The sequence below is a fragment of the Phaethon aethereus genome (genome assembly GCF_964289735.1).
Source record: "Phaethon aethereus genome assembly, chromosome: 7".
NCBI lineage: Eukaryota > Metazoa > Chordata > Aves > Phaethontiformes > Phaethontidae > Phaethon > Phaethon aethereus.
The window spans coordinates 26,155,675-26,226,615 of record NC_138583.1 but is presented as its reverse complement, the minus strand read 5'-3'; the positions used below and the strand labels follow the sequence as shown (position 1 = coordinate 26,226,615).

Genomic DNA, 70,941 nt, shown 5'->3' with positions numbered 1-70,941 from the left:
GGAAATCCTAGATGACAATAGATATTTGACTTAAAGCATAAATGAAAGTGGTTAGAGTTAGTTATCTCTACTGCAACGTACCTCCTGATTAGCGCGCTTAACCATACAAATGTAACAGCTTCATAGAAGCTTTAGCACCTTTTTTTTTCCTCTCTTTTTTATTTTTGAGAAAAACAACGCTGTGATAGAAAGAGAAAAAGTTAAAAAACTTAAAGATAGGGCAAAACTTCAGTGGATTGTCGTTGTGGTGGCTGTATTTTCAGGAGCAGTTTCCCAAGAGCTCAGTCTCTTACATGCTATGATTTCTTCTGACTATTCTGACTCCTTCTTTTATATAATACAAGATTAAAATCTGAATATAAGCTTTTTTCAAACACTTGTAGGTGCTGAAACTGCCTGCCAGCTCTAGTTGCCCACTTCCAGGACTGCTGGGCTTTTCTAGCTTGCAAATAATTGTCACGGTTGTGTGTAAATGCCGACTCTTGGGACTCCTGCATTAGATACTGTAGGAATGCAGTTCCCCTGGAAGTGGCCAAGAGGGGTCCACTTCCCTGCACATCTTAAAACATTAGCTGGGGAAAAACTCTTTCTCTCCATCCAGACTCTCAATTATGTCCCTGAAAATCCTGGGAAGAGGGTTGAAAACAGACTACGTACTCCAAGAAACAAAAAATATGAAAGTTAACAAGGGAATGGGGGAGAATAAAGACATTTTCCTGTTCATACAAATGAGTGGGCAAGAACAGCCTTCTGAGCAATCTGAAGGAGTACAGGAGCATAAAGGCAGCAGAGGAACATTGTATTAGAAAGGCAGAGGAGAGAACTACAATGAGAAAGCAGAGAGATGGTGTTGAGACACTTTCGGGGGGGCAGATGATTCGTTGGGCCAAGTGACCTTTTCCCATCCAGCAATTTCTTCTGTCCCAGTGCAGAATGACAATGGGAACCCAATGGCAGCGCAATCTGACATCCACGTCCATACCAAAAGAGATTCAACTCGACCGTGCTGCGCTGCTGCGGCCATGGGATGCTGTGAAACAAGCCAGACCCAAGTTTCCAACTTGCCCTCTTTTCTGTTGTTGTTGTTATTGCTGTTTGTTTCCATTCACCCCCTTTTATTCTCCATTTTTTTTCTGTCTTGACTCTGATGGGGGCTCTCTTTGTGCGAAACAAGCCCTTCTGATCTCTTTGAAAGGCCAGCTCTTGTCATTCTTCCAGATCATCATTGTATGACATGTTTTTATATCAGACTGACAAAGGAGCTATTTGATCAGGGGGTATGGTGTGTGATTGTAAGAAATTCAGCTAGCCGGTGGCAACCATTGTTCCCCAAAGCGGCTCCCTGACCCCATTCTATTCAAGGAAAAACTCCCTTGGAGTGGCCTCTATTCATTGAGTAACACCAGTCCGCAGTCTCACTCCAGGAGTATGCTCAATTCAGAGGTGTGTCACCGATATTGCCCATCAACCAGCCTTTAACTCTTTCATCAGCATTAGGTTTCCAGCACAACAGCTGTTATCATAAGACGAGCTGGGGAGGGGGGGTTGCAATGCATTCCAGCTCGCTGGAGCTCTCCTTATCTTGGAGAATTTTAACCTTCCTTTTAAAAGTTGCCTTGGAAAATACCCGTCTGCTGCTTCCTGCAGAGTGCAGCCTGAGCCGTTTGCCTTCCCATCCCTGTGCCTGAAATCTCCCAGTTTGTTATGCAGTTCGGGCTAACAATGGCCTTTGCATTGATTTATGGATTTGGCCTCAAATGATCTGTGACCCTTCTGCGTCCCAGTCCCACAACCTACCCTCTCCCAAATAATCTTGTACCCATGCGTGCATCCATGGCATCAGCGCGACTACTGGCCATAAGAAAGAACACACAGCCGACACTCATCTGTCTCCCTAGGAGACATTTCATCTCACATTATCAGCAGAGAAAACAGGGCATTCCCATGAGTTCCGAAAAGGCCAGTCACTAAAACTGCTCCTGCTTCTCTGAACGGAGCGCTCCGTGCACCTACACAGAGCCTCCAAAACCCAGGGAAATCAGTGCAAGAGCTCCCCTTAGGTTTAAGAAGCTGTGGATCAGGCCCATCGTCCTGCGCACACCGTGGCTGCAGAGCATTGCCGTGCAGCCAGAGCAGGGCCAGACTCGGGCGCGAGATGGCAAACAGCTATGGATTTGGCACCGCAGCGATCGATGGTTTTGAACGCGATTGGGACAACTATCTAGATGACAGGATTAAAACTGGCCAGCCCCATACAAGTGCAGGTACACGGGTCAGTGGCTGTGCCTTGGGGAAGTCTCTGAAGCAAATTAAGCTCAGTTCATCCATCTTAGCATGGCTCTGCTGCATCTTTCAGTGCAAAATTTTTTCCCTATGCAATGAGCACATCCGCTGGCTCTTGCAAGCCATCCATCTCTTGACATGGTTGCAGTGTCCCAAGGAGCAGAGCTGCTTGCAGGGCCTCCTGGCCAGCCGTTAGCTTGCTTCCCTGGCTGGAAAGAGAGCCCTGCCTTCAGCATCACCGCTAGACCCCCTCCACCTTCTGCAGCCTTCCTCCACCGGCAAGCATCCCGCCCGGGCGTCGGTACCACCTTGATAGCGGCTCTCGCCGGGATCGGGATTTGTTAATAAACTCGAGCTCCCTCTGCTGGGACAGAGCACAAAATACTGGGGGGTCTGTCTGCAGGACTGCTGGGCTTTTGGCTTTTTTTCCCATGACATTTCAGTAGATGTCATGATGAACCCTGCATTTTTCTCCACTGGGTGATAACGGTGGAATAAACAGCAATGCTTTGCACTGCAGCATCCTTCACTGCATGCTCCAGAACCTCTGGGAAACTTGCGTTAAACTTCCAGTGACCTGTGAAGTGATTTGGCACCGTCTCCATTTTACACAGGGGCAGGAGGAGCTCAGGTGGTCGACCAATTGTTCCATGTCACGAGCTGAAATCCGTGGCCCCTCTCCTCTGTCCATGGAGACACACGTATTCCCACACCACAGTCCTAGATTTAAACCCTCTGAGAACAGTTCCTTACAATGCTTCTGCCACAGACCTGCTCTCCACCACAGGAGGCTTTTTACATCAACCTCAGGTGATCACAAAAGCTGCAGCAGACCGGGGAAACCCTCTCCTCCCCTCGCCCAGGAGTGTGCTCTTCAGCAAGACCCAGTTGTGTGCACAGAAAGCTGCTTCTTGGGGGTCTGTGTCTGCGCAGCCATCTCTGCATCACAAGTAGAAGGCACTTCCCTGCTCCACCCGCACTGTGCTAAGCTGCCACCCCATGATTTAAAGCATGGGGGAAAGACTCAGGTGCAGACCTGCTAGCCAAGCATTCCCAGTGTGCAGAGGTGTAACATCCCTGAGCAAAATCAGCTAGCATGGCAAAGAACTGCATTAATGGGGGCTGCTAGGATAAATCAAGAAAGGGGGAATGTGGGTTAGGTGTCAGGAAAAAAGTCCAGGCAAGAGTGAAACCTGCTAGGAAAAAGAAGCAAACCCAGTCCTTCAGTAGAACGGACAAAGCTGCAGAGAAGACATTTCAGGGAGACTTTCCCAGTGGATCTAGGACTCTTCCCATCTGCTGCCTATGAACTCAGCACACTACATTATCTTTATGACCTTTAATCCACCCCTGTGCAGAATGTTACTGCATCAACATTTTTTCCAACAAAAACTGCAGTGTAGATCGAATTAAATGCATTTCCTTAGCAAAGCTGCTGCCTTCATCACTCGCGTCTGTGCTTCCTGCCCAGAGATCACTGCGGAGGGTAAGCAGGCTGGTCTGGATGCTGTAGTTTCAAGGAAGGTCAGACATTTCCCTAGCAGCTCAGTACAGGCCAAATAACTCAAGGAGACTTGTTGCCTTCCATGACAGGAATGACAGCTCTCGCCAGCAATCTGGGCACCCAGCGTGCAGCTAAGTCCACAGTATTGGCCTGCAGCATCTTGACGTTCACCCTGCTGCCTCCAGTCTTACCTAGGGCTGCGCCTTCCCTGTGTAGCCTGTTGGCAGAGGTACAGATTCACTTCTGTGATGGGGAAAGATTTACTTTCCCACAATGTGTGTCCCTGAAACAATACAGCAGAAAACAGCTTCAGAGTTCCTACCTCCATAGGGACCAGCTATAGGTTTAAATCAGAGCAAGCAGCAACACAGGAAGGCTTCTGGGGATGAGGGCTCTGTACTACGTTGACAACTCTCCTCGTCCCTGTCCCGAGCTCTTCGTGCCCAGCTGACCCTGCCTTTTGCCTGGCTGAGCACCCTTTGGGCTGCTTGTGGCTTTTGGTGTCGTGGCCACTTCCCAGGTGGCCTGCTTCAAATAACAGCTCCAAACCTGCTTCAGATAAGAGCAATGGCAGTACGTACCCCAGGCACAAAAACCAGCGAGGGAGCGCGCTTGGGAATAAGCGCACTCAGAGCCTTCCTGCGCAGATGGCAGCCAGGAAGGCCAGATCCGTAAGTACTGGTGGTTTTGGTGCACGGTACCTGTGATGCTGCCCAGACAGCAGAGCAGAGTCTGATCTCGGAGTCTGACATCTCCCCCGAGAAGCCATCAGAGCTCCCCTGGACCATGCATCAGGACAGGGTACAGCCAGGCTGGCCCAGCTCGCCATGCCGTGGGGTGCACCCAGCTATGGGGTGGAGCGGGCAGCAGACGAGCAGTGGGTGCTGCCCAGCAAACTAGCCATGAAATAGCTGCCTGCGTCACTGGGGTTTTGCCTTGCTGGCATTTCTCTAAGTGAGGGTCCCTTGAAGCAGTCCATTAGGGGTTCATTTGGTCTCAATAGCAAAGGCTGCACATTTTTCACCTCTGGGTGCCCTCGAGGTGACAGGAGGACTAAAAGCCCATGTGCTTCACCGACTGTTTGGCTCTAGCTTCCCTCTCCTCCCCACAGACATTCATTCCCAGGGAATGTACTTTAGGGATCACAGTGGTGGGACTCAAAGCTCCTTCTCCCCTCTCCGCTGGGGACCCTGGCTGCCTGGCAGAGAGGGCTCCTCTGCCTTCTTCTGCCTTTCCAGCTGTGACTTACCCACACTCCTGCCCGCTTTGTGCCCTCACTGCTTGTCACATCACCAGGAGAGCCTTCCACACCGCAGGTGGCAAATACAAAAGAAATGCCCCATCCTCACCACGTGTAAGGTGATCCCACGTCACATGGCTGAGGTTTTGTCTGAAATCCCAGCTCAGGGAGCCTCGCCATCAGAGAAGAACTCTCAGCTGTCATTTTCTCTTCCCCCAAGGAAGTTTCTCACCCTTATTGATGCTTGAGGCAAGCTGGCTCCCCTAGAGAGCCCTAGGCTTGCTTTGGGAGCCCTGGGTGGTGACCGGAGTGCCTGGCACCATGATGTCCCGGGGTCTGCCACATCCCACCGCAGCAGCTGGCAGCATGGCCTGTGGGGAGGCCACCTCCACGTCACACCGCACCGCCCTGGTGTTCAGCCTTGTGCCGGGCACGGCGCGTCTCCTTCTTGCGAGGCGGCTGGAGGGGAGCACCGGCGGAGGACAGGCGGCTGCTGCGGTGGAGACAGTCGTCAAGCGCAAGTCATCCCCCTGCGCCAGTGTCAAGTGCACGGCGAACCCACAGCTCTGCGGCAGGAGGTGGTGAAACCCTCAGCTCCTCACAGTGATCTCTCTGAGAGGGAGTGAAGTGCAGACACTTCTCCGGGCCCCATAACAGAGGCTGCGAGGGCTCGGCACATGTCAGCAAGCACTGCTCTCCCCTCCCGGTCCCCCCAGTCCTTTAGGGGCTGGGGACGCCCCTTTGCCAGCCAGCAGCGATCAGTAGGAAAGAACTTTTCTTATGATTAACCAGGTCATGATAGTGGTGGGATTTGGGTCAGTGCACCAGGCACTGCACATACTGCCACAAGCCGCAGCCATGCCCTTGGGAATCTGTGGTTTCCACAGCACCTTTCCTCTCCCCGCCCAGTCATGCCTCCTCCATCTCTCGGTCACACCTCGGCAAGTGCTCTGGGACAGCATGTGGGGACAGCCACCAGCTCCTGACGCACAGATTCTGCCAAAATCTTTGGGTATTATGAAAACCTCTGCACTCACTGCTGTCGCTGTGCTGGCTTAGGGTAGGAGAATTGCAGATATGGGCATTGAGGATAATTAGGTCGAACCAACCTCTACTCACATCTGAACTAATCCAGAGCAATTCTAGTGAAGTCAGAGCAGCGGCTGCGGCTTTACCCATCACAACTGAGAGCAAAAATAGCTCAGACTTCACCAACTGAATATTTGAATGACCAGAGATGGAGCCCTCCTGGGCAAGCATGAGACTCAGGATTTCAGGATTCATTATAAAACAAATGCTACCTTTGCTTTAGAGATGTGCTGTAGCCTTTGCAGCAGGAAACAAGGGACAGGAGTCTGTAACCATGCCTTAGCTGCACCTCCTGCAGGGACTACTCATGCCTCTTCTTCAAAACAGACCGGACCATTACAGTGGTCTCGACCGAAGGAGGGTTACAGCTCCACAGCCAACTTCAACAGCTCTGCAAGTCCCTGTAAGAACCTCTTGGAAAACACCAGCCCCGAGCACAGAGACATCACTCCAGTGGGTGGTCACTGCATCATTTCTCCTCCCAAGATCCTGGACACAAGCAAGCCAACGATGGACTTCACCGCCAGCTGCTGCGGCCAAAACACTTGGCTGCACTTCACAAGGGATGTTGACAGATGGGAATCAGCTTAAAAAATCCCTACAAGAGCTTGGAGAGACCTGGAAAATCTGCCTGCAGAAGCTTGGACAGGTTGAATGGCACTGTAAGCTGGAAGAAAATAGTGCAAGATCAAGTGCCGTGAGTTGAAGTTAGGCAATTTTAAACCAAAAATACCAAATAATACTGAAATATGGAGTCCCTGCGGGATATCCTTCCTTCCTTTTCCTCAAACAAGGGCTATGGCTTTCACTCAGAAGGCACTAAGCAGGATCCCCTAGTCTGAGTATTGCAGAAGACTGGAACAGACATTCAGTGATCACCACGACCTTTAAATCTGCTCATGTACAAAAGCAGGTTCCTTCCTGTTGGGATATGGGACAGGGTCCAACCTTCAGCCAAAACTGGAGAATCAGATGTGAGGTTTAGAAAAAGATCAGTTTTGTGGTTTTGTACTTCATTTGTAGCTCAGATTATTGCATATATACATTGCTTCCCCCATTGGGCCATTTCCATACCTCTTCTTGGCCTCTTGCAGATTGATTCAGCTGATTCACGGCTCTGCCAGGATTTCTTTCAGATCTTAATCTTTCCACGTACCGACTCCCCCCACTCCTTCTCTAAAATGGGGCTATGCCACTTGCTTTCAGCTCCAGCTGGGAGCTCCTCAGGGCTCACCCTGTGTCTGTGCAGAGCCCAGAACAGCAGCAGCTGCCGTGGCACGAGGTAAAAGGAGGAACAAGGATGAGAGACTTCGGTGAAATAGCCCTGGAAAGTCTGCGCCGCTTCTCTTACTGAATTCTCTGCTGAGGGTTTGGCTTCGTTTGCGTTGACTGCTGAAATCTAAGCCAGCCTGATGATGATGGAGCATTTTTGATGTCTAAAAAAAGCCCCCAACAAAACCAAACATTTCTGTTTATAACTGACCTTCTCTGCTCTGCAGAAAACATGGGAGCAGCCAGCGCTCACCCGGCCCCAGCAGGTGAGAGGCTCCCGTCACCACCTCCCGGGAGCACGCGTTTAGCAACAGCCGAGGGGGAATGAGACACTCGGAAGATGCACGGACCAGGATTGCTGTATTCATCCCTGTTAAATACACAGGCTGCAAATAAAACATTTGGTCGCAGAGACAAGGAGCAGGAAAGCTGGGTTGTCAGGTCTCCTGCTTACCCCAAGCTTCTCATTTGTCCCTTTGAGAGAATCAGATTCTCCATGTACGCACCGGAGAGAGAAATCCTGAGGCACCCCTGGGGCGCGGGAGCTCGCTGCACACCCACTGCCCAGCACAGGGGCAGTCCCAGCCACAGCCCGGCCTCCCCAGCAAGGGCGGCAAGGTAATCCAGCATGGGAGAGAGCAGAGCTACTTTTAGTAGGTATATGATAAAATAAGAAACTTTGTCCTGCTGGCACAAGGAATATCTAATACAGCTAGTTACAGAAAATACGTGCCGTGCTGGCGTACCTGCTGCTTGGAATCCAGGATGGCCGTACCTCCTGTGAAAGGAGCATGGCATCTGGGGGAACCAGCTCCGCACTTGGAGGAACCTTGCGGGAAGATCTGTGAAACATCTACATGGGTCTCAGGTGCCCGTGTCCTGCCGAAAGTCACCGGCACCCAGCTTCAGGAGTGCTCAGGCTGCAGTGCCACAGCCCTGGCAGGACCACAGGCCCCCGAGTGCCCCCAAATGCAGGAGGGCCGCGGAGCTGCCCTGCGCCGCTTTGCTACTCGGCGCCGTCGGAGTGTACATTTCACAAGGTCAACCTCTGCAGTGCATCCTCTGTGTTTTCAAAGCCGTTCCCTAACAGGTGGCTGTCTCTCTCCTCCCCATACATGCTACAGCTTGAATTGACCACTTTGATCAGGGGGAAAATATCCTGAGGAAAAAAGCCCTTGATGTAGCATCAGCAACGTGTTTGAACCAACCCAGCAGTGCACAGCAGAGAACCAGGGCCTGAAACAGCGGGGGGAAGCAGGTTACCCAACCAGCAATCTTAAACAAAACCCCGCCCGAACCCCAGGCTCTCAGCCTTCCCCGGGATTCAAAGAGTATTTTATGGCTTTCATAGAGATACTCACATCTGCAGATGAGTCCGCATCGCCCACCAGCAGACGCAGGACAGCGTCCCAGGCTGCTCTGGAGGGACCCCCAGGCTTGCACGTGCTGATGGGAACTGCTCTCCCCATACAAGCTCCCCGCTGGTTGCGCAGAGAGAAACGGCCCAGGTGATTTGGGGAAACACACAAACATCTAAACAGGACAGTCTAATCTTTGCGGGTTCGCTGGCTGGAACAGCAACTATGGAAGAGAGCGGGACACCAAGCTGTTCCCACCCCTGGGGGCTTTGAACGGTGATGCTCCATGGGGACAAGTGGTTGCCCTACAAACATCAGTCGCTGCCTACCTGGAGCATGGTGTGGTGGCAGCACTGGCCCACTGGCTGCCGATTCATCCTAAGACACCCCAGTGACCCATGCTTTAACAGAACGGATAGAAATCTGGCCATCACCTTGCCGGCTCTACTGGTGTGGGACAGCTCAAATGTTTGTCTGAGCCAGATGCGTTCACAAAGTCTTGGCTTTAAGGGCATTTTGTGAAGCAGGTTGGCTCCTCCACTGCAGCCCCAACTGCTGAGAAATCAATCATTACCAGCAGTTAGCTGTTTGATGGTTAACAGCCTGAACTGAAGCCAAACTGGTTGTTAATTGGGGTAACAACTGATTTCAAGGGGTTGTTTTGCAGGACCCAACACTCCCAGCAATTGACTGGGAGCTGTAACTAGCAGCCAGGTGGCAATTAACGGAGCAGAGGGAAATTCGCAGGCCATTACCAAAGGGCCGGCTCCCAGCTGGGCATCTGCTTCTCACGGGGCGATGGGGAGCACAGCCACATCCTGGGGCCTGAGCCGGCAAGTACCACCAGCACACAAGGTCCCCTTTCACATCGCAGCAGCCAAAATTTTCCTATCGATGTGCAGCTTGGGTCTCGTCATCCTGCAGTTCAGCTGCTCCAGCAGCTTTTTCGGATGTTGCAATTGGAGTTCCTCTCATGTTTGCTATGAACTTCCACAGGGACACCTTCCAGCCCTCCTTGAGATCCCTTCCCAGGACTCCCTTTTGCTGGGGTAGCAGCTAGACCTGTGGTTAGGTCTGTCTTGCCAGCTTATGACACCTGCTACAGCACGAAACAGCACGTCTTTGGGACAAGGGCTGCCGTTTACTCTGTGAGCAGCTCATAAAAGAAGAAACTCCAGCCACCAAGATGTGCTACTACAGCAGAAAGGGTTGGCAAAATAATCACAGCAAGAATGAGGCTGAGTTTTTCCTTCTCTTCTGCTATAAAATCTTTAAGAGGAAAAAAAAATTTAAAAAAATATGTTTGCATATTTGCAGGAGAGGTCAGCCCAGGAAGCGAGGACCCTTCACAGTGCCATGATCATGGCTGAAAGGGGTTACTCCATGGCTGAACAAAGGACTTGAACAGGAACAGGAGCACAGATCGGGCACCCACCCAACTGGGGAGGCTCTGGCAGCCCTCAGCATCCCATCCTTCACAACAATCAATCAACAGCACAAGCTTAGCGAAGTGGCAATACCTGGGCATGGCTGGAGTGGTTCTTCCCAACACAGCCAAGGCTTCCCTAGCCTCTGAGTTGTGACCTTGCAATCAAGGATTATGTCTTGGTCACCACATCTGACACCCTGGAGGGACCTTTTGCTGCTACAGCTACTATGAACACAGGAGAGATGCTGCAAGTCACATGAAGCCCAGGAGCATCCCCTCTGCTCCCAGTACAGCATATCTAAAGTATGTTTCATTACAGAGTAGCCTGGGCCATTAATCAGGTAATCTGGAGTAATGGCTGTAATCTTCAACCCATCCACACACGAACCCTCTCTCATCCTCTGGCTGGCGTGGCACAGGGTCAGCGGGTGGACAAGCAGCTTTGCTAGAGCCTGGCACCAGTTTCATGCTGACTTTGATCCAGAAAGGCTGCAGGTTCCCATTAACCGAGTGTCAAATATCCCTCCAACATCTCCCAGGAGCTCCTCTGGTGCACCAAGCCACAGCTGCCATGTGTCCCAGGCCCACGGTTGTCAACACCAGAGGATGCAGATTGCACATCCTCACTCCAGGAGGAAGGCAAACAGCAAACCTGGCCATCAAAGGTCTTCTGCACCTTTGCCACAGCAGCCACCCCAAACTGCTTACCCCAGCCCCGGAGGGCAGGCTCCAGCCCTGACCCCGAAGCAGAATGTGGCTGCAGGTCCCTGGAACCCTACCCTGAAGGAGCTCTCCAGGAGGAAAGCTGGGGGGTGGCACCATTTCGGGGGGGGGGCAGCTGTTACTGCTGTAGGCATGCGTGGGGAGGGGGCAGAGATGCTGCGAATGGGAATCGGGGTGGTAATGAGGAGCAGATGTGGTGCTTGGGGCATCCCAGGTGCTACAGAAGTGCTAAGTGCTATTATCATGGCCAGGAAACGGGCTGTGAAACCCCACCTTACTCCACATCCCCTTGCTCGGCACCTTCTCCAGCATCTGGAGCCAACTCTCCCCATCAGCCCCAGGAAAACGGGAGCCAGCCTGGAGGTGCCTTCGGCTGCAGCCATGCAGAGGGGCTGTACGGAAAGGAGAGGAGAGAGAGACCAAGGCTCAGCAGGAGAGTTGGGTCTGGCCTACATGTGTCCAAGAAGGCTTTGCGCCATTACAGCGTGACGCGGTCCCCCAACACATGCATTTCAGCAGCGGTCTGGAAAGATGTTTCCCTACATGGGACTCATTTTGTGGTTACCTTGCCCAAAGTTACCGATCTCATGAGCTCTTGGCCCTGGAGAGTCGCTCCCTTGGCAGAGCACCGAGCTCATCTCTGTTCTGTCCTGCACCTCTCTCCAGAGTGTTCCTGCGGTGTTTGGGTCCGCAGCTGAGGCTTGCTGGCACCGAGCAGGGCATGGGGCAGTGATGCATCCTTCCCGCTGACCCGATGCGGCCTGCCAACGAGCCAGTTCAATTTGGAGTAGCTGTGTGAGAGCAGAAACATGGGATCCCCCACTGAGCCCCCTGAGCATCCCTGTTTCTGGCTATAAACCCCCTTCCAAGGAGGAGTCTTTAGAGAGCGGGGCCGAGATGATCCATAAGCCGCGGCCGTCCCCCGCCCTCTCCCCGAGAGGAATTGCTCTCACACAAATGAAATGTGTGTAATTAATGGGCAGGGGGCTGGACAGGTCTGAGATGAAAGCGTTTCCTGGACTTGTCCTTCATTTGCATGGTATCAGAAGCTGTTCAGAAGGTGTGACTTTTCCCACAGAGAGCCCTCAGCTCGGTGGCACAATAAAGCCAGGACTTCTTACCCAGAATTAATTAAAGGAGGGGGATGGGGATGGCAGGGAGATGTTTGAAAGCTGAGCCTGACGCAATAAACAAACACCCCAGTCCTTCTTCCCAAGCTGGGGCATGCCCGAGGGGGCCCGGGTGAGCCCCGACCCTACCACAGCATCGCGCTGCCCACCCGGCTCGGTGGGCACCCTTCCCCGAGCAGACCTCATGGCACAGTTGTCGTGGGTTGGCCCTGCCACGAAGCCCAGCAGTGTTTGTAAAGTGAGAGCAGGGGTGGGAGTGGAGGCGGCACGTGCCAAGACGTTTGGGGGCTCGGTGGATCCATCCCTGGTGCAGCCCCTGCTCCGACAGCACAGACCCCTTTTCTTGCCACTTCGATGTATTCCTGCCCATCTGCCGTTTCTCTGCCATGACCGCATGTAACCTGAAAACAGCTCTTCTCCCTGTCTGGCATTGCCCTGGTGTGTTCAGCCCACATTTACTCCTTACCCCACGTTGGCTGGCTGGACCAGCCCGGCTTCCCGGTCCCAGGAGGCAGACTCTCCCGAATGTCACTCATCTCCAGCCTTGTCGCTGTGTCCAGTCGGCGTCGTGCGGCCAAGTCCGTGCAGGCGGGGACGTGCGTGCGTCGCTGCTGGCAGCTCAGGACGGAGCAGCCACCCCTTCGCCAGCAGCCAGGGAGTACGGCTGCCCTCCCGCTGCAGCTGCCAGTGGCAGCGAGGGGGCCGCAGGGTGACACCGGGAGCGGTGGCACTAGGGACAGGCACGTCCAGTAGTCACACGTGACTGTATTGTAGTCACAAGATGACTTCACTTTGGGTTTCTGCCCAAAACACCCGCACTAACAGCATGAGTTGATGGAAGCGAACATCCACCTCCAAAGCCTCCCGTCCCCACGGTTCTCCTGGGTCCAGCCCCAGCTCAGTGTCCCGCAGTCCCCAGGGCCTTTGGGTGGCTGTGATTCTCAACTGTCCACAGTTGATGATGGAAGAGGAGGGAAAAGTCCCAGATTCCTGATCTGGTGATCGACCCTGCACATTTGACCAGCAGCCAGGGTTTCCGCATCCCTGGAGGAACAGCAAGTACCACCAGGGATTGTCTCCTTCTCCCTGCATGGGTGGTGGGAGCTACCAGCCCCAGATGTCCACGTGCTCAGGACCCTACAGGACCCAGGTCACCGGGAAGAGCGCAAGCTGCTCCAGCCATGCCAGGGACTAAGCGGTATCAGTGCAGAGACAGTGTATGAGGAGCCATTAATTCCCTTACTCATTAACTAACTAGTAGTGGGCTCTTTAATCTTCCAAGCAAAGGCAAAACTACATTTGCTGGCTAGAAGCTGAAGCTGGACAAATTCGAGCAGTAAACAGAGCCCCGAGTTGTAGCGCTCCGAGGCAGCACAGCCACCAGAAAGCCCGTTAACGGAAAGGCGCTAATTAACCACGGACCAACTGAGCTGGGAAAGCAGGGGATCCCTTCCCGGGGGCCAGGCCTGGGTGCCTTTTGCAAGGGCAGGCCGTGGCAGAGCAGAGGGCAGGAGCTGGGGATGGTGTGCGGCACAGAGCTGTGCCAGGACACGGGGCTGTCCTTCCCCCGCTCCACCCCCCAGGGCGCTGGGTGCCCCCCGCTCCAGCCCTCGCCTGCACCCCGGGGTGGCAGGTATGGGGGAACAGCCTTACTTGGAGGCTGGGCACCCACATGCCCTTCCCTGCCACCGCTGTCCCTGGGGGACAGATAACAAGGGAGGGGACGTCTGCGGACCCGCATGGAGCCAGTCCTGCCCCTCTGCTACCCTCACCTGGAGCAGCAACCCCACACCAATTCACCCAGGTTCACAAAGCCATTAAGAAAAGCAATTAGACAAATTAATGAAAGGCGAGCACCGGTTAAGGGCTATCGGACACCATCTCTGCCTGGGGAAAGGCCAGGAGCCATTCACTTTTAGTTCCTGGAGTCTGGAGACCACAACAGGGCTGTCGACTCCGGGCTTCTGCAGTCCTTGGGTCCCTCCTGGGACAGCCAGGCAAGTGCCGTCTGCCTTTAGCAGCGCTGTCCTCCGGCCCAAGCGTCCCCCGCGACCTCCGTCACGCAGCGACGATGCTCAGACATAGAGCATGGCCGCGCGCTCCGTCCCCAGGCTCCCCTCCTTGAAATTAGTGATATATATCGTCAGCTCAGCCCAGCCTGTGGCATCAGCCGGGGGATGGCTCGTCCTCGCACCCTGCGGAGAAGCAGCACCCTGAGCACTAAGCGATGCCGCAGGCACCGTCTGAGGGTGGCAGCTCCAGCGGGGACCCTCGCCTTGCGAGGCTGCTCCTTTTCTGCAATTATTATTTTTTTAAAAAAAACACATCTAACGATTTTATTCTTGCATCCTTCCATATCTCTGAGACCACTCCACATCCAAAGCCCCCATCGGCCGCTCTGGGCAAGACCCAGCACCTCGGTAGGGCTGTGTGTCCACCAAAGGAGCGGACCCAACCACTTGTTTTGCACGGACACCAAGCTCATCTATACCAGAGGGGAGCAGATACCAGCCTTCTCTCTTGGAAAGCCTCATCCCACGCTTAAAACCTGCGGTCAAGGCTCTGCTGCACTATGCCTGCAATGGCCCTGTCCCCACAGGGCAAGGAAGTGGCATCTGCCCACTAAACCTGGAATTTGCTGCAAGGAAAAATCGTGATTTCCACAAGATCTCAGGGCATCCGCCCTCTTCTCACCTCTGCTCCCTCGGGAAGGGGCTCACACCAAGCGGCCCCCTCAGCCCCATCCTGCGCCTCACGTTCCTCCTTCACCCCTCTCCAACCTGCCTCTCCAGCCCCAGCCCCTCCCTGGAAAGCATCAGGCTCAGTTAGACTAATACAAATTTTTAATGCACATATTTAATAAATATTTAAATCATTTCATATTCAATTTGTACACAACCAAAACAAAACAAAAATCCTCAAGGAAACAGAAAAAAAAAACCAAAACCCCAAACACTCAAAAAAGATTGGATGAAAAGTCACCCCTGGTTCTGGCTCCTATCCAGTGTCTTTGTTTGCCCTCCCCGTGAAGAATAATTGCTTTAACCCTTTGGAGAGAGTCGCAGTCCCAGGGCAGCATGTGCAGAGCGGGGCTGGCTGGGGATGTTCACTCAAGAGATTTAATGTTTCCTTTGGGTTTTATTTGTGGGTCTGTTTGTTGGGTTTTATTTTTTTAAATAGAAAATTGGGCTTCTGTCAACAGAGAAATTTTGAAAGAAAATCTCTCCTTTCCTAGGATGACAAGGATTCTCCTGTATTTCTCAAAGAGCAAACCTGGAAGAGACCGTTGACAATGCAAGTCCCAACCACAAACTGAATATTACGACAAAACCAGCCCAAAATGGCTCCACAGTAATTTGTAAACTTTTTTAATTTTACGGACGAAAACTTCCATCTGATAAAAAAAAAAAAAAATAAACAGATATCAATTTTTGGTGAGAAGTTCACATTTTCCACATGACAAAAAAACAAAACCCAAATTAAAAAACCAGTTACCAGCCTGCTCCACAGCAGCCATCACCCACTGCCTCACCTTAGTAGTTTAAAACAAAAGAAATGCCAAAGATGCTCTTGTGAGTAAGAGGTACCAAGCCAGTTCAGGACTTTCTCTGAGGTGTTCATCACCCCTGTCCCCTCCTGAGAAAAAAAAAGTTGGGAGTTGAGAAGCCAGCAGCGTTTTCAGAAGGACGCAAGCGGCTTCCAGCAGCCCCTTGCTCGGCCGAAGAAGTAGGCGCACCCGAGGAAGCAAAGCATCCAGCGGTCCTCACCCCGGGGGTCGCAGCCAGCCCCCACAGGCAGTGCCCACACATCACCCAGGCTCCAAATCCCACCCGGGAGGCCTCCAACCACCTCTGAAATAAATCCCTTCCCCTTAATTGTTTTGCGACCTCTCCGTCTTCTCCGGTAAGCGTCAGTTCAGTTCATTTAAGTAGCACATCGCTCCCAGATTTGGATTTCCATTTTTTGTTTTTGCTTGTTTGTTTTAAACGGTGATTTTTTTTTTCCTCCTTTCCCCCTAGAGCTACAAAAAAAAAAAAAATTACAAAATAAAACGCAACCCCAAAAACAGACTAGAACATTTCTAAGCGAAGGGCTCTTCTCCCTTCACCAGTCTTTGAACGTTTCTTTTAAAGTTGGAGTACAAAAATAGAGCCTCTCTTCTTTTTTTCCTCTTTTTCTTTTTTGTAAAAACCAAACCAGCCCCCCAAAATTGTCAACAACTAGAGCATTTTTTTTTTTTATCTTCCTCCCTCCCTTTTTTTTTTTTTTTTTTGTTTAATACCCATATGGGAAAGTCTCTACATATAGTCCACCAAGCTCAGAGACGAATCCTCCGGGAGAGGTGCAGGCAAGGGCGGGCAGCAGCGGGCAAGTCAAGGGCCCGCCCTGGCGTTGGAGTTTCTAGTCCTTTTACTTCTCCGGTTGAAGGGGTAGTTGAGGAACTCAAAGCGTCTGTGGGGCTCGGTGGTCTGGTGGCCCTTGGGAAGCCTCTTCATGAAATGCACCTCCCGCTGGTGCTGCCGGGTCTTGGAGCCCTTGCGCGGGCGGCCCTTGCGGGTGAAGGCCATGTACCAGCCCTCGTACTTGGCGTTCTGCAGCGCCGTGTAGTTGTTCTCCAGGACGATCTCGGTGAAGACGCAGTCCTTGCCTTTGCCGTTGCTCTGGAGAGGGGACAGAGGGGGGATTCCAGCAACGGCCGCTCGGGTGGAGGCTTCTTCTCGCCACCCCAAGCCCCGGCCGGCGGCACAGGCAGGCGCTGCTCCTTGCGGCTCACGTCCCCGGTGCGACGCCAGCACTGGGCTGCGGGCCCCAGCGTGGCTTGTCCCAGCCTTCACTTCCACTGCACCCCCAAGGGGGTTTTTGCCCGCTCCCACCCTGCCTCCACCTGTGCCAGGGGCTTGGTTCCCCCGGCAGCATGACCGCAAGCAAACTCTCCATCCACCTCACCCTATCCCCCCGGGGGTATTTAATAAAGGAGGGGCATCACGGGGCAGGAGAGGTGACGTGTGGTCTGTGGGGACGATGCCCACAGATGCAGCCGGAGGCTGAGCTCCTCCCCATTACGGGCAGCGGTGGGACCGGGTGGGGAGCCGCAGCGGCCAGCCCCAGGGAAGGAGCTGCCGTGAAAAATCCGCCCAGACAATCACTGCCCCAGCGGGATTTTGCACATCCAGCCCCCTCCGCGCCCAGGGAGGGTGCATCGAGGCTCGGAGGGAGCGTGACTAACTGGTGCGCAGTAGGGCCTGGCCTTGGGGCCAGCCCCAACGGAGCATCTTAACATTCCTGGCACTTGTACCATGTAATCGGGGAGAATAGCCCAGCAATCTGCCTATTTGTTTGGGGAGATACAAGGAATGCGCCCCACACGGCACCCACCCCCTCACTTGCATGCCCCCTTGCCTCCTGCCACCCGGGCTGCAGGATGGTTCGTCCCCCTGCCCTCCAAAGGGGTGCACTGGCTGAGCCCCCGGGACCCCCATCCCGCCTCCCCATCCCCACGGATGGGCTCCGTATTGGGTAAGAGCTCCTCTCCCAGCAAGACGCACAGCACCCATAGCACATCTCTGTCCCTCCCATGGCCTTGATCCCAGCACCCTACCTTGCCGATCAGCTTCCCCTTCTTGTTCATGCAGATGTAGAAGCCTGTGGCTGCGCCCTTGATGCGCACGCGGCTCCCGAAGGTGTCCGTCTCCACGATGAGCTTGGCTGGAGAGAGCAGCAGGAGGAAAGAGAGAGGGAGGTCAGAGAGCTCCAGGATGCGGCAGGCACAGGGATGGAGACCCCAGCAATGCCCGATGCTGGGCATGGAAGCAACTGGGCCAGAGAGCGCCGTAAAATCAGGGCACGAGGTTAAGAGCCATCCTTGGCCCCCCCTACCCTGCCACTGTGTCCCTGCATAACCTTGGTCATGTCCCTTTGCCACCCTGAGCCATGCTGGAAGGGGAGTAGCTCTGCCTTGCCCAGCTCCACGGGGCTCAGCGGTTCAGGTGCTGCAGGGATGTCCCAGAAGGGAGGCAGGGCAGCGGGCAGGGCAGCGGGCAGGGCACGCACTGGCTGGTGGAGAACAAGCCAGATACCCTGCAAATCAAGGCACACCTGAGCAAGCCTGCAGGAAGGAAGCAGGCAGGAAGCAGGCAGGCACCCTCTGGAAGTGCACAGTGTGCTGCCAGCTGTCCCCAGCCCAGGGGACACACTCCATGTCTCTCTGCCGGGCCAGGGCTGCAGGAGGAGCAGTGACTTTGCAGCTGGCAGGGGAGGCGTGAAGGGTACAGCCATCCTTTTAATGCCTTTCACCTTTGCACGAGTCGAGAGGGCGTATTGATTTGGTCTCAGTTTTTTAATGGAGGCATCGATCGACTTCCGAAGGAGCTATGCAAATCACCGGGTCGATGGGCTGCCTATAAATAGACCTGTCACCTTCCCTCCCTGCCTCCGCCCTGGGAACCCGAGCCCCAAAGCCCATCCATCCCCAGGGAAAGGGGAGGATGGGGACAGGACATCCTTCTCCCCGGCCCTGCAGCTGCTGTCCCCAGAGCCAGCTCCCCTCCCCGGGGCAAGCCCCGACAGGGATGGTGGCTACCTGTTTGCACCTCAAAAGGGCTGTGCTACGCCAAACACCCAAGATTTCCCCACGGCACTGAAAAGCCAGCCAGGACTGTCCCATCTCACCACCACCACCACCTCCTGCCCAGCATCAGCCCCTAGTGCCATAACCGCAGTTTGGCCACGTAATTAGAGCGCAGCCCACACAGCTTCCAAGTCTGTAGCCTTATTATGGGAATAAGTCCACTGATGCCTTATTTCTCCTCCTTGATCTCTGCCCAAGGGCCGCTTGGCTCCTCAGGACTGTGGTCCGCCCTGTCTTGCACATCGCTACCCAAGGATGCTCAGCCACCAGCCAGCCCCAGCGAGGGCAGCAACGTGGCTCTGGAGCAGGTGGCTTTGCAGGAGGATGCTTTGAACGGCAGAAGGAGGCTGTGGGCACATGCACAAGCTAAAGTGAGCTTAAATCACACTCTGGGCTAGAGCAAACTGCTGCCTCTCTGTCTCTGTGATGCCCTGATCCCGCATCCCTCCCATCACAGGCGCTGCTGAGGTCAAGTGCACGGAAGGTGGGGACAGCGAGCGGGCAGTGCTGGCAGTAGCTGTGTTGAGCAATGGAAAGGGCATCCCAAAATTTGCTGAGGCCAACTGATTTGGTGCTGCCGGGCAAGACAGGCTCTATGCTCATGCAGGCATCCCCTCCCCACACTCCCTCCTGCCAGCGTCACCCTGCAGCATCTCTCGTCCCCGAACTGCCCTGCGCCCGCAGCCCACCACCCCCAGCCAGGCACAGACTGGACTCAGAACCGAGAAATTTGGGAAGAGGCAACTCCAGGATGTGCCGCCCCGGCACCAATGCCCAGAGCCTGGCACACACCCATCATCCCCAAAACCAGCCACGGGAGATGCGGTGTTCTGCAAACGAAGCGCTGAGACAGTGACCCCCTATTTATCTATATTGGGGAAAGCGGGGGGGGGAATTGATCTCAGAGGCAGTAAAAGGTTTGAGGAGAATTGATTTTTCTCTCCGAGAGATAGAAAGAGCGGGGAGGGAGGGACGGAGGAGGGAGGGAGCGGGGGAGGCCTCTGCCCCAGTGAGCACAAAACCCCGCTTTAAAGATGCACATCGTTTCTCTTTTGGCCTTTTTTCCCCCCCCCGTGATTTACAGCCACCGGCCGGGTTCACCGCCCCGCAGGAGCCTGGCCAGCAACACGGCTCCGGCCCCGTCAGCCGCGGGTGAAGGCAACCCGTCCCCGGGGACCCGCACCCCCAGACCCGTACAGGTGACCCACGAATCCCGCAAACCCCCGCCCCAGCCAGCAGAATATCGCGGGCGCAGATGAACGCGGCAAGTCGGCAGGGAGCTGCGCCGGCGTCCCCGGCCGCCCGTGGGGCTTAGTCCAGGCTGCAGCCGCCGGTGGTTTGCTTGGTGGCCGACATGGCCCAGGAGGGACGAGCCTGGCTGCACCGGCTACCCGCCTTCCCTTAGAATTAAAAAAAGCCAATCAAATATTGACAATTAAGACAGATAAGTGAAAACGCCGGACTCGATGTTAAGTCGGCTGTAAAAACGTCAGCGTTGGGGAAAGGGGTCATCTGCAAAAATAAATCAACCCCTTTTACACGCCCACCCCCGAAAATGAGATAAAAAAAAAGCAGAAGGGCGGGCTTGGGGAGGGGGGCTCTCTGCTGCAAAAGTGAATTTCTGAAAAACATTTTGGGGGAGTCCTTTCTTCCCCCCTCCCCTTGGGGGGGGGGGGCGGGAGCTTAACATTTTCAACTCTATTCTTTCACTTAAATGACAGATTTATCCCAGTAAAATTATGTTTCATGCTCAAACTTTGAAGGGAAAGTGGCTACGTAAATGCTGAAAAAATGCAGCGAGACACACTTGATCCCCCAACTGGACTGCGAAGAGGAGAAAGTATTCAGGAAATGTTAAAAAAGGTGAAAGTAAGAAGCGTTTTAATAGTTCTTCCAGACATGGGGGCCTCCCTAGAGATTCATATAGAACAATCCTGAACCTCTATTTTAACATTTACAGACTTGCAACTCTTAAAACTTTACATCTGAAAAACTGCTTGTTCTCTTTCTGGTTTAGATCAGTCTTCATTTTCCTCCTTAGCTCTTCAAATGCTTAACCTTCTTTTATTATGTTTTAATAGAGTTTTTCAAGCCACCACCAGTCCCCTCCTTCTGGCCTTATTTAAACCTGGTCGTTATTTAAATATGCACTAACTGCCTTTTAAAATCCAGGCATTATAGGACTAAAACAAGATGGGATTTTTTTGCTTGGGAAATTAGCTAATGCCCTTTCAAGCCAGAGCTGTTCTAGGGTGGGAATCATTAATTTGGAAGATTAATGCTGGATGTATGGAATACCGTATAGATGGAATCTGTGCTGCGCTTGAACTGCTGAAGTCCAGCGTGAAATTTTCAGCCAAAGCAAAAGGAAGAAGGAGGAAAAAAAAACCGAAACAGAAGGGGAAGGAAGAAAAGTGTTTCTACTAATCTCCCCAAGCAAGAAAGGGAAATTGCAGCTAATACCGAAGAAAAACAGTTGTGATTCCTATGTACAGCGTGCACGAATACAGGCATTTCCCTGATCCGGGTGCAGGATCAGGCCTCCGGCCGCTGGCCCCACAGCGGTGCCGGGGCTCGCTGGCCCCGCTGACCCCTGCGCGGCGTTTGACCGCCCCAACGTGTCATTAGCGCGCGGGATCAAAGTATTTGGGCTTCGGGTGTCTCCAGCAGAGGGATCGGTCCCCTCTGCCCCAGCGGGTGGAGGTTTTGGGGAGGGGGTGCCAGGGCCGGGGTGATGGCAGAGGGGCCGCGGCGTAGCGCAGGCTCTCGCAGTCCCCCCTGCTTTGTCTCTGGAGATGCCGCAGCATCTTCGCCCGTGGCCAGCTGCCTCGCTGGCCCCTGCTCGGGATCTGGTTTGAGAAGGGAGGGATGGGAGGTACCTCAGGAAAATGCCACTTCAGACAGTTCTAGTTTAGGGAGGGTTTCTAAAGCAGCCGCTACCCCTTTCCCCTCTCCGCTTTTTTCTTTTTTTTTTTTAGCTTTCTATTTCTTTTCCAAAAGGAAGTCCCAGAGACACCCAGCCCTGCAAAGAGCTGGGCTGAAGGGACGGATGCTGCTCACCACGCTGCAGCCCCGAGCCCTCCGAGTCAGGTGCAAACCAGGAACGGGAAAGAAAGGAGCAGAGCCCATCCCACAAGCGCCGATCCCCTCCCGCAGCACGGGGAACCTGCCCTCACCTCGAATCACACAGCCGCCGATCGCCGACCCCTATGTTCTCCCTTTACAAGACCCCGCAAGCCGAACGATTTTAATGATTTCTGGCTAACAAACAGGACGGAAATCATCAATCGCCACACTGGGCTGCAAACACTTCCCCGGCTTCCCCCCCATCATGTGTCCTTACCGTGCACATCCCCATCCTCTGCCATCGCATTGATTTTCTTGTTGTCCAAGATCTGCACATGTTTCCCGCTGGTCCGGCTGTACAGCTGGTAGGTACGGACGAGCCGCCGGCTGAGCTGATCCGTCACCAGGCTCTGCTCCCTCACATGCTGTGTAAAATTAGGTGGGGACTGAACAGTTACCTTTAGGAAATTAAAAAATATACGACACACCATTATAATCTCTACTCCTCAGAGGGGCAAATGGGCTGAGCCGAGATCACCGGCTTCCAGCCGGGCTTTACGGGGAGGCACGGAGCCGGGGCCACGGTGGTACCTCCTGTGCCACCAAAGTCTCCCCGGGAGAAGGAGCATTAAGCCCCAGGACACAGCGACCAGAGCCCTTCGCAGAGCCGTGTCCGCTCCAGACATGCCCTAAGCAGAGAGGTGCAGGTGACTCGGGAGCGTGACGGGGCTCGATGACCCCAGAGGCCTCCCCGGGATTCGGCGGGTCCCGGCTGGCACAGGGGTACCTGAGATGGGCATCAAGGCTGGGCACTGGAGGGCGTCGGGGGGGGGGGCGGAGTGCAGGATGGCACTGGGTTGTCCCCCCCACGAGGGACTGATACTTTCTCCCCACACCTCTCCCAGGAGCATACCGCTGCTCCGGCTGCCCCGGCCACGTACCCCAGCTGCTGCCCCATCAGTTTCAACAGCTGGCTTTCTTCTGGGTCCCAGGCTCCTCACTTGCTCCCAAACGCCCCACTTACTGAGCTCTTTAAATACAAAGTCCCCAGAGAAGGTAGAGCTACGGGGTGCAAGCATTGTAAGAAAAACGTGCCCCAGCCTGGGTCTTTAGTGGCATAAAACCCCAAGGATACTAACGCGCTACCTGTGCAAACATCCCTGCCCCGCAGCCGGCTGTTTGGTGCCGGCAGCAGGGCTGTCCTCAGCCCCGGCACACCGAACGCATCGGCCCCGGAGCCGCAGCTGAGCCTGTCCCCTCCAGACCCGACGCTGCTGCTCCTGGGCTTTAACTGATTTTCATGAGCAGCCAAACCTGCTCCCCCCCTCAGCCCAGGCTCCCAAGCTTGCACAGAAGTCTTCCCCCCCCCCCCACCCCGCCACCATCTCAAATCCCTCTTTTAAGTCTGGAAAGTTTCGCTGCTCCCTGACATTTATAAAGATGTATTCTGAGCAAATGTTAGGAGATAGCTCCTTTCAACATCAGAAGGCTGGGACTACCCCCCGCCACCCCCACGTCAAATGGGAAGATTTCCTCCCGTCTTCAACAACAACAACAACAGAAAAACCCAATAAAAGCAGAAGCCGCCGCTCTCCCAACACTGGCTTTATAGAGATATCTCCCCTTGACAATGTCATCTCTCTCCCTCCGCTTCTGCCTCTGTGTGTGTGTTTCCTATAGACGGGTTTTGGATAATGCAGCAGGATTCTCTCCCCAGCTCTGATGAGGGTACCATGTGGAGGAGAGGTCATTAGCCATGCTGCTATTTGGTCTCCATCTCATAGTCTAAAATATTACAGCTATGTTTTTATACAACTGCACACTCCCAGCACTTAGCTCCCTTCGCTTTTCGGCTGGAAACTCGATTTTTTAGTATTTTTTTTCCCTCAAGCTTCCAAGGGAAAAAAAAAATAGTAGCTTAAAGGGCATTTTAAACAAAGCTTCTGCACCTGTGATCTCAGGGGAAGGGGGGCTTCACCCCGGTTTGAAGGCACCGCTCCCAGCGACGCGTGCCTGCTGGCATGTGGGTGTTGCACAAGCTCTGCCCGGGCTGTTTAATCTATTCGTGACACTTCTGTCCCTGGCAATACAAACCAGCGATGCTAAAGTCGGACAATTTTAAGCTGAATCAAAACCTGCGCTTTTTAGTAAGGGTGGTTTTTTGCGGGGGGTGGAGTGGTGTCTTCTTAATTCCGCTTTACTTTTTGGATGAAGCGGTGTAGGAAAAAAAAAAGAAAAAAAACCCAAAACGGTCAAGAGGAACGGGGGTATCCACGGTGCCACTGCAGGGAGCGGGGGCTAAAGCTGCTTAAAAATAACTCTGCGCAATTCCTTGAAACCCCGGGTACTCCCTACCTTATTTTGCGTCCCGGGGGGGTCTAGCCCCTCGTCCTCGGCTTGTTACAACCGGGCGACTTTTGTCTCCTGGGTTTTAAACTGTTCCTCCTCCCTCTCTCCCGAGCCCGGGGCGCTCGGCGGCGGCGGCGGGGCACCCCCCCCAACCTCGAGGGGCAAACAAAGCCGCGGGCCAAGCGGGCACTTACCTGGGCTTGCAGGCAGAGGACGAACAAGTGCATGAACCTGGGAGGGGGGAGAGAAAGCGGGAGAGAGGTGTGAACCGGGGCGGGGGGGGCTGCGGGCCGGGGGCGGGAGGGCCGGGGCCGCCGGTACTCACACGTAGCTGAAGAGCGAGGAGCAGGGGTCCATCGCGACACCGGTGCGGGGCCGGGACCCGGGGCCCGGTGGCGGCGGGGAGCGCCCGGGGGGCGGCGCGGTGCTGCCTCGGCTCCTCGGCTCCTCTCGCCCTGCCGGCGCGTCCTCGCCGCGAGGAAAGGAGGGCACAAGCGGCTACAGAGGGGAAAGGCCCCCGCCGGCCCGCCCGCCCGCCCAGCCCCCGGGGCGCACGGCCGGCGGCCCCCCGCCGCGGGGTACCCCCCGCCCCGCTCCGCAGCCCCGCAGCCCCGACGGCGGGGGCGGGCGCGGCCGGGGGGGGCGGGCGGGCGGCCGCCGCCGCAGGGGAAGCCCGGTCGGTACCGCCGCCCCCCGCTCCCCTCCCCGGCGGTACCTGCCGAGGCGGAGGGGGCGGCAGGCCAGGTGTCGCCGGGCTCGGGGGCTAGCGCTAAGTGCCGGGCTCCGCGGCCAGCCGCCGGCGGGACGCCCTCCCTGCCCCGTGCCTCAGTTTCCCCATCTGTAAAACGGGGTTTAAGGGCTGGGAGGGAGGGAAGAAGGGAGGGAGCGTCGGGCCGCGGTTCCCCCGCTGGGGGCTCGCCGCTCCGCGGGCGCGTTGTGGATTGGGGCCGGGCGGGCCCCCCCGGGACGTGCCAGACATTAACAGGATTACCGGGGGGATGAGGACGGGGGTCCGGAGTTTCGGGAGGGAGCGAGGCTGAGCAAACACCGCAGCCGGGGCGGGGAACGGGCAGCGGGACATCCCCCCCCCCCCCGCGCCGAGCATCCCCGCCGGGCGCTTACCTGGCGGGGCGGGCGGGCGCCCTCAGGGCCGGCGGTGCGGGGCCATGGGGCCGGGCGGCGGCGACGGGACGGGGCTCAGCCCCGCAGCCCGGGCAGGGCCGCCGAGGGCTGCATTGTTCCGGCGAGCCCCGGCGCTCCCGGCCCCGCCACCTGTTGCGCACCGGGGCGGGGGCTGCGGCGGGGCTGCGGCGGGCGGCCCCCGGGGCCGGTACCTGGCCGGGGCCGGCGCCGCCTGCTCGGCGCTGAGTGACAGCTGCTAATTTGCCGGCCGTGCCCCGCTGCCGGTCCCCGCGCTCCCCGCGCCCTCCTTTATCTTATCAGAGCCCATAATTACAATTGCTATTTTGTTTCCTCGAATCAGCAATCAGCGCTATCCGCCACCGCTGGAGAGGCAGCTCCTGTCAGCCGGCCTCTGAGTGACAGAACAGCGGGCCGCACCGCCGCACGCAGCCCTCGCACGCCTGTGCAGCCCCCTGCGCACACACATGCACGCACGCAGCCCTCACGCACGCCTGTGCGGGCCCTCCGCCCAGGCCCTTTCAGGCACGCACGGCTTGCACATGCATACGGCCTTTCCCCTGCGGCCTCCTCCTTCCCGCTCACACACGCAACCCTGTACGCACACACTACGCGATCCCCAGCACAGAGACACACGCTCCTCTTTGCTCACCCCTACCCCAAAATAACCCCCACCGCCACCTCGCGCACACGGGCACATGCCAGCTGCGGTTGCGGGACGTTTCTCGCTCCCGCATGCACACTGACATCCTGCTCGCGCATTTTCCCCCTTGCTCAGGCACCCAGCAACCCTGGACACATGTGGCCCCACACCTCTCCCCACCGTACACTCAGTGTTCCACCCCAGCGTCTCCGGGGGTGGATCTCCCAGGGATGCCCTGGTCTTTCCCAGCATCGTCCAGCTGCAGGCGAGCGGGGGCACTGCCCCGTCCCTGGGCTGGCCTCACAGGGCTCGAGGAGAAAATCATCCTCTGTGTTGGTATCGTCAGACATCACGCAGCCCAGGGTGGGCAACGGCCTTGTTCCGTCTGAAATTTCCCACAAAATCAGCTCCTTGTGCGTTTTCCTTCCCTTTTTCTTGGTGCAAAAAGGGAGGAAGGAAGTTTCTGAGGGGTTTTTCTACATGTAGAAAGAAGTTTTGGGCCAAACCTGCGTTTAACTGGAAGACTTTAGGAGCACCACAGGAGTGGGCAGGATGGGTACTGAAGGTGCTCAGCTGAAGCAAGAGAGGGTTTCCACGGGCAGCACATGCTCATGCACTTATGTCCACCTCTCTGGGTTGCCTAAGGAAAACCAAACAAAGCCAGAGCAGGCAGCATTAGATATTCCCGATGCTCTAAATTCAGACAATTCTCGCTCTTTTACATACAAAAAATTAAAACGATTTAGGCACTCTTTCCCAGATGCTGCTCTTGCTCATCAGCAGCCACCCCCGCTTTACCTCCGGCGGGTGCGGGGTCGGGCCATGCGTTATCCTGCACACCACATGCCGTGTTCAACAGCACCGTGTCCAGGACAGCCCAGGCCGCCTTAAACCGGGAGATTTATGGTGTGCCGTACGGGGTCAGAGGCAGCGGCGAGCCGGCAGCCCCGTGTGCCCCCTGCCCTCGGCAAACAGGCTCAAGTGCCAGTCATGGCTGTAAAATCAGGCCGGTGCGGGATCACCCAGGGGTGGCCACACTTCGCCTGACAGCGGAAGACAGATGATGCTCCTGCCATCCTCGGGCCCACAGCCAAAGCCTCCACAGCCCCCGTCCTACCCCACCTTTGGTCAGGGGAGCAACAGGAGCGGGTTGGGGACAGCGGCTGGGGACAGGCAGCATCTCGGCTGCCGGGCTCGTCCCACCTCTGCTGCTACCTCGGCTCGTGGCCACGATCTGCTCCTTGCAGGGAAGTCAGGTGCCTGCACAGCGGTATTTTCCTCCTTCCCTCGGTGCTTCCCAGCCCACCACAGGGTCACCCATATTTGCATCAAGAATGACCCCTACAATTTGTTTTTCAAGTAAAAAACAAACCTTTTTGGAAAGCCTCTCTCCTGTGCAAGGCAGCAGAAGGGAAAGCAGCCTGCCTCTCAGCTCCTTCACAGGCCATCTGAGATAAGCCCCCTGGTCCATGGGGTGAGGGTCCCCTCCATCCCCAGGCACTGAGGCTGCCTCTCCTGGGGAGCAGAGAAACCCCAGCCCAGTGCTCCTGAGACCAGCTGGGCCTCAGGCCAAGCTTCTACGGAGCTGGTGGAAGAAATCCCCTCCCTGCAGAAAGGCTTGGGGACCTGCTGTGTCCCCAGCAGTCCGGGCAGCTGTCAGGCTGTGATCCCTGGAGGCTACCAGTATGGTCTCATCAGGTCCTGTCCTGGTGCCCCATTGCCCTGACCTGAAGAACTGGGACCATGTTTAGGCTGAGCGTGTTTCCCTCAGAGAATGGCTCATGTATTTTATGTTCTTCAGGGATGTTAAATGCTGCAGATGAAGCATCAAACACCGGAGATGTGAGTGGCAAGCCCTCACCTCTTTTCTCATAAAGCTGAGGGTGCTCAGGTGCAGCCAAAGGGCTGCAACACTGAGAAGCAGGAGCTGAGAGAGGAACCAGGACACAGGGAGGGCTGACCCAGCCTGACAGGGGCCCGGGCTTGCTCCCAGACCCCCCCCACCTTCACCTCCCCTTTGCACCCCACATAGAGCCTCCTGGCAGCTGGGAGCTATGCGGGCAGCTCCTGGAGCAGCCTAGACTGCAGTCTGGCAGTCAGCAGACCCGGAGAGGATTTGAGGAGGGAGGGGGCAGCAGGCGAGGGACTGTGAGACCCTGGGAGGGCTCTGCCTGTGCCACTGTACAGCAGACTGCAGAGAGCGCAGGGGCTGCTGTGGGGGTCTTGCCCCATTCCCCCTGTGACCCTCAGCACTGCCCCCCCACCCCATCCCCCAGGCCACCCCAGCACCGTCCCTGCTCTCTCCCAGGATGTCCCTTCACACGCCTGCAGGACACAGCCAGGTCCCAGCTCCAGCTTCCAGCCTGCTTCTTCTAGGGCATCACCCCTGCAGCCAAAGCCAGCAAGGGGTAGCTGTTACCAGCTCCTCCCTGAGCATCAGCCTAAAACCTCCCCACTAGCATCACTTACTTCAGAAAGGCAGAGTCAAGAAAAGCCACACCGACCATGGCTTTAGGGGCAACCAGTCCAAACTGGGGTGAGTGGAGACCAGGGCTCCCAGCAAACTGGGAGTTCGCATCACAAGAGGAGGCTGGGAGAATCTGGGGTGAGGTGTAGCCAGCAAAACACCCACAGGAGGTTTGGCTTGAACATCTCTTTACCAGGGGAAACTATCAGGTGGAGAAGCAACCAGGATATTGCTGTCACTCGCAGAGAATGGCCAACAGGCACAGCTCCCTGCTCCCGCCAAGCCAGGGACATAGACGGGACCACAGCGCTAATCCCGGCTGATGGAGGAGAGCAGGACCTGCAACGGCACACTGCAACACTGAGCCGGCCCGAGGGCGAGGAGACCTCCTCTCTGCAGCCACAGAGGGCTTGCAGAGTCTGCAGCACAGTTGCCTTTGAAAACGGACAGACAGTGTAGGCAGTGGGGTGGCTGCTCTGGGGTGAGGGCTAGCCAAAGGCTGGGGCACACAAGGACGAGGACAGCGGAGCATGGGCAGCACTGCCCTGCACCCCGGCATCTCCTTCCCCTCCAACACCGTATGATGAAGAGCCAAAACGCATGAAAACCAGGATCCTGTAACACTTTACAGCCATATCTGGAGAGTGCTTGGCCATAAATCATCTTGTGCCACCCCAGAATAAACATATGGAGGCTTCCCAGCAGAGCCAGAAGGGTGCTAGCCCGCTCCACCCTCACCCTTCCCAGCCCCAGCCCGTGGCCCAGCGCGCCCAGCCCTGCCCGCTGATCCTTCACAAAGGGACCGCAGCATTAATGGGGCGTTTCGGAGGCAACAGCAGCTCCTCCATGGCTGAGCAGCACGGAGCAGCCTGGGGCGATCCCACCACTCGCCATTAACCTGCCCCCCCCCCCAAAGGGAAGGAACTTGGCCGAACCCCACCGGGATGTGTTACATGGGAATGACCTTGTCTTCGCTACCCACAGCACCAAGGCAGCCCCAGGGCAAACGAGGAGCGGGGAGGGGACACACAGCCCGCTCACAATTAATTCTCCTCTCTATTCAATTACTAGCAGTGGGGTTGTGGCATGTTTCATGGGTGGTGGGAACGGCAGGCCAGGAGACTACCCCTGTGTTCTGGTCACAGCCCCCTGGAGCTGTGCCCACCCCTGCGCAGGACCAGCCTGGGTGACATGGCCCCGTTAGGTCCCTCTTCAGCAGTCTGCTCTCACAGCTTCATTTCAGGGAACCGGGCTCCCTACTCTGCCCTTTGGAGACCGTTTCATCACCTCCTGTCCCTCCTGCCCAGCAGCTTTCTGGAAACATGGCCTTTGCTTCCATAATTTCAGGTTGTGCTCCTGGAAGTGCTGGTGTCAATATTGGTTCCATCATCCTCCGGCGGCCATGTGCTGACTCCCAGGCAGCAATGCTCCCGCGGATCAGAGGAGTCGAAGCTAGGCTCTGCTTTCCGTCCAGGCTGGGTGATTTGGAGGAGAGCTCACCACCCACACCAGCGGGGCTGCCAGCATGGCAGGCGCAGCCTTGGGTGGCTCAGCACATGGCAGCTTCGCTCCTGATCCCCAGGCGGAGCAGGAGTTCATCCAGGGCAGTCCATGGATGCGCAGAGGGGTTTTCCACTGGTGTTGAGCATCCGCCTCACGGCTACGTTTGCTATTTTCACCTCTGGCATCCACACCCAGCGCATGGCGGGGCTCAGAGGCAAGCCAGGCACATGGGGAAAGACCTGGCAGAGCCGAGCGAGGCCAGGAGCCTTGTGGAGGGGGCTGAAGGGGAGACGCACCCCCAGGCCACATCCATCTGCAAGGAGAGGGACGTGGGATGGCTGTGCGGACACCCAGCTTGGGAAGGGCTTCCACACAGAGTCCCACAGCTGGGCTTGAGCTAGGCAAGCCAGAAACAAAGACTGAGGGCTCCCAGCGAGGGCAGTTCATGGAGGGGGTAGCTCAGGGAGAAGAGAGCATCCCCAGCCCTGCACGATTTAAACCCAAGGTTGAGCATTTTTGTGCAAATCGGCTCCGCGGGGTCAATAAATGAGCAGCCTGGCCAGGAACAGCCTTGACAGATGTGCACGGGGAAGACGTGACACACACAGACCTGTGGATGAGGATGTGTGTGCTCATGGCATTTAGGCAGCTCCAGTTCGCTCCTGACCCCATTGCACAGACCAAACAACATCTCCAGGGCCTGGTCCCAAGACATTCCTGGTTGGCACAACTTCCCCAGCGTTGTAGCCCCAGCCCAAGCAGCAGCACCCTCCTCGGGGTCTCCAGCCACACACCATCAGGCAGGGCTGGGAAGGGGGGTCAAAGCCAGGCTGGGTGGGAGGGGGCTCCGCTGGCCACCCAGGAAGGTGGGAACTGTCACTCAGTGCTGGGGGTCACTGTCCTCTCTGTGGGACGGGCTCAGAGGCTCCTTCAGGGCCACGAGGAGCTGAGACAGAGATGTAAAATGCTGGCCCTGGCCCTTTGCTGCCCAGCTCCAGCCTCGGCTCCCAGCCACGCAGGCCAGGGAATTCGGCTTTGGTTTGGGTCCCTTAGGAAGAGGACTCCTGCGCCCAGCCTGTGGGGGGGGTTAAGCCTAAAACTAACAGCAGTGGCCGGGGGGGGACTGTCAGTCGGCTGTAACTCTACCTTCATTTGTTTGCTTACAGCATCCACCCAAAATGCCCGTGTGTGTCTCCGGGCCCCTGTGTCAGTGGCAGCTGAACTGCTGACCCCAGGAGTTTGCAAAACACCAGGGTTATGGCCCCTTTGACATCCCAGCCCCGGCAGAGCCGCAGCTCGTCCTGACCCTGGCCCTGGGGAGCCAGCCCCCGGGCACCCCACACGGCCCTGTGAGAGCCAGGGGGACGGGGGAGGTGGCTGGGACAGCAAGAGCGAACCCCAAAGAAGCGGGAAGGTGGGCACGCTCCCCATGGCACCTGCCGTGCCCCTGGCTTGGCTGCAGCCCCTCACCTTGCTGGCCAGCCCTACCGACCTGCCCCAAACCCCCCTGCTAGCCCTTATCTAAGCCCAGCCCTACAGCTCCTGTCAGCCCTACAGCCCCTGCCCCACACTGGCACTGGGGCTGGCACAGGAACCGTGCCCCTCTCCAGCTCCCATCCGGGGCCACATCTGGTCTCTGTGGCACCCTGCACACCTCTGGGTTTGGGGAAGGCAAGGAACATGTGGTCCCAGGCAAAACCACCACCAGAGCCTGGACACAGTCTGTAACTGGTTTCTCCCAAGCACCAGCTGTGGTAGGGGACTTCACCCCACCCTGGAGCGTGGCCGTGGCATGCACAGGATGCCCAAGCTCCCATCACTGTGCAGATACCATCTCCAGGGTGTGTGGGGATGGGTCAGGGCTGCAGGGAGCCAGCCTAGACACAGGAGCAAACACCTAGGGAGTTCAGATGGAGTTTGAGAGCTCCCCAATGACTCTGCTCCCACTTTTTCCCCAGAGGCCAAAATCCCACCTCCGGAGGGCCCAGCCCCACCACTAGATCATGCTGCCTTCCCCTGTGAGCTGAGCACCAGGAAATCTAGCAGGGCAGACTTGCCACAGACAAGATCCCTATCCCCTATGCTCTCTTCATTCTCTGCTCTTCCCATCAGCAACAACCCTTCCTACCCAGCCCCAAAAAACTCATGCGCTGCAGCCTGGGGGTCTCCACCCCCTTGAAAGACCATCAGAGGAGCGGAGGCTGGAGGCACGGAGGGGGTACAGGGTGTCCCACGTGAGCCATGACCAGCAAGGACACCACGGAGGCCAAATCCTGCCCATCCAGCCTAGGGCTCTGCCACCAGTGGGGCTGGGAACCAGGGGACTGCAAGGTCCCTGCGCTCCATGCAGCGAAGTGCCTCCCTGGGAGGATCTCTCCGGCAGGTCCTACATCCCCTTGGGGCACAGTCCAGCTGCTCTGGGCAGACCCCGTCCCCCCGGCTGCCACCAGCCCTGGCAGGGATGCGTGGCCGGCAGTGACAGTCGGGCCAGTGTCAGGGACTGCCCAGCCCAGCGCCGTGAGATTCGCGCCTCGGAGGGGTCGGAGGCCAGGACACCTGTGACCTCCGGGTATCCCGGCTGCGGCTGCCGAGCACAGAGCTGCTAACGCCGCCCTGACGCGGGGCGGGATGCACTGGGGGTGCAGGAGGGGACGGTGTGGGACGGCTGCGATGGAGCCTCGCCCACGTTGTCTTGCATGGGGCTCTCTACCACAGCTCAACTATGTTCACTTTTAGCACCTGCTTCATGTGTTTGTGAGTTTAAACCCAACTCGTGGCACAACCCCGGCCCTGGCATCATCCCGTGCGCCTCCAGCACCTTCTGCTGTGCCCCCGCTGCAGACCGTAACGCCACAGCTGTCGCAGCAGCACTTTCATGGAAACAACCCCCTCTTGTATTCTGGGCAGTGCTGTGGAGCTGGGGACACGCGTCCCCACTGCAAGCAGACACACCGAGCAGCTATCGCAGCCTGCGAACGCCCGGAGCAGAGCCTGGCCATAAGCAACCTCCTGTGCCGGGATGTGCAGCCGGGAGCAGCCGTGGTAAATCAGCTGCCGGCACCCGCTGTGGAGCTGAGAGCTGGAGGAGCCTCTTCTCCTCCTGCAGAGCAGTTGGTGGGGTGAACACCCACACGTCCAGGCCCCCAGCCAGCTTGAGGCACTCTGGGGAGGACCCAGCACATGATCAAGCACCAGCGAGCACGAGAGGACCCCAGACCTGAGTTTCAGCTTCTCCAACAGACAGGGCTGTTCCCACACAGTGCACCAGCAGCATTTCCCTCTGCAAGGCATGTTGTCGGGAAGAGGATGGGAATTACCGGCTGCCTGGCCCTCCCAGATCCTGCTGCTTCCTCTCTTGGTTGCAATGTGTCCCCAGCTCAGCTCTGCCAGGGCCAGCCCTGCGCTTCAGGGGGCCGGTGGCTCCCTGAGGCAACAGCAGAGGTACCTGTGCCCGCTGCCCGGCAGGACAGAACAGGGACAGCAGAGTCAGCTAACGCTGCAGAGAACGGGACACTCATCACACCCACCACCAGGGTGGTCCTGGCTAGAGGTGGCTCTGCTGGCCCTTTTCCTGTCTCCTGCTGCCACCAAGGTGCCACACACCCCACGGCTCTCTGCCCCATCTCGCCGAGTCGCTGCACCCTGGGATAACGGGGGATGCTGCATCTCTGGGGATGTCCCACTGGATTCCTCTGTAGCCCAGGCAGTCAAGCCTCAGGGAAAGGCAGTATTACCCCAGTTCAGTGTGGGAACCAGCAACAGAGAGCTCATGGAGCAGGGGACCAGCCCCACCTACAGCACAGTTACAGCTGCGCCTCTCAGCCGCCCTGGGGCCGAGTTCTCAGCCATGGAGAGTTGAAACCCAGCAAGAAAACTGTTGGGGCAGGACAGGCTGGGGCATCACAAGGAAAACCACTGCCTGGCCATGCTCAGCAGAGCAGGTTCCCATCCCACTCCTCCACCCCAGAAAAAGCAACTCAAACCTGACCTCTGAAACCAGAGCATCCTCTGGGAGCTGCTGGCCCGGCCCAGCCACCCGGCTGGAGGCAGGCAGCCAAGCCCCAGCCCAGCAGGGCTGCACCTGGGCCAGACCCTGCAGCGAGTGGCCCCTTGCTGAGCCCAGCAGGCCAGTTTGGGAGGGCCACGGAAAGCGCGGCAGTGAGGCTGCATGGCCATGATGTTCATGCATGGTGACCTCTGCATCGAGCTGTGCTATGGCCACGTTTCTCTGCTGAATGGCTTAGCCAGGGTCAGGGTTCCCCAGTGCTGCCAGAGCGAGGAGGGGTCCATCCCCAGCAATATCAGCATGCAGAGCCCCGAAATGCAGCAGAGAGGAGGGATGCTCAGAGCCAACTACATTCCAGAGCAACCCCAGGGTCATTCTCTGGGTTGGGGCATCATTTGGCTCCCTGGATACCAGCACCTCCATCACCCCATGGGAGAGCAACAGGCTCCGCACCCTTACACGCATCTCCAGCAACGGGGAGCCCATACATGTCTGTACACAGACACACAACAACTAAATTTCTCCCCATCCTATGCAAAACAAGGCAGCCCTCACATCGGGAGCCCCACGCTCCACTCCCTACTCACAGAGGGCCACTTGCCCCCTGCCACGCCTGAGCACCCCCCCAGCCCGGCCGTGCCCGAGCTCACCTGCTCTTAGACAGCCCCTGTTTGTTTGCCCAAGGTATTTGCAGCCGGGGGCACCTGCTTTGATACCATCAGCTCGGCGAAGGAAGCTGCTCACCTAGCGTGACCCCTGTAATCCCATCCTTTCCCATTAAGCACTGTGTGTGAGGGCATCCCCCCTCCCAGCCACCTGCCATCTCAGCATTTATCTCCCTCTCCCCAGCTACGCACATCAAGGCTGTGACATTGCTGGAGAGGTGGGAGTAAACCTCCCCAAGCCACTTAGGGGCCTGGCAGTGCCACAACCCCACAGCCCCTCCATTGCTCCCCCTGGGCTTGGGGTGTTCCTTCTGCCCTGGCATCACCCTGCAGCAGCACAGGGGACCAGGCAACACTTGCGGCAAAGCCTTGAGATGGGCTGGTCTTGCAGAGGGGTGGACAAGCTTGGTCTCCTCAAGCCTTCATGTCACCAGCACCATGTCCCCCATAGTGCCAGCTTTGCACCTTGGCAGCAGGTCTGTCCCTCCTGCTACAGCCCATTGTCCCAGCTACCTGGACATCCCTAAGGAAACCAGCACCCTGAAACTGCCTCCTTCTACCTTTTAAGAGGCCAAATGGTCCTTCTTATCAGCCAGCACTGCCTCTCCCACCTCAGATCAAGCAGCCACACCACCCTGCCAGGGCCAAGCTGTGCCCACTCCCCCTCCTCACCACCCCTGCCGGGCTCCAAGCCAGCCGCCTCCCCCAGCCCACAGTTCCAGGAGCACCTTGTTAAAAATGATCTACTGGCTCTTATCTCCCCCCCAAGCCAAGCTGCTCGTCTGTGGAGAGCAAGCAGGACTGAGGCCCAGCAGATAAATTAGCCCTGACCTCTTCCATGTTCACATAGGGAAATCTACGAGGTCCTGTGTGTGCCAGCCCTAGCAGGGGCTGGGCACCATCCCAGCACCGGCACAGCCACAGCTCCGTTCACCGCCCGGAACACCCCGAATAGCTCGGGGCACCGATGTGCTGTGGCCCACCAGCACTGCTCAAACACACATCCAGCCCTCGGGGAGGCTGCTCCCGCATCTCTCCACTCAGCACGGCCGCTGGATCGCCCCGCTTCCCACAGACTTTCCCAGGGCAATGAGATTTGCCGGAGGATCTCACAGTGCTTGTGGGCACGGGCAGAGACCGCCAGCCCCGGGCACCTTATTGCCCCGGGACATGAGCTCTCCCCAGCCGGCACCCATCCTGCTCACAGGGCCAGACCCCAGCACGTCGCTCCGCTCAGGGACGGAGAGTGCTGGATGTCCTTTGCCTCCCGGGGGCTGCCCAGACCCGGAGAGCGCGGCCGTGGGCTGCTGCAAGCGCCCAGCGGGCAGGGGCGGGCAGGGAGCGCAGGCAGGGGCGGGCAGGGGCCGGCTGGACCCCGCGCGCTGCCCGCCTGCCCCCTAGCGGTGCCCGCGCTGACACCTGCCGCCCCGGCCGGTATCGGAGGGTAAGGCCGCGGCCTCTCCCAGCCCCCCGGCATCCCCCCCCGCGCTGCTGCGGGGTGCCACGCACAAGCCAGGGTGGTCACCTCCCCCCGGCCGGCTCTCCTCGGTCCTCGGGTGCCTCCAGGCAGGCGTGGTCCCATGCCACGGGGCTGGGATGCCGACGGTGCTTTCCCCTTTGCTGCAAGGGCCATCAAAGCCTCCCTCTGGAGATGATCAAGGGCTGTTTGGGGCCAGAAGGAAACAGTGGGGAGGTGGAGAGGAGCTGCACAGCCCCCAGAGGGGAGAAACAGCCCTACTCACACAACCTGGGATGGAGCCTGAGCTGAGGATCCACCCTGGAGGATTTCCCACCCGAGTCCATGGAACCGAGACACTCGCTGTCCCAGGGCTCCAACAACGCCATCAGGGCAGAACAGTACATGGTGCTTCTCAGGGACAACCGCCGGTGTCACGAACAAGGCACAGGCTTCGACCCATGGGCCAGGGATGCAAGATTGGATGCAGGGAAACAGCTAGAGAAACAGGGCAGGTCCTAAGGACAGGACCGGCCCCCAGGGGTGAGAAGTGCCACCTGACTGAAGTGCAGAAAGGATCAAACCCTCTCAAGGTACCCACACGGGGGGACATGACTCCCCAGCAAAGGGCAGAGCTCAAACCTGCCCCACAACCCTGCAGGTACTGGCATTTCACCCATGTGCAGGAGGCTGCTGGGCTGAGAGCAGAACACAAGTGAGGACCTTGATGTGACGGTGCCCAGCACCAGGCCCCATGTGGCCCAAGCCAGAGGCTGTTGCTAACAGCTGGGCTACCTCTGGGAGCACATCTGGAGCTGGGTCCCTGTCCCATACAGCGACAGCGCCCCTTCCCTCGCTAGCCTGGATGCAGCACTGAGCTGACCCGCAGGGCACAAGCATGCAGAGCCCAGAAGGGAGAGAGAAAAGCCTCCAGGTCCCCCCTGGGAGCTCCCCCCAGCATTGTCAAGTGTCAGGGACTGGACACGGAAGAGGATCTCCCACCGAAGTGTGCATGAGAGGAACATGCAGACAGCAGTGACCCCCCTCCAGACCTGATGCCTGAGAGACCTTTATTCAGAGTGTAAAAACAGTTCTTTACAAAGCAGATTGACTCAGAACCTCCTCCCAAATCAGAGAAGCTGTGAGCTCCCACCCCACCATAACTGCACTCTAGGACACAGCCTGGGCCCCAGTTTCACACTTCCAAGTGTATAAAAACCATCTAATTGTGAGTAAAGAAAAGCAAACACACTAGAATCAGTGAAACTGCCCGTCCCATTGCCAGCTTTACATCCATCTGCTAGAGAAGGGGCCAGGACTGGGTATTTCTTATATATATGTAAGAGCCAGGGGGAGGGGGTGCACAGAGCAGAGGTCCAGGACAGCAAAAAGGCACAGGGAAAGGACCACCTCCTCCATCCCCGACTCCCAGCACAGGGATGGGGGAGAGGGGATATACCAGCAGCATCCATCCAGTTTTGGGATCAACCTCCCAGGGCTGCGAGAAAGGAGACACCCCAGTGCTGGGAGCAGCCCCTGCTCCCCAAAAAGTTACAACAGAAAAAAAAACAAACAAAAGAACCAAAAAAACCAAAGCAGCAAACATTGAGGTCCTGGCAAGAGGTGTCCGAGGTAAAAGCCATCCGGGGAGAGAGGTCCCAGCGAGTACCTGGAGGAAGAACCAGACTGAGACCAGCTTCCACCCATGCTTGCCACACCGGCATCGCAGCCGCCCAGCCCCTCACCTTGCCTGGAGATAAGTTATGGCTTCCTCCTCTACTTCTTGGCTGGCATGATTGGAGCAAGCTCCTTCTCCTCCTCCTCAGACAAGTCATTGTCCTCAAAGGAAGCATCTTCCCTGTGCACTAGGACATGCAAATAACTGTTACTCACCAACATGTGTCTTTGGCAAATATAACTGGTCCCCAAGACACCGCAAGAGCAGAGCGGCCCAAGGAGCACCGGAGCAGTTTTAACAGCAGCTCATGGGCAATAAGCTGCATCCCAGCTGGAGGGAGGCCTCAGAGGGGAATGGCAACAGCCAGCCATGGGAAAAGGGGACAGTGGGGGTCATCCGGACCCCTTTTCCCACGAAAGGCTGCACAGAGATGGCCCCTGGGGAACCAGCACAAAGGAGGCACCGAGCACACGTGCTGGGCAGCACCGAGCACATCTCCCAGGGGCTCCCTGGCCAGCGTTCACGCTGGAGAGAGCCCCTCCATACCCTTCTCTCCTCCCAAGCCTTTCCCCACACACAAATCCTCACCGATCTGATGCCAGCCAGTGAGGTGTACCGGGCCAGAGCCTGCCGCCAGGCGGAAGGTCACTGGAGGCTGCAGCTTGAAGTTGTCCAGGCTCAGCTGCAAAGAGACAGGGATGGAGCTGAGTTAGTGGCAGAGGCAAAAAGCAGAATGTCCTGCAGTCCCTGGCATGGCACCCAGCCCAGTTAAATATCTTTCTGGGGCCATCTGCAGCAGGCCAAGGCTACCCAGAGCAATACCCCACAAGCTGCAGATCAGCTCATGCTCAGGATCCTAGGAGAAGAGTCCACAAACATCCAGAGATGTCCAGTTCCCTGTAGCCATCCCCACCCGGGTCTTCAAAATAACCTCTTACCAAGGGCTGGCATGACAACTTCAGATTTGCCACAGGCACAGCAATCTCCTGGTTCTCATGGTTTCGTCCGACAACCTCCACCACATTGCACTCGTCCTTGGCACCATCCGTGAGGCAGACCTGGGTGGGAGCAGAGATCCTGAACTCCTGCTTTCCCAGGGGACACAGCAGGGACAGCCGGGGCTCTCTGTGCGACAAGCAACCCACAGCAATGCTACCAGCCCAGCTGCCCTGCAAGGTGTGAGGATGCTGCTCCACCAAACAGAAGAGCTCTGTGTCTTTCCCAGCTGGGCCAGCTGTTCCTGCAACCGCCTCAAAAGATGGCATCTGGGCTGCATTTTCTGCTGACCTGACCCAGGCTGGCAGGTCCCGTGCTCCCAGGACAGAAAGTGACCCCCAAGGAGAGCCAGGAATGAAGCCCCACGTCTACCTGGGCTTGGAAAGCAATGAGCCAGAGACCCAGCTGGTGGGGAGGGCATGTTCTAGTGGGAGACTCCAGCAAGGTTAAATATTTGGAAAAAAGGAAAAAAATACTTCCCTTTGCCCCACATCTGGAGCATTCCTCTGCTGAGCAGCCCCTGCCAGCAATGGCTTTGCTTAGGCACCTCCATAAACACGACAGCCCTGTGCCCTGCCCGGAGAGCAACCAGTGCCGAGACGTCAGCCAGAGGAGTCTCCTGGTCCAGCCCAGCCAGGGAAGAGTCTGGGAAGTGGGGGTGAGGCTGTGGGCCACCATGGGAGAGGACAAGCACAGTTAATTCTCATTTCTCTTACCACAGACAGGGCCAAAATGTGGTCAGAGTCATCTTCCTTGTCCACTTGAAACGTGTAGGATTTGGTACTGGCAGTCAGCTCGCAGCCTGGAAAGACAAGATCAGCAAAGCTGCAGCAGCCATTGCGCAGCCCCAAGCACCACAGGCAAAGGGTTCCCAGGGTGAGCCCCGGCTGGGAATGCACACGGGCACCCCTAAACCACTTTATTTTCCTGTGCCCAGGAGCAGTCTCAGGCCAGGGCACCCTGGGCTCTGGGATAAAGTGTCCCCAAGAACTATGCACCCGGCTCAGCACCATGCAGGGACAAAACCTGGTGTCCCCAAACCCGGGTGGCGTGAAGCAGGTCCCAGGGGCACCCAAGGCCCCTGAGCAGAGGCAGGGCAAGGCTCACCCCCTCCACAGAGCAGCACGCCTTGGCTGGGGCGAGAGGGAGCAGACAGAAAGGCTGCTCTGCTCTCCCCAGCACCAGCGAAACGTTTGCTCTGGCAAGAGCACGGAGGCAAAGACAAGGAGCGCGAGACCCGAGCAATGAGGAACGATGCGAGGGGAGGATGCAGGGAGCTGGAGTCCCTCAGGACAAGCCTCGAGACAGATTTTATTACACGCTTCTCTGAACAGGTACAAAAACGAGGGAAATGCAAAATGACGTGCTCAGCTCTGGGGATCGGGGTTCAGCCAGCCGTGGGGATGAAGAGAAGGCAGAGCGCCCTGGGCACATGGGGGTATCGCGGGACGATTCACCGCTCTGAGGCCGGCAGGGAAAACAGAGGCCCGGGCGCCCATCAGCCAGCCCGGCACTGGCAGCCGAGGGAGAGGAGCCGCCCTCAGCCAGCCCCGCGCGGATCAAAGCCTCTTCCGCGCCGGACACGGACACGCGTGCGCACGCACGCCGGCTTGCGCACACGTTTAAGAGCAGCGCATGGCCACGTGGGGGGCGAGGAAATGGTTAACTGCCCCAGCCGAAACCCCTCCCAGAGAGGAGGGACACGGCTCTGCCGCGCCGCCGAGGGCACCCACGAAACGCTGACGTGGGAGCGCGGGGGATTAAGCGGAGGAAGAGGAGAGGCCGGGGAGAGCGGGGGTGCCGCCTACGCGGGGCTGACACCCCCCATTACGCCCAGCCCCCCGCACCCGCAAGGGCCCCAGTACCCCACGCGGCCCAGACCGCCCCGGGACCCCGCCACGTGCCTGCTCCCTCCCAAGCCCGGCCGTACACGTGTCCCTCTGCCCCGGCCTCGCTGCTCGCCCTCTCCCCAGGTTCCGGCCACACACGTGTGTCTCTCCCGTGTCGTGGCCCCCCGCCCCGGCACGTCCAGTACCCCCGGGGCCCAGAAATGCCCTTCACGTCGCTCCAGACCCACGTGTCTCTCCTGTCCCCAGGACTCTTGCCTCACACGTGTCCCTACTGCCCCACACGTGTTCCTACTGCCCCACACGTGTCCCTACTGCCCCACACGTGTTCCCCCCTCCGGTCTATTCCCCAGCCACGTGCCTTTCCTGCCTGTACGCCGTCCCCGTTACTCCCCGAAGTCCCTCTCTCCCGCCCCCCAACTCCCTATTACCCCCCGGACTCTCTCCTTACCTCCATCTCTCTTACCCCCCCGCCCCCGGCCTATTATCCCCACCCCATGTCCCACCTCCCCAACCCACCTATCACCCCCCAGTCTCTCTACCACCCGCTCCCCGTGTCCCCGGTCCCGCGGCCCCCGCTGCCGCTCACCGAAGAGGACGCTGCCGGGGCAGCCGGGTCCCTGCGGTTCCATGAGGCGGCAGCGCGGCGCGGGGCTAGCTCAGGGCGGGGCGGGGCCAGCTCAGGGCGGGGCGGGGCCAGCTCAGGGCGGGGCGGGGCCCAGCTGAGCCCGCCCCCTGCTGGGGGTGACATAGGCTTCGCAGCACGGTCCCGCACCCCGCGGGCGGGGCTCCTTTCTGGAAGGGCTCGCGGGGAGGGTGAAAGGCCGTTGTCTATAGTATTTTACTTCCTCGCAATAAAAGCGGAAGGGTTATTACGCCAGCGGGATCCTAATGATTTGTCCTGGTAACCAGCCTCTGCCCTCAGGATTTTTCTGGGGCTGTGGGGGTCTTAAAACTGTGAGGGTGGTGAACAGCCCAAAAGCCACGCTGGAGAGGACAGACATGACCGCATCCTGTGACTGGGGGGGCTCCTGCCCCTCTTGGGCCTCCAGCCAAAGCCAGGCCAGCAGGACAGTGCACCAGTGACCACGCTGCCAGCTGTAGAACAACAACGCACCAGAAAAACAGCCCTCACTACGGCTGCCCACCCACTGCCCTCCTCACACAGCAGCCTGGCCCAGCACCGAGGAGCAGACACAGGGCAGAGGCAGAAGGCCGAGGGATACGGGAGGGGCAGGAGGGTAACAGAGAGGGGGGCAGGGGCACAACTGTATCTCTATCCCTTTAAACATGAGCGAGAGCAACATAACCTGCCACCAGGGACTGCAGTGCAGGAGTCTTTGAGCACAGAAGGCAAGATCCCACCTCAAAAATCTTATCATGGGGAGCAGAGGACCAGACTGGCCTTTCAAAGCAGAAAGGGCAGCAGCCTGGTCTGTGCTGCAGGAGTGGATGGAGGAGCAACTGAATTAAAACAAACCACACTAACACTGAGCTCACACCATGTTCTCGGTCAGAAGCTGGCTCTGCTCCCACTGCAGAGGAGACCTCCACCAGCTGGCCATTTGCTCTGCTCCAGCTGGAGTCAGTTCAAGAAAAACATGACTGAAGAGGTTTGAAAAGCCCATCCTGGTCACAGAAAAAGCCAGGCAGTTGCTCAGCAATGGTTACACAAGTGTGCCCGTTTGCTGCTGCAGTAGCTGCTCTCTGCAGCACATTACCCATGGGACTGCCTGCAGGCCCACTTCTGCTTCACACTCCTTAAAGGAAACGTTCCTGGCGCAACATCAGAGTCCAAACCCCTCTCTCAGGCCAAGATGTGTTCACCACAGTCAAGTCAGATTATGGCAGAAAGGACAATTTCATGAAACAAGCTTCAAGGAAACAAAGACAACTACATGCAACACATTATGATTTTGTGGAGAAAAACTAGTTTTAACATAGATGTTTACCATTCAACTGCTAATCTCCCTGCTTAGTCTGCGTGTTACTATGCTCTCCACGATAGATACCTTTTGCGCTCCATAACCAGCACATTTGTACAGCAGGTGGAAGAATTGACCTTAGGGAAAAAGCTGCTTTTAACACCCCGACCCACCCCTTTTGCTTGGCTGCCATTCTAAGCAGGGAGCTACCTGCTTTAGCTACGCCAGCGTGTTTAGCTTCGCAAATCAAATTTTATGGATGTACAACTAAGGCCAGGCTGTGGAGCTACAGTGTTTTCCCTTCCACAGTGTGACATTCCTCAAGTTAGTTTGCATCTCGCCTCGTTTCTGCTGGCAGGCTATTTGGGGTCTCAGCAACCCCTGCACTGAGCAAGGAAAAACAAGAAAGGGCGAACAAGCACTACTGCAGGGCAGCTCGTGCTGGCTTTGCCAGACACTGGCGACCACCTTTGAAAGAACTGGTTTTTAGAAAACAGGGAAAGTTCAGCTGGTGCCACTCACAGAAGGACCAACAAGAAAAGTCACTGCCACCCCAAAAAAATCTTTGGGGTGAGTACTTCTGAAGGGGTGCCAAATACTCGCCTGTGAAAAGCATTGGCGCAGATAAGCGTCTATCACACAACACACTGCCACCACCAAAACCAGAGACAAGTTCCTCTGCCAGCTCATCAATCCCGAGAGCATCGAACACCTACAGCGTGATGTAACATACTCTGCTGAACCACTTACAGCTCTGGAACCTCATACAGAAAATACACATTTCTAGTTTATATTCACTTCTCAATTTTTATTCTATTTCTCGCATGGTCTTCAAATACAGTTTTACAGGTCTTTTTTTCTGCTACAGATAGTGTTGATCTAAAAACAGATTAATGAAAGTGGCATTCCAACCTTAATGAAAATTCATAGCCATGAAAGATATGTCAACATATCACTTTACAATCCTAGAATGATGGTATTGGCCTGACATTCCATAGGCTTATACAATTAACTTTTATAATAGTAACAAAGTCATAGGAAGAGAAAATGTGGCAACTCCTTAAAAGCCAAGAAATAAGGCCACAAGCATCCTATGCTGTATGTTATGCATCCAGATAAAATAAGTTGACTCTGGTATTCGTGAAGAAACAAAACTTTCCCACCTGATAAACCAAGGTATCAGCTACTCAACATGCACTCAAAGCTGTCTAAAAATTAGTGGCATTCAGCTCTGACTTACATGAAATCCCATAGCACAACCCCGTACCTCTCCCTAAAAATGAAATGAACTTGTTTCAACTTAAATACTTTGCTACCGCATTAAAAAAATTGTTCACATTCTGCAAAGGAAAAAAAACAAAACAAAACACAAAAACAAAACCCATCCTGCATGTGACTGAACCAGAAGGCCAAGCACAGCATCTCCTTACAGGTGGCAGACAACATTACTGCAGTCTTAATGCCGCTCATCACAGGTTGCCTAACTTCTTCTATGTAGCCGGAGGCTTGTAAAAGGAACCGAACTTCCTTTGCACACCACTGAAAAAAACCCAGGAAAATTAAAAAGGAAGATAAAGACAGCTGATGGCAGCAGGTGAAAGAAGCAAGGTACTGCAAGGTGTATACCATTGGCCAATTAGGTACCTGGGACTTCTGTGAAATACCAATTTCATAAATGATGCAAAATACCTCACTACCAGATCCCATACCATGCCGATTCCATCCCATAACCAAACATATCAGACCTGGGTAAAAACATTAAACTCTTGGAACATTTAAAAGTAGGTAACCATTTAAATAATGTGTAAAAATGTGCTTATTGTGGCATTTCTCATAGAAAAGTTATTTGATACAAATGTGCAGGACTTGAAGACCCTGATTTAATCGAACTAGTACGAACAGGCTTTGAAACATGGTCACTGTTCCAAGGACAAATACCAGCTGTGGGCCAGCTCTCTCCCTCTCACCGTCTTTCATCCACAATCCCGTGCAAACGCTACCAAAATTAACGGGTTCGGCAGACCACCCTGTGAATTGCTGTTTCAGTCCCAGGAGAATGATGACAACCTCAAGCAGTGATAAACTGCCGTCTGAAGGAAGGATGGTTTGGGATCCGCACCCCTTACCCAAGATGGTCAGTTTCTAGCCCTGGATTACGAGGCACAATAAGAAAGGTCAGCGCAGATTTGTTCTCCAATGTGGTTTCAGGTTATTCAAAAGTGCCATCTCAGACCTATACCATTTCACTTTTCAAAAGAAAAAGTTACAAAAACTGGTAAACAAAAAGTTAGTCAGCATACCGCTAAGTTTATATACACTGAAATTTACAAGTTTGTCATCAAGTGACTTCTGCCACAGACCACTGCACATTTGTCCCTAACAAAGCACGAAGCTTGAACCAATGGTCATCAGAAGTGACAACAGGTCATTGCTTTATCAACAAGCATAAAGATAGTCAAAAATAGAACTGTAGCTACTTATCTTTAAATTTGCTGATTGACACAAGCAATCCCTCCCATTTCTGCAACTTCCAGTTGCACATCTTGCTCTATGACAGAGGAAAAACCCTGCATCTTTACAGGTACTTCTGACAGAGACTGCTTTGCTGTTGACATGTGCATGCAGAGAACTGCTGTCAACCACAGCACCGACCAAGAGGGATTCCTCCGAGAAGCTATAGCCCATGCAAGATTCCTTGGCACTTCACACAGGACCAGGAGAGGACAAGGTTTCTCTTTGTTAAAACAGTGTTTTCAGCAGCATTAACCTCTTCCAACAAATTACAGTCTGAACATGTGATGGGTGATTTTCGCATAGCCCCTTCTACCAAGCTGGCTTATTGCTGGCTTTGTGCAGCTAGACCATATGAAGATCCCCACCACTACCTGCCCAGCTGTTAAGGGACTACAGTACTGGAACAGTTCGCTGTCAAGCACTTCACAGGCTTCTTCCAAGGATAACAACATCCTTTGGAAATCCTTCCATTTTAGCAATTTCAAAACAACCCAGCTTGCTGTAAAATTCCAGGATTCTTTTATCATCTGGTCTCACTTCACAAAAAGCCCCACGGGAGCCTGAGAAGGGAAAAGAGAAACAAAACGCTGTTGTAAAAGGCACAGACATCAAATATTACTAGAGTTCCCACCTACTTTAACGTTTAAATCCAATGAAACCACTGATCCAAGTCCACATGGAGCATAGTGCCCAAAAGAGAGCAGATTTATGGCAACATAGCTGACCATCCCCTAAAGGGGCTGCACAGTGCAGATGTCTTGTCAGCCTGAACAAACCACCTTCCCTCTGCACACCTTTTATTTCACATAAAAGCATCCTGAAACTCTGATGTTGGCTCAGAAAACAGTACTAGAAGCAGGCACCAAATCACACAAAGGAACTGTGAACCTCAGGTGCGCAGTAAGGCAGACAGCCAAGTACTTCCCCATATTGAAGGTTTTGGTAATTATCCACCAGTGCACACTGCGACATGTAAGAAAAGGCAACATTACCAATGCCAGCAGGGGAAATATAAACATTTGTGCACCGTTCAAGATGTAAAAATGTGTGCTCTCATGGCCAAATCACTCCCTCAGTTCTTCCTATTTTCTAATTTGCAGGATAATAGCTAAAGTGAAAAGCTATGTTTTACTGAAGACAGGAGCAGAAGTTAGCTATCCGAAAGCTTTTGTAATTATTTACTTAAATCTAGAGTGCCAACTATGGCAGGAATCGAGTATCTCAGGATGATGTGCAAATACAGCAATGCTACTATAACCATCCCAAGCTCTCTTTGCATCCTAGAACCAACACATAATTAGGAAACAAGGAATTTTGAGTGCAAGAAGCTTACCATTAGCCTTTAGAGAAGAGAGCAGGCAGGCCATCATACTTTTGGCCACGCTTGGATCTGTAACTTTTTTGTGGATATCAATCTTTATCAACGATGGGAAGTTGGCAAGAAATGATTCTGGCAATACTTCTTGCTCTTCATGGAAGCTTAGCATTATTTTCTGAAAAGAATATCGGAAGCAGACATTTAATCGCTATCCAGCTTTTCATTTTCATTCATATTTATTAAGGGAGGCTGCTTTGCTCATGGAATATACCTACAAATCAGTACGCTTTTCAGCCACACCTCTGATGGTCACTTCGTTCCTTACCTGCTGAATTGCTCTCTGTACTCCAGACAAAAAGGCAGCCTACTGAAGCTTCTCAGTTTGTCAAAGGAGGAGTGCAAGAGTCCTTGCATGGCTTCTCAGTGACCCAGACTTTAAGTGAGAAAAAAACATAAGCCAACCCATAACTAACAGTTTGGGCACGGGTATTCCTTTTCTTTGCATTTTACATGGGCAGTTTTAGCTCCAAGTGTCCCAACCTTCCACACGTATTCTTTGGTTCACAGCAGCCTGGAAACATCTCTCATGTTTACGCAATTATCTAGGACTACTTGCCTCAATACAGGCAAATTTGTCTCTAGCTTGAAATAATACTTGTTGATGACTAAAGGATGTTGTTGATCACTAAAGACTATTGCAATCACCCAGGAAGGTCTTTGGGAACATGACATCAGACATTAACTTCACGCAACTCATGGGGATGGAACAATCAAGTGAGGTAATGCAGCAGTAGACAAAGCCAAATCTGAAACACACTCAAGTCATTTGCCCTGCTGGTTACGGAGTTTTAAAACCTTTAGGGAGCACTGGCTCAAGTCAACAAGCCACCTAGCTTCATTTCTTGTATAATTGAAAGCCACTATCATAACAACCCAAACTAGGACTTCATCACACAAGGAGCCGTAACATTAGCAAGCCCCACCTTTTTTTCAGGTCGAGTTTAAATGCAATCTCCTCAAACCTACCAACTGCCATCTCTCAAACTCTTGCAGGGAGAGTCTCTGTTCAAAGTTACTACTTCAAATTTGTTGAGCTACTTCAGGTTCAGAACCATGCCTGCTCCTCTGGTCTTTCCTTTATCACAGCTGCAACAGGTACAATCCCATAGAAAGCATTCAAAGCTAGCCGTGCTGGCTTCAAGCACCAAGGCAAAGGTGATACCTGTTTCTTCCAACCACAGAAGTGCTACAAGGAGTAGGGTACAGGTGGGGCTAAGAAGCAGTTGGACAGATGATGCATTCACCTCTTGCGATCAATAATACCTAACCTCAGGAAAAGCAGATACCAGATAAACTTCCCTGAGAGGAACCTAGCCAAAACTGCAAGACAATGTCACAAGTCAGAGGATTGGATTTTTCTTTTGTGAAACAACACATTTTGTTTATCCCATAAAGTCTGGGGCTCAAGATGTATTTTTAAGTAAACTACAGAACAACTGAACTGTGCTAGAAGTCAGCAACTTGAATCAAATGACCTAAATAGTACAGAAAGGAAGCTCTTCAAACCAAAATGGAGACTGAGATTATCAAGAGGTAAGAATTCTGTAAAGGAAACCAAATCAATCCTATTCTGTGAGAAAACTTTGTGCTACATGATCTTCAGTGACAATAGCTTCTAAGCAACTACTGAATATTCACTGTTATAGTGTCAAAAGGCTAAATGGATTAAAACCCACAGCATCTACCTCAAGAGCAAAGAGCTCTGCTGTACTCCCAGAAACATCCCTCAAGCTCATAGGCTCAAGAAACAGACTTTTTCTGAGATATTGTACGAGCAGCAGAAATCCTGGGGCAATGTACCAATAGCAAAAAATGTTCTTAAACATCTCAATGGAAAAGCTATTTTATCAGCACAAAATACTTCCTGCTTTCTCTCTGAAATTTGGCTTTAAACTCTGGAAATCAAGGCCCCTTCTCCCTTACTGTACTTACTACAGCTTTGCCATATTTAATTTCCGATATCCTTATATGCACCGGCTTTGCTTCAAAATCTGAATTTACATACACAAAGCACAGGACTGTGCAAATGTACAAGAATCAAGTCATAAAACTTAGACTGCAGAATTAGCTCCACTTCAATAGTGGTAGTGGAGCTATTAAGATACCTTCTAGTCATGCTTACCCTAGAACCCCTGCTATTTGCTGCAAGCCTTTTTTTTTTTTTTTTTAAATGTATTTCACTTTTCCCCCAAACATGCCTATAAGTAGTGGCCATTTTCCCAGCAGGGTGACAAGCATTTAATTCCATTTCCAGGAAGCTTTGCTTTGCTTGTGGGAAAGCCTGTGCTCTCAGAGCCATGACCTCTTTTAAGATTTGTCAAAGTCCTATTCAAATAAAGCAAGGGCACACTGCCATATACACCATTTTTGCCCTGCCCTTACCAGGTGGGGACTGGCACCTCTTAGTATTAAACACATTTCTTTCCTTGACAAGAATCAGCTAGAACTTTTCACTATTTCTGACAGTTCAGTGACACTGTTTTTCTAATTTCTTCCAAAACCAATTCAAGATGTTGATTTTTAGCACTTGCTAAAGGTGAGATGTTGGTTTACACCATTTACAGCTGTCAAACTCCACAAATAGCTCATAGATTTTAACATCAAAACCAAGTGCTCTTTAATTTGTTTTCCATACTTAAACTGACATGACTATCAGCATGGGGAAACTAGTATGTCATTTTGCAGAACAGAGCAGAAGCAATCCTTTATTTTCAAAATGTCATTTTCTCTAGATCAAGGTGGCTTACGTTTACTGCATTGATTACTACTAAAGCAGACCTCATGGGTATATTAGAACACACAGCTGTATCTGACTGGCAGTGAATAATTTTACTGTCAACTTCTAAGATGTCAGATATTGTGCTCAAAGACTTCAGAAAAGTACAAAAATTGAATTACATGGAAGCTCAAAATGCAAAAGAAAAACAAAGACCTGCTTTGGAAAGAAAAGAGTTAGGCATACAGTTCTGATCTCATGGGTTATACCAACCTCTGCCTCAGACAGTTCCTTGTCACTATTTGGTTTAGTATATTTTTCTTGCATGAAAGGGATCCAAGACATTTTACATTTTTTAATGAAAGGAGTCACATCAACCGTTCCCAAAGCATAGCCACATATGCCATCCTCATCTTCTAAGACGAAGCAGTAATCCAGGCTGAGGGTGAGCAGACCTCCTACTAACCTGCAGAAAGAAGTGTCCAAATTCAGTCAAAAGAAAGTCACTTTGAACAAGCATGCTCTTCACACACTCTGGAGGAGACTCTAGGGACAACCAACGAAGCGACAGAGCCTTCCAGTCATGGAATTAGTTCCTACAAAGCATTAATTAACAGACTGATCAGCTGTCAAAACTCAGCTTTGAGCAACATCTGCACCTCAGGATCCCACAATTTAATTCCATACACACTGCTCTTCTGACTCAGAGACACAAACTTCCTTCGCCTTTCGCCCTCAGTTTCTCTGCTGCCATTACCTCCTTGTTCTTCCATCATTTCTTTTGGGTATTTTTTGATATCAGTTACACATCCTTTCTTAACTACCTTCCTGTCACTCACAGAGCAGCCTCTTTACAAAGTTCTATCTCAGTTAAATAATTGAGACATAAAAAAATACTCAAAGTAGCTCATTTTACAGCTCAGATTTAACGCCTTTTTAAAATTTCATCTCAACTGCCATTGCTTATTATTTTTTAAAGTTGGTACAGGTAATCTATAACATGTATTTCACAAAAAACTCAAGGCAGTTGGCTGGGAGATTGGTCCTCAAAAAAATTTCAGTTATCTGAAGAACTACACTAGGTTGGAAAAAGAGTTGGAAAGCGGGTACAGACTATGGACACTCATGATATACTTTCACAGAATCTGAAATAATAGGATAGTATGTTGCACCGGTTTCATAATACAGAGGTTTCAGCTAAGTCTTTTTTCTAACAACTCACAACAAGTGATCAGAGCATAAACTGAGACATAACTGTCAATGGTATCTTTAAAAAAAAGAAAACCCCAATTTCCTGAGGCCTGCAGAGGGCAGATTTTTTAAAATTTTGTTTTAAATCAAACGCTTTTTGCATTCTTCCCACACACACACTTTAAAAAATACAAATTAAATACAGTGTCAGGACTTCACCCTTCAGAACCACCTCTGTAGGCCATTCATTCCCAATACATACTTGTCTCCAATTAAATCTGGTAAGCTATGGAAGGGTTGATCAGCTCCATCAGCATACATTTCTCTGCAGATCTTATATACAGATGCCTAAGAGGAAAGAAGAGATGATTTCAAGTCATCAGTCACTTTCAAAAGCTAACTACTTTGTTTTAGAGAGATTTCATTAACAGCCCCACTGTAAACTAGTACTGACAGGCATTTAAGTTACACAGAGGAAGAGCACCCATCTATGAGAACGGATCTATCCTCCCCCTGCCTCTCCAAAAGCAACTCTTAAAGTCGCCCATAAAAAACATTGTGAAGTTGAAAGGCTGGGATGGAAAGGCTGGAGATCAACCTCCTGCACATTGAAACAGAACAAGGTTAATCCTGAGATTCAGCTACCAAGCTCTCAGTGAAGATCACTACCCTTGCTACAATTCCTTTTTCAAAACTGCCAATGTTCAAAAGCAACAATTTAACCACTATGAAGGACAGACACACCCTGACTTTCCACATGTTAAAATGCTTTCAGCTGACTCTCTTTAAAAGAGTAAACTTTTATCAGTCAGACTTTAAATAAGAACCTTTAGAGTTTTCAACAACAAGGCTTTCCATTTGACATGCCTCTGGCCTCCTTCCATAAGAAGGGAACTTCTCACAAAAAACATTCTTTATGACTGCATGTTTAGCTGCATCACTAATTGCTTAGGTGGCTTAGAAATACAAATTCCATTGCCTACAAAGGAAAAAAAACAGCTTAGGTACAATCCTGCACTAAGGTATGTAAAAGGCTGATTTACTGCTCATGAAAACAGCACTGGACAGAGCTAGCCTAAAAGTAGCTGGTAAAGGACATTTCTTCATGTGCTAGCCCTGTCTGATTGGCTTCGAGTCAGGATTCATTTGAGCAGCTGCAAACTCAACCTAGATACTTATGTTTCAAAGGAAACAGTAGCTACAAATACAAAAGCTCAAGCTACATTAATCCTTGCATTGTTTAAACTGCATGCATAACAAGTGTTAACTAACTGTTGGTTGATACATCAGTTTCAAGTATTCTTCTTGCTAAACTAACGGGAATGAAACCACACTACAAATCTGTTCAGCAGAAAAAAATGGGGAAAAAAACTCTAATCAGTAACAATACAAAATTCCTGGTTTCAAAGTATCAAACACTCCAAAGCAAATTTGACAACAGTTCTTTCACAATCAGACCAAGTGTGTACAGCTGTACCTGAAATGCTAAGAATGGCTCAAGGACCACCACATTTTGCAGCTGCATTTTGAGATGCAAAAATCAACTTTCTGCCTATATAGCTCTGAGAATACCAGCAATTACCACAATAATTACTGAGTGAACAGGTATACACACCCACCCTTAAAGTTATCCAATTGCATGTGTCCCCACTGCAATAATTCCTCTACCACCCCCAAACAGCTTTAACTTGACTTTCAGAAATGGGGAAGGCCCTCATCAATTTAAAAAGGTGGTGGGGTGGGAGACTGGGAATCAAGATGTGGGTGTGCATGTCCTGTTGCACAGCATGTTGGCGAACCACAGGCAAGTCACTTAACAGTTTTCCCGTGAGCTTGCATTTGTGCCTTGTGCAAGATACTGGGCCATCTGTTTCACTTGGGGATGAAGGGACACGGCAGTAACCAGTGTTGCCACAAAAGGAAACGCATTACTAACAACAACGGTGACAAGTGTCAAAACCAGTTACCTCGTCTTTAGGAAAGTAGGGTCGTATGGTGTACACTTTGGAAGTGGGTGTTAATGGAGGTGGTTGAAAAAAGAGGTCATTTGCTCCATCAATAGGCAGCAAACGCTGTGAAAACAAAATACTTAATATGACTGTATGAACAACAAAACCCATTGCTCTTGGGTGTGCACTGCAGACTCCCAAATTAACATTTGCTACTTGCAGGCACCCCAGAAGAAGGTGGGGTTGGTATGCTTTACAAATGCAAAGACCTTATTTGAATGGAAAATATCCAATTGGTGTTTTAAAATATGCAATTGAAACAGCACATTAAGAGTCTGTTAATCTTATCTGCTTTAAAATACTTTTTACCAATCATATCTACACTGTCTCTGTATAAGAACATAGAATGTCAGGAGGAAAGGTTTGGTCTGAAGAGGGTTAACTGGCCAGAGGAGACGCTTTATCCCAAAAGCAATGCGCTGATTCAATTTGCTGCGCGCAGAGCACCTGTGAGGGGGGAAAAGTATAGCGCCTGAAAAATCCATGAACAAATTTGAACATGGTATAAAGAGCGATTTAAGAATATTTGCCAATTGAAATTTTTGCAACAAAGCACATTACAGCTTTATTTGGAGAGGAACCAAAATTTGGATGACTATGCCTTTTGCTCATGGAATTCCCATCGGCAGACAAGCATGCGCGCATTGTGCAATTGCGGGCGCAGATAAAAATGCTGTGCGACCTGCAAAGAAACAATGTGAAATGTACAACTAAAGCCGCTGCGCTTCGCATGCGCGTGGGACAGGCAGCATCTCCTTGAGAAATTACTGTAGAAAGGGGAGGAAAATTATTTTAAACCAAGCTGTAAGGCTAATGGGCTTTGGACCAGAAAGCCTTCGGCAGACCAATCCTTCCAGACCTCTGATGTGCAACAAAAGGTTTCTCATAAAACAAAGAAAATGTCATTCAGTTGTGAAGTCATATTGATACCTGGAACTCTCCTGCTAGACCACCTCTAAAGGCCCAGGGTTCTTGGTCTCCACTTAAGAACTGTGCTGAAGATTGACTACGACACCCTGTTGAGATCAGATCCAAGCGGAGAATGTTACGAGAAGGGGGATTTCCTGGGTGTCTAACATGTCCAAAAAGCTAACACACACTTGTGGAAAAAGCTCTCTAACTGAGCTAGAATCCAGGGCTTGGGGGGAGGCTGTAATAATGTATGATTTATAAAGATTTTGTGCTTGTGCACTAATTGCGGTACTCCAAATTTTTGATTACCTGTAACAGGCTAGTCTAAAAATAGGCGAGGTGATTAGCTAACACACCTCATTCCAGACCAGAAGGCACAAGAATGCTGCCATGCACAATTATGTAAGCTTCCCAGTAATTTTGGTTTGTGTTTTTTTTGTTTGGTTGTTTTTTTGGGGTTTTTTTTTATATTCATGGCAGAAACATCCATTTCATCTATGAAAAGATGACATCTTGGAAGCTATGTGGCTCAATAGCTACTATTGTAAATTTTAAATCAAACAAATGTCATTATCACAGCCCCTTGAAAAAAAATGGACCTTTCTGAAGTCACATTTTAGTAATGATTGTTTCTAATCTTGTCAGAAAACTAGGACTGGCAATATATGAAAACAGTCTGGAACAGTTCAGGCAGCCAGGACAGTTGTATGAAACAGTATTCCTGCAAGAGACTATGCCGATTTACATAATCCAGGCCATACCTTCACAACACTGCTGGCACATTAAAAAGCTAAGTAGTGAGTTAATTCCACTTAACACAATTTAACTGGTACATCCTGCGTGCCACAGATACTACTAGCTTTGCTTTTTAGCATCTTTTTTTTTCCTCCTCAAGCACACCAGATGCACAAGGGTCCCTGCTGATCAACTAGCCACAGCAGGCCCACTGAAGTGCTCACCTTTAATTTACACCTGCTTTAGAAAAGAAAATTCCATTGGCTGTTTGACTTTTAATACTGTTCTGCCAGCAAAGCACCACAGCCTTCAACAACTAACATAAATGACAACTCTGGAGAGTCAAAAAAAAAAAAAAAAAAAAGCATTGTATCTGAAGTGGAGATTTCCATTACCCGCCTCGTTTTCTGACAAGATGAGCAGCGCAAATACTCTTTTCCTTTTGTGGACAGCAATCTACCTCCTGTTCAAGTAACAGTCTCAGATCAGTACAGACAAGTATGTTGTGCTAGTCAGAGAGTCCCAAAGTGTGCCAAGTTTGACATTTACAAGATCTTAGGAATATATGTTAAATACAAACTACCCTAAGTATGGTAAATTTCAGAAACAATCCAAGCATCAGAATTTGAATTTGGTTTACTCCCACATTTTAGAATTCTCACATAAAAAGACACCTTCAAGAGGAGGTTTAGTCAAGGACTTGGCAGACAGTATCTGTCTGTCCTTTGAGACTACAACTTAACTAGCACTTCCAATTATTACAGTAAAGAGCTGCGTGAATGAAGAGCTGTATAAATGAAAAACATAGTTAATGCCTTAGTCGCTGCGCAAATGTGACTTCAGTTCATGCCTATTGCACATCTAATCTATCTGAGCTTCCTCACAGACAAAACCTTTCCATTTTAATTAATTAATGACGACGCGCTGTGAACATCTGGCGCTGTCCATCCAATAGCAGTAGAAACTTGTGCTGAGGATTCTCCCATCTGTACACAATGGGGAAGAAGACAATAGAAGTCATTAGTAATCCATAGTACTGTACAGCCACACTAATTTAAGGGACTGAATGCTAGCTGGACTTGGGAGGAGATGTGAAAAAAAGAGAACATTCAGTGGACCATTGAGCACACCATTGTGAAAACTAAGTTGTTTGGATTTGTAACGTACTTAGCTTTATATAATGACGTATTTCAAAGACCTTTGCTCTGTATGTATTTACACTAGTGATAAAACGCAAGCTGAATACAAAAGCATCCCCTCTCACAGAAGCACTGTTAGTTTAATACTCTTAAGCTGTCAAAAACTCTTTAATTTTTCAACTATCTAATACCAGTTTGAGTACTGGAACAGAACAGTGCCAAAGTTAACAAAGCTGGTATTTACAGAGTTGGCTTCTAATGTGACCTTTTCCAAATATCTAATGCATTTAAAGACTTGAACCCAGCTTTACAGGGACATTGAAAACTGAAGACAATTTCAGCTGAAATCCGTAGGTAGTTTGATAACTCCAAAATGCAGTCTTAACTTGAGCCCTCAACGTTTAGAGATTACAAGAATCGCTGTTCTCTTTATAGAGGTTTGGCCTGGAGTTTTAAACAGATTATCAAAAAGAGAACATTCTTTCTAGCTAAAGGTCAACACACACCAAGAATAGTAAAGCTGGGGGAAGTTGGGTCACACCGGTCTTAAAAATGCACAAACTAAAGCTTTTAAACAGCATGAGGCAGAGATGTTAACATACTACAATGCTGCCAAGTTTTCTTCCCAAGCTAGTTTTCTTCTCTGTACTTTGCAGAAGACAGTCTTAAAAGCTCTTCTTTATCAGCCATACGTATAGGGATCAGATATTTGATAAGCACAAAACACAGGAAGTTCTAGAGCATGGACTGACTTGATGACTTAACAGGTCTTCTCTGTCCCTGCTTAAACCTGCCAGTATTTAAGAGTATCATTTAAAGACAATCCAAACACTAGGACTAGATCAAGGTTGTGTAATGGTTAACCACTGTGAGGTTTGTGACAGCTACAAAAAGTGTGACGTGAGACCATCAGCTTTGCTGTCTGCTGTGTATGTCAAGCAAGTCCACAGCATATTCCTTACAGTTGGATTGAAACCTGAAAGTGAAATGAGGTCACTAGAATTACCCAGGCCATGCTGGTGCTATCTGACAACTTAGGATCCCCCAAAAATCTTTCAGGAAAAAGAAAAAAGCCACACATTAAAAAAAAGAAAAAACCTGTTTCAAGATCAGTTTAAGTCTCAGACTAAATCTGTCTAGAGAACTCCACAAATTTCCACTCATGACCAAAAAATAAAATAAAATAAAAAAAATCAACAATTTGGAAAGCTTAAAGGAAATTATTTTGCACCAGAATAGCCTTACGCTAAAGCTCGCATGCGCACAGGGCTGGGAGGATCGGCTTCCTCTTGGCCAGGCCCATTGAAAGGTGACTTCTGCAATTGTTCTGTTGAAGACAGCAATAATGTTATTAAGACAGAGCAAGCAGCAGATGGCTGATGTGGTCACACTTCGTAGTGTCATTTCCAATCATACATCAGGGTACCCAAGGAGTTACATCACAATAGTCCAGTGTGCATTCAGTCAAGAGTAAGTTAAAGTCAACACTTACGTGTCAGCTGAGATTCAAGTTTCATTAGCCCAAGAAGAAAATCAAGGTCTCCAACCTTAAGCATCCAGCAGACTTCACTTATAATACCAAAGCAAATTCAGAGCAAGCATTGCTTCACGTAGTGAGACAGGAAACCCTTTAAAATAGGGTCAAACCAGACCCCATGTCCAAGAAAACACATTTGCCAAATACTTTGTTTTCCCCGTGGGCTAATTAAAAACAAAAACAAAAAAATACACTATCTGGGATTATAGTGGCTATGCACCTACCTAACCACTGCACAAAAGATTTCACCATTGACATAATACTCTTGATATCCCAGACGTAGGAGTACATGTCATAAAGGATTGTCCTGTTGGCACAATTGGAGAGGCGAGTGAACATCCCCATCACCAAGCTGCACATCTCTTCAAACTTGCCTGCTCGGTTACGCCATTCTTCTATCTATGAACGGAGGCAAAAGATTCACAAGATCAAAAACAGCCTTCTAGGGAGGAGAGGTACCCTAAATATGAAGGAAGACTATACAATTCATTACTTCATCTTACCAGCATGGACTACCGCACCACACATGACTCATGGGTATTCTCTATGGCTGTTAGAATTGAGGCCAGTACAGACACCAGCGGTCAAATATGACACCAGACTGCCTTCACAGCTACATGGCACTACAGGGCTTAAAATAGTAGATTCTACTGGTGGAATGAACGTTACCGTGACCTGCAGTTAGTTATACACTACCCTTCAGCTTTTAGGAAGTGGAACAACCAATCTCTATTACAGACAGACAACACTGCTCAGGATTTTGATTTAAAAGGACAGAAACAAAATTCACACTCACTTTTTCAGCATCCTTTCCTTTGCAATTAACACTGACAACACTGCTATTTGCTCTGAGCCACTGGAATTCTCTCAGCATCTGTGCACCTTTGGGCCCATGTTCATAAGGAAGGTAAAACAAGTCAGCAAGAAGCTGCAAGTCCTCTAAAGTCACTGGTTCTACTGTGTAGAGAGGCTTTTCATTCGGCCCGGGGACAAACTGTTCTTTGTTAATTTGCTCATCAGTCTGCATAGGGGCAATGTCACTACCGGAGTCTTCCTGCATAGACATCTCTGGGGACTTTGATTCAGCTATGCTCTCCTTATCAGTATCCATTGGCTTCAACTCCTCTGCCATTTTGACTTCGGCAATATCCGTCAGTATCTGATTAGCATTCTTGTCCGCGTCATCTTGTTTTTCCACCACCATGTCCATTGGTTCCTCATCAGATTGCTTCTTCTCTTCCTCCTTTACCAAGGCTGGTGACTCAGTGCTCAGTGCTGCCCCCTGACTCATGATGGGTTCTTGGTAAACTGTGGTAACCACAGTTGCTGCATTTAAAGAGGATGGTGCCACCAGAGGCCCTACATCCCCTACAGTAGTTTTAGCACCACTGTGGGCCACTTGCCTACCTGAGAACAAGAAGAAACACATTTAGAGTTTTCAATGTCTGCCAAACCAATATTCAAATCAGCAAATTTGAAAATCATGGATGATTCTGCTGCCATGGCATCTGATCAGTGCAGCTTCCTTTTGGTATTTTGCCTGCTCGCTTTTGTCATTGTAATTCTAATTATAGACTTTGTCTTTTGGTGAATTTCCCCTCCAGACAACTGATAAGCAAAGATAGGATGGGGAAAAAGTTAGTAAAATTAGTTAATATTTATGTGCTGCCAGCAGCATTTCTGACTATGCCATCAGAACAAAAAGCTCCCAAAATTAACTTTTTTTTTCCTCTGCTTCAACTGACTTATTAAAGTTTTACTTGGATATAGAGCACACTTCAAAATAAAAGGACTGATGAAGCAATATTTCAACTGTAAAAATGTCTTTAACCTAAGGAAAATGGAGATATTAAAAACCTGACTGGACAGAGTCTTGGGCAACCTGCTCTAAACTCATCCTGCTTGAGCAATGTGGTTAGACTAGGAGATCTCAAGGGGTCCCTTCCAACATAAACTATTGTGTGAAAATGGAGGAAGATGACACCTTAATTAATACTCCTCACCCAGTGTTTTTGCTGCAGCTGAGTTTTAGAAAGCTCTGAAGCCCTACAGGAGTTCAGAAGGATTACTGCACCAGAGCAGAGTTGGGAGGAGAAGAGGTTCTTCCATTCCACCACCAGTTATCAGAGAAGAGCACTCTGACCACCTCAAACCCACATTTTGGAAAAACAGATTTTACCCCAAGCTCCTATTGCTACAAGAAAAGTGTGTGATGTTGAAAGGAACCCAGATTGCTTCTGTAGAATAGAAACTCAAAAAAACAAAGCCATCTTAAAACAACTGGAAGAACACAGACTCTTCCAGGGCAGAAATAATGTTTACAATAATCTAACACTCACTTAAAAAGACGACTATTTTTCCTACTCTCTCAGGTCCCATGGAAGTCTAGTAACAACTGGGACCAGCAAGATCCAGCCTCTTTCTTGTCTTGTATCAGAAGTGCCAAAGGATCGCACGTCAAGGTTGCTTCTGCTGATCAGTCAGGGCACTACAGGCACACTGAAGAATGCCAAGCATTCTTCTTTATTAAGATTTCCCCAATTAGTAAGGCAGAAAATACTTCCAACTGAAATGTACGCAAATTGCCAGGATCTGCAAAATAATTTTAATCTAAATGCAAGTACTGAGCATTTAACTCCATTTTTCTACCAACCCCAGAATCAGACCAAATCAAACTCACTGCTGTATTGCTGAGGTACCCCAAATTCCTGCAACCATTCCGTTAAGGCCAACTTCAGGGCCATCTGTGGGCTGTAGAGAACATCTGTTTCAATATCTTCATCGCTCCCCTCATTTTCCAATTTAATCTGGATAGAAACTGTACTGTCTTCAGTATCAGCTACGGAGACAAGTTTTAAAAAGTTATCATGCAAGTTTCATTTAAAATTAAGAAAGAGTCATGTTAGACAAGGCATTCAACAGCCTTACTTCACAAAGAAGGACAAAGCGCTACATCCTAATTAGACAAAATGGAAAACTACAGTCACTGTCAATGTCAACACAGAAACAGTACACAGAAACTATACATTCTGGCATCCAGAGTTTCTCTTTTGATCTGGACTGCTTCTATTCCAATGAAATCAAATCCATGGACACTTATGTCATATTTGGGCATTCAAATCGCTTGCTCAGAGTGCTTTTTATAGAACCACAGATACTTCTCAAGACTTAAGAAATTTTCTGATGGCATATGAACAGATACTTTCCAGGAAGTCAATAAAACAATCTAGATGCTCATTACTGTTACAGCAACTGCCATTTACTTAGGGGATAGAAGCAGCTAGGCTATCTTAGAAACAAAAAGTTGGTACGGAAAGGCTAGAATCGTTAAAAAAAAGTATGACTTATATGGTTAAGCATAGATCCTAGCAACAGTTACGCATACTTACTCATTACCACATCTTTTCTCACTCCATTCATGTTAGACTTGTACCAGGTTGCAAGTGTGTGAATAGCAACGTAATTGGCTTCAAATTCACAGTTTGGATTGGTCAGAACTCCCTTTAGTCGAGGGATGAGCTCAGTTGAACGACCTTTGTAAGGCCCAAGAAAAAGCCTCTTTTGATCATAATCATTAGCATGAATGTTATCCCAGATAACTGGTGCTCTCCTGATGATCTTAGAAACTTCTTCGATGGACTCTACTGGAATGTCTTTGGATACAACTTTTGGACCTGAGAGGGAAACAGGACAATCAGAGAGCTTTGCGTATACTTGAAGATTCACTCCCCAAGGAATCTGTTTATTTTACTAAATACTTATGAGAAATAATTTTTAACACCAACAGCAAATTAAAAAAACCACAAAGCCAAAAAACAAGGCAATCAATTTTTACCTGTCCATAACACCTCGATGCCAGGGAGCAGCTTTTCTCCTACAGTCCGTAAATATGGTGACTGGGCAACATTTGGATAACAGAAAGTTCCACAGTACTCTGCACAGGAAAAGATAATGTCATTGTTAGTATAAGGATACACACATGTGACAACATACCCAACTGTCCCATGAACACACTGACAGCATACTACCATCTGAGAAGAGAATCGTCTATAAAATTAATCAAGAAAGACACAAAAGTCTGAAGTTTAAATAGAAAGAACATTATGAATGATGCTTAGCATAAAGATCAGAAAGGAAAGGTACAGAATTTCTTTTAAATTGCTCAAATATCAAAATTCGGGAAAAAAAAAATGAAGTCCATAAATAGAAGGGCAGGGTACAGCAGATAATATGCAAAAGAACTAGAAACGCTAAGACTGATTATGAAGTGCAAATACATAAAAAAAACTAACACCACAACATAGGTGTCTCTAAAGAGGAGGTCTGCAAGAGAACCAAATTACTACAGTGTAAGGGGATAAACAATTTAACAATGACAACGTTGCTACTGAATTGAATTTTCCTTGTAACAACGGACACTACTGAATATAGTGATTCTCTCCCTTACAGTATCCTTAGAGGTATTAGAAGAAGCTTGCAATTCAAAATTAGCAACAACTGGACCAGAATGCAAGTCATCTTATTTTTTATTAAGCAACTCAGTAAGTGTCAAAAACAGGTACCAATGACAGAAGTGAGCACAGACTGTGGTATACCTCTACTTTAAGGAAGTTCTAAGAAACTAACAGCTAGCCAGATCAAGAAGCAAGAAGATTTTGGTGCAAGTCAAACAGAAGTCTTCCTTTAACTCAATTTTCAGTTCAAATCTCTTGAACCCTTCTATCAAGCTGCCGCCTTTGCTTGGCATTAAGCCTTTGCCAAATTTCTGCATCTCTGAAAACCTCTGCATGTATTTGAATTACTTGAACCTTTCTTTATAAGTAAGTTTCTTTAAACAACCCCAAAATACTCCTTAAAGCAGTTATTAAATATTAAACCAGCTTTTCAACCAGTAAGATAACAGGGCCCCTCCTTTAGGGCTGAACTAAATGATTCATCTCATTTTACCTGTAGGACAGAAAAGGAATGTGTCTGGTTCTCCTAGATATTGATAAATTTCATTTGTGATTGAGACCTGAGCATGAGCAAAGGAACTGAAAACTTCTTTGTCTGCTGCACACATGTTGTGATCAATATCATCAAACAGCAGTGCAAAAGATCTGCAGCCAAACTGGGAAACCTAATACAGGAGACAAGAGCAAAATGTTTATTTTTTTTATTATTTTTATTTCTAAAAAAAAAAAATTAAAAAACAAATCAAACTGAAGAATTTTTAAAAGGAAAAGCTACAGGAATGGGGGAGAGAAGGTAGGAGAGGAAAGACAGACTTTGGTATCTATTCACAACAAATGCCTATCTCTGACCCTCTGCTCTGCTTTTCTCAAAGATTAGACCTCTAAAGACCTGCAATCTGTTCCAGTTTTAACAATCCAAAGCTGATCACACTGGAAAGACAGCTGGAAAAAAGCTAACTCTGTAATAGCTTTTGGACAGAAAAAAGAGAAGTCAATTATGAGAACAAAGACAACATGTATGTCAGGTCTGCCTCCAAAGGTGTTTATTGTAGGTAAGAGTTCACCCTTTAGAAATGCATCTTGGCTTCAAGGCTCTAAACTAATCTGAAGACAAGCTCCCAAGAACAGCTTTCAGAATGCAATACAAGATGAGACTTCTTTTTTAAATCTAGATGACTAGTGTGTTCAGGTTGCATTGCAGAAGTGGACATCGATGGGAAGTGTTCAGAGGCATCCAAACTAACACTAGTGCTGAAAACATTAAAGAAGCTAGTGAAAAGATGCAAGAGTGAGCAAGATATTGAAGTTTTCAAATTAAGTAGCACTGCAACTGTGGCAAGTTTGTGTCACGCTTACCTGGTCCAGCTTGCGTTTCAATGTGGATACCTCTTTAGGATTGGAGAAAGTGATGTCAAGTCCAGGTGAGATTGCATAGATGAACTCTATTTCATGTTCTCGTGCAGCTGATATTAGAGTCATTAGCTGCTCTGGAAATCAAATTCAAATATTTCAGAAGGATTCAACAATTAAAAAAATAAATCTCTCAGACAACATTATAAGTAAATTATAAAACGCAGATGCCTCTGCTATGGTAAAAAGTAAATAATAATTTGCTGTAATTTCTTAAAACTAACACCGCAAAGAGCACCAAATTATTGGTAAGAGTTCTGAGGAATTATGCCAAAAGAAATGTAACAATTGTCCTTGTACTGTTATTTTCCATGTTAAAATTTTCAAAATATTTTAAAAATTCTCTTTATCTCAATGTTGCAAGACAAATGTGGATGTAGTCAGTTTTTGCAGATTGCACATCAACAGTTCTAGAATTACTACTCACTTTTTCCACACATACTAAGAGACACCTGCATGACACTGATTCACACACTATTCATATGACTGAAGCTCAGGGGACACGGAAAAGGGCTTTTTTTAACATTACTGTGCAGCAGTAGTTGCTTTAAAAAACAAACTTCAAATTTAATCTTCCATACAACGTATAAAGAGAATTATTTTTAGAATATTTAATAATCTTTGTTGTTACTGGCAGTATCCTTTAGACTGTATTTCTGCAGTGATTCAAAGTGGCATCCAAGGAGGAGTATTTAATTTCGAGCAAATATCATTTTTCCCCTCACCCAAGGAAGACTATAATCCCCACAGGCTAATAAAACACTGTAGATCCCATAAATGTCAGAGGTGGATAAAAAACCTCACACGAGTTTAAACAGGTCTTTTATGTTCTGACAAAATAGTCAGAAGCTGCTTGTCTGACTGATACTCTTTTCATTGAGACAGGCACTTAATGAATCACATAAAAGGGCATGCTATTCGCTCAATCTTTTTCCTCTTCTGAAGCAAATAATTCCCACTTCAAAATATGGCCCAAATGTTCAAGAGCCAGAGGAACAATTCTGAGCAACCTTCCCCTGGAAAAAAGCAATTCTTGTAAAAGAAAGCCTTAAAAGCAGTTTTAGAAATCATCTGTAGTTAAAAGAAGTAAATCCATGCTTGTATCAAAACTCCACTAAATACATCTGCAGGGTATTAAGAACAGGTCTCCACTCACCTTTGGAAGTGGCTACTGTGATTAAACACACTCAAGCATATGTAGTAATGACCAATTCATTCAAAAGTGTATTTATAGAAAACACAGAGGGGAAATAAAGGCAATTACCTGCTTCCTCCACTGAGTACATTTCTCGCCAGAACATCCTGTGCTTGTAGTCATCCTTTGGAGCATACAGGTATGTATTTAGTCCCCACTTCTGAAGTCTATAAACATAGGAAAAAAGTCGTCATTGGGAGAATAGTCCTCAAATTCAGGAATTCTACGTTTTACTTGATCTAATTCTTTTACTTGATCTAATTTATTTTTTTGTTCACTGAACACTGCATTATATTATCAAGTCACAATAACCTCACACACAGCTGATATTGGACAAATTCAGTTTAGGCAAGATGGAAAAGTAAGTATGAGCCCCCAAGAATATCAATATTAAGCAAAAAGCTGCTCTCTGTTAGAACAATAATCCTTTTCAGGCTTAAGTGGAAGATTATGATTATATCGCGATGGAATGTGCTGCAGTAAGAGGAAGCATGACTTGCCTTCTAAAAAGTTCTTTCCTCTGCTCCATAACCCAAGGTCTTCCATAAAACCCTATGGGAAACAAGATTAAAATTATCCAGTTAGATGTGAGGTTATGCCTGCTCCATGAACCGTTATTTTACAACCTACCGTTTTCTTCCTCTGCTGCTACATTCATCAAAAACCTTCTCAATCCAGAAAGGAAAATAAAAATCTAGTTAGCATTAGGAAAGTGTAATAACCTAAACTGATGTAAATTTAAAGTGCAATTATAAATTATCTCATTTCTTATGATCTAAGGTCTTATCATTTTGGCCACTGAAACAGTTAATCTTCAGAATCCAAACTGTATTCCTGAGCATATGCCCTTGACAAGTCAAGTCAGCACTATTGTAAGAGCAGACTGAACAGTCATAACCTAATTAAACTATCAATCCAGGCATCTACAAAATAGAGTTGACTGTAATGTGAACATTGAAAACACTTGAAAATATTTACCACCTCAAATGCCTAACCAGTGATACAGATTAGAATGCTAAATACACAGAGTATATAAATACATACTGAGGTAGGTGATGTGTAATTAAAAAAAAATGCGCGAGTCAACCAAATGCTTAGGATTTCATTCCTTTTATTTATTTTAATAGGTTCCTTGTCACAATTAACTTGCAAGCTGTTATCTTACTTTACAATTCCCACATCTTTACAGGCTAAGACTATGTCTTTGAATAATCACATAAAAGCATCTACACAAGTGATTTTAGAATAGTGTGCATTCAAAGTCATGGAATTTCATGGAAATTGTAACTGCTTCTGGTTTTAAATCTAATCCTTCCATTCTAGAAACTTAATACTTTAAAAAGCCCTCTCAATGCACTCTTAGTCAAGTAAATTCACTTAGACCTATGTGCAAACAGTTCAACCAACCACAAGTGGGCACTTCAAAACAAAGCTTCAGCTTGGCAGTCTGTGCAAAGATCAGAGACTAAAATAACACTGAAATTTAATAAGCTTTTATTTTCAAACAGCACGGCCACTCAGTGATGAATGATGCTCCTAATACACAAAGCTCACAAGTCCCCACAGAACACCAGTTCAAAAGGTAGACAGTATCTTCATTTCCAGAGCTATTCTCCCTTGTAAATCTGGAAACATTTGGTCTCAGAGGTCAAAAACAGCCTCCTACAACCTTTCACAACTCAAAACTGATGCATCTGAAGCATTTTCTATATATTAACAAGTATTTCAGTTACCTGTTAAGTGAACAATGCTCTTTTAAGAGCCTTAAAGCAGGTTCAAGTTTTAACAATTAGTGTCTTAAAGAGTGGTCCTAGGCTAACTGGCACCACGAAGCGGCAAAGCTGAGTAACTACTACCCCTCACAAACTGCAAAGTAACAAACGGAGGACACTTAAACAGAGGAACAGGAGCGTAGTTGCAAGGCATGAAAACCTCCCAGTTTATTTCACCCAGAACTAATTTCTCATTTTCACTAGCATTACCTAATTCTGACTGATGCTGCCCTGAGGAAGCTCAAGAACCCACAAAAGGAATGAAATACTGTGATACCTAATGAGTACCACTTATGTCTCAACTCGTTAACAACACTTTTGCTTTACTTATGATACTACTGTTTCAGACATATTAGCCCAAAGCAGAGCAGAGGCCCGCTATAAAAAAAATAAAATCAGATAACAAAAAATAATTAAACAAGACTGAAGAGAACATTCTAATGCAAAGCAGTATTTTTCCATCTGTCATCACATTTCTTAGATTACTAATGTCACCAGCTGATAACAATTCTTGAATCTTTCTGTCCAACTAAAAACCAACCTGATTTTGTATTACTCCCTCAAGACTGTGTCTCGGGTTAATATAAAGTCAACAGATCATGCCAAATACCTCATCCCAGTTACCATGCTTCCCATCACTAAAAGACAAGACATCCTGGAGGCAGAGCACCAAAGCTTTGCATCCAGTACTCTCTTAGATCTTATTACTCCCCAAAGCAGTGAATTTGATATCGGTCATAAGCTCCTCGCATTCTTAGAGTTCACACCCAGTATTTCTGCCCAGTATTTGGCCAGGTGGCCCCCCTTTTCTACAAAAGATCCAAACTCTCCATCTCATTGCTTTAATCTCACCATACCTCTAGTCTGTGTCAACCGCTGCACTACATTTAAGTATTTATCTACACTTCTGAAGTTAATCCCTGTCTCTCTTACCCCTATAATTCTTGAGTCACTAAGGAGACGGATGTTTTCACCCGCTACTGTTTACCTCATTCACCACAAGTTTGGTTTTCTGTTGTTGATGAGTTTTTTGTTTGTTTGTTTTAAACACTTCCCTATTCTTTTTTTTCCTGTTTACATATTAATGTTAGACTGGTAACTCCTCCAACATTAGGAGTTGCTTCATTGGGCAGAGGCCATTTTCTTGCTTGGTTTTATGCACAGTACAGTCAAGAACACCTGCACCAGAATATACACAGTGGCAATCAACAATGTAACTAAGATGACAAGAAAAATGATTATGGTATAGGCAGTGGTTCCCATATAAACCTGGATGAACAGGTGATCTATGGTCAAGGTGTGTTAGCAGGAACATGAGAAAACATACTGTTACAATCTGTATTTCTGTTCACTGTTATCTGTCTACAGAGCCTTCAATTTAGCATCTATCTTCACAGAATTAAGTCTATTAACAATGTAAAGACATCTCTCTCCATGCTGACTGTACTTGTCCTAGTAAGTGCTAAAAAATAAGGGCATTAACTAGGCCTAGTGCACTTCGCACAGTGATGTTTGCAGAAACCAAATGGTCTTTTCTTTTTAAGATATGAACAAAAGGCATTCTGCAAGCAATGCAGATACTGACTTTGATAAACTGCCTGTTTCCCTTTCCATTCCATCTGTTAATCATTTTGTTCTCCTACTGGAGATTCATTATAGGTACAGAAATAATAGCAGTCCACAGGAATTTAGACAATTCCAAACCATTATGTTGCGAGGAAACCGTTTTTCTTGCTGGCTTTCGACCATCTACCTTAACTGACCTGTCAGAAATGCAGATAAATTCTGTAGTTATGGAGAAGTGCAGAAAAAGTCTCTTTATTCTGCAGCTTCTGCAACAATTTAAGCCTTTTAACGCTGCAACTATGCCAAACGACAGAAGAGGATTGTTCTACAGCGCAATTAAAATGGTAAGTTACAATACTTCAGAGGAGAAGAAGCATTTAATACTAATTCCGGAACAGATGTCTATGGAATCACCTATTCCCTACCCACGAAACTGAATCTGGGCCTCTGGCGCACAGGAAGAGCATGTACCGCTGGGATAATCGCACAGCTCTTCTCTCTCTCTCTCACCTCCCCCTTTAGACGCGTACTAGCAAACGAGCCATAGCACCGCCTCAGCCTCCATTAGGAATCATCGGCCCGCTGGGGGTGCCAGGCCTGCCCTCACCCCGCCGAGCAGCTGCCATCAAAGGGCACTCCCTGCCAGCGAACAGCTTCCAGCACAAGCCCCAGAGGCAGCAGCCCCGCCCGGGAGCCGCGGCTCCTCCCCGCCCCCCAGTCCTCTCTAGCGGAGGGAGCCCCGGCCAAGAACCGCGCACCACCCTGCTCGCAGAGCAGGCTCCCCCGGGCGCCGCGCTGGGCCGGGGGAGGAGGCGGGGGAACAGCAGCGCCAGCTGGGTCCAGTCCCGCACCGGGCTCCCGCGGATAGCGACCCCCGCAAATACTCACTGCCTCCCGGGGATACTGTCGTGCCCCCCGCTCCCCCGGAACACCAACACGTCCCTCCACGCCCTCAGTCTCCCAGCAATATCGGACATCCCCCTCAAAGTGCTCTTACCTTCGACGACGCCACAGAGGAAGCGGCGGGAGCCCAGCGCGGTCTCCGTCTCGGTGTCGGTTTCCTCGCCCCCCGGGACCGGCCCCGCGGCGGCGCCCGGCGGCTCTAAGGGAGTGCCAGGCACGCCGGCCGGGTTGGGGCTGCCTTGGGGCTCCTCCAGCGCCGCCTGCCCCTCCTTCTGCACCATCCTGCCGCCCGCCGCCAGGACCCCCGTTCGCTGGGCCGGGCCGGGCCGAGCCAACCTGAGTCCCCCCTTTTCCCCCCTCCACAACCCCTTTGTCTCCGCCGCTCCGGGCCGCCGCTGCTTCCTGTTTACGGGGCCCTGCGCCTGCGCGGGGAACCGGCCCCAACCGGTCCGCACCGCTCTGCCCGCAGCCGCCCCGCTCAGAGACGCGCAGAGGGACCGCCGGGAACGCTGCTACCTCCGCGGGGAGGAATGACGCGGGCCGCCGCGGCCTAACGGTCGCCCCCGCCGCGCTGCCGGGACCGCGCTACTCGAGGGGGAACAACAGACTGAGGAGAGGGAGTTACCTCAGGGAACGGGCGGGCGAGCGGAGGGGGAGCTCACCCGCGGCGCATGCGCAGAACGCGGAAGGGCGCGCACTGCGCCTGCTCGGGAGGCCGGAGGGGGGAGGGGCGAGGCCGCGGCTGCCCAGAGCGCCTGCGCGCAGAGCTAGTGAGTGCCCGCAGCGCATGCGCAAGAAGCTCCGGGGACGGGGAGAGGCGGCAGTAGGACAACACGCAGGTGCGGGTGAGGGAGCGCGCATGCGCAATGGGCTTTGTATAGGGAAGCGGCGCTGGGGGGGAGGGTGGACGGGTAGGAAATGAAGTGTTTACTTCGGCTGTGCGCATGCGCTTTGGCGGGACAGCGCTGAAGCCGCGCGGGCGGGAGCGCGCCTGCGCAGGGCTGGAGGGGCGTCCTTCGCGCCGCCGGTGCGCGGGCTCTCTTGAGCCTTGACCTACTTCTCGCGGCGCTGGCAGGGCCTCGCGAGCTGAGCAGGGTCTGGCGGGGCTGCGGCGCGGATGGGAGACCGAGCTGCTGCGTCCCGGCCGCGGGAGGGGGAGCGGCGGAGCCCGAGACAGCTTCTGCAGCCCCTCCCTCCCTCCCTCCCTCCGAGCACAGCCCCGCCGATGTTGCGCTCGTAGGTGTTTCCATGCCTGGCAAGGGGCCACGAGGGTGCTGAAGGACGGGCCACGAAGCGGAGAGCACCTCAGTAAATCAGAGAAGGGGCCTGAGGTCAGATGGCGTCTCTCCAGGGAGAAGCTCCAGCTGCATGGGAGCATGTGGGGCTGGGAGCAACCGGCCCCCAGAGCATGCAGCCGAGACCGCAGGGCTGAGAAGAGCTCCCCTGGGGCCATAGAGAGAGGGCAGTGAGGTAATCCTTCCAGCCCACCCAGCACTGGGGAGGCCACGGCAGGTACCAGCCAACAAGAAACCAGTGAGCAAAAAGCTGCTGGAAAGCACAGCTTGTGAGGAAGGGCTGGAGAAGGCCTGCAGACATCACAGTGGCCACATCATGTTTCAGCCAAACTGAACAAAATGAATGAAAACTCTGATTAAAAACATCCCCTGCTGATCTGGACTCTGCTCACCCCTATCTAGCTCCCTCAGCTTTCTCAAACCCCTCCCTTGCATTTTTGAAGTCTGTTTCTTGCTCTTTGAGCTTATTTCCGCTGATGATATTTTGGCATGATGAGAAACCCAGGGCGGCTGAATTTCTGGCTCCATCTATACCCATGCTCAGGAAGCTGCAGCAAAGACCTCAGCCAAGGAGCATCTCTACCATCACGTCCAATCTGAAGCTTTCAAAGAACAAAAATGGCAGTTGTACCGCTATCCTAAATAGTAACTAGCAATAAGACTTTATGGAAGTGTTAGAAGAAATACACTGAATGTGGGTGGAAGACACATAGGTACTCTCATACCACTGTAAGCAGAGTGGGGCAGATTGTTGCTAAGGTCTGAAGGGACCCTGAAGCAGGCATCACGCTCACAGCTTTGATCATGCCAAAATATTCTGCTGTAACAGTTTCCCCAGTGTTGGGATCCCATCCTTTTACAAGATGTTTGTGCTTCTAGGCAGTATTCAGGATGCTGGAATGAATCACTGCCCCAGGCTGCATCAGCTGCTCAGCTGTTTTCCCACATAGCTACTCTTCTTTTTTTCCTCTGAGAGCTGGCAAAAAGATGGCTTGAAACAACACAAAGCTGCTCTTTCCCAAGGGCCCATCAACTCTTACTTCCGTTCTCAGCATAGACCCAACAACTTTGCCATTACCCACCTTTAAATGCCACAGGCTAACAAGGGACACCGGGTCCCAAGCTCTGCCTCACACAGCAACTTCTCAGAACAAGCTGATGACAGCCCTGGAGGGCCTGATCCAGGCGTGCCTGCCCTCAGCCCCTTCCCCAAGGTCCTGCCCTGGCAGGGAGCAAAGCAGAGAGTGTTTTTTGACTCCCGGGGATCAGCTGCACCCCCCCACCATGGCTACTGGCAACAATACCCACACAAACCTATTCCTGTTCGGTGTGAAAAGGCTACAGCAGCATCTGAAGGCTGAGCCCCACAGAACTCTTTTTCCCCTTGTCACCCCAGCCCCTTTCTTGCCCTTCACCCTGGGGAGAGGGACCCAAGGGACCCCACTGGTCGCCCACAGCATTCCCTATGCCACAAGAGGGCACACCAAGCCCACGGATGCCATCGCCCAAAATAGCAGCCGGCCAAGCAGAGCTCACAGGGGACAGGATATAGTGGGAAGGGTGGGTTAGAGGGGTAAATGCACCCAGGCCGGCTCATACTGCTGTACACGTCCTGGGCAATCGCCAGCAGGTCAAAAAGGTCCCTGAGGAGTCAGAGGCTTTGGAAAGAGCAGACTCGCTGCCTTCCTAGTCCCATTATGGTAATTCCCCCTGTAGCCAGAGCCCACTTTTTTAAGACATTTGGGTCTCCAGGTAGCTCTTCACATCGAGTTTTCCGTTTCTGGACCACAGAGTGCATAATGCTAGAGGGTGTCACTG

At 51.2% G+C, this 70,941-nt stretch overlaps 3 protein-coding genes across 3 annotated transcripts; all 3 read right to left on the bottom strand.

Moving 5' to 3' along the window:
- Positions 1 to 14,554: 14,554 nt before the first annotated feature.
- FGF8 (fibroblast growth factor 8) lies at positions 14,555 to 24,428 on the bottom strand (the record flags this gene model as incomplete). The annotated part of the gene is made up of 5 exons (XM_082002604.1): positions 14,555 to 16,689; positions 17,628 to 17,734; positions 22,000 to 22,180; positions 24,266 to 24,302; positions 24,397 to 24,428. The coding sequence occupies 5 exons, from the start codon at positions 24,426 to 24,428 to the stop codon at positions 16,402 to 16,404; spliced, it is 645 nt and encodes a 214-aa protein (XP_081858730.1). The 3' UTR covers positions 14,555 to 16,401.
- Positions 24,429 to 37,081: 12,653 nt separating this feature from the next.
- NPM3 (nucleophosmin/nucleoplasmin 3) lies at positions 37,082 to 41,104 on the bottom strand (the record flags this gene model as incomplete). The annotated part of the gene is made up of 5 exons (XM_082002603.1): positions 37,082 to 37,816; positions 38,218 to 38,311; positions 38,568 to 38,687; positions 39,342 to 39,427; positions 41,062 to 41,104. 5 exons carry the CDS (start codon positions 41,102 to 41,104, stop codon positions 37,728 to 37,730), a joined length of 432 nt encoding a protein of 143 aa, XP_081858729.1. The 3' UTR covers positions 37,082 to 37,727.
- A 4,230-nt stretch (positions 41,105 to 45,334) lies between these two features.
- Positions 45,335 to 68,126, bottom strand: OGA (O-GlcNAcase; the record flags this gene model as incomplete). Its single annotated transcript, XM_082002225.1, has 16 exons — positions 67,923 to 68,126; positions 64,088 to 64,139; positions 63,657 to 63,754; positions 62,339 to 62,469; positions 61,476 to 61,647; positions 60,364 to 60,462; positions 59,918 to 60,202; positions 59,209 to 59,367; positions 57,325 to 57,935; positions 56,753 to 56,927; positions 53,136 to 53,221; positions 52,164 to 52,268; positions 50,459 to 50,544; positions 49,279 to 49,471; positions 46,245 to 46,404; positions 45,335 to 45,471 (listed from the first exon to the last, which is right to left on the bottom strand). The coding sequence occupies exons 1-16, from the start codon at positions 68,107 to 68,109 to the stop codon at positions 45,335 to 45,337; spliced, it is 2,736 nt and encodes a 911-aa protein (XP_081858351.1). The 5' UTR covers positions 68,110 to 68,126.
- Positions 68,127 to 70,941: the final 2,815 nt, after the last annotated feature.